Source organism: Piliocolobus tephrosceles, chromosome 10 (genome assembly GCF_002776525.5).
Source record: "Piliocolobus tephrosceles isolate RC106 chromosome 10, ASM277652v3, whole genome shotgun sequence".
NCBI classification, from domain to species: Eukaryota; Metazoa; Chordata; class Mammalia; order Primates; family Cercopithecidae; genus Piliocolobus; species Piliocolobus tephrosceles.
The window spans coordinates 98323478-98395566 of NC_045443.1; positions in this window are offsets into that span (position 1 = coordinate 98323478).

Genomic DNA, 72089 nt, shown 5'->3' on the forward strand with positions numbered 1-72089 from the left:
TGCCCACTTTGGCTGCAATAGTGGCCTCCCAACTGGTTCCTTTGCCTCTAGTCCTGGCTCCTTTGGATTACACTTGCAAATCTGATCCTGTTGTTCCTTGTTTAAAATTCTTCAATGGCTCTTCTCTGTGTAGGGGTAAAAATCTAACTTCTTGCCCTTCTCTCTTGTTGCCTTTGACCCTAGCATCCACCCTCTGGGAGAGAGGTTGTTTGAGGCCTTCTCAGGTTTCTGGACCTTGGTGCATGCTTTGAACACACTCTCTGCTTCTTTACAAGGCCCTCTCCTCCTTTCCCCTTGACATTCTCTATCTTGGTGCTTCTCCTGGGACTTTTTAGGGTAAGTCCTTTCCATAGCAGGTTCTAATTTTATATTGCAATGAGTACTCCCCTCTGTGGGTTGTAAAACTCAGATGGCAAGGACTAGCTATTTTATCTTTGTGTTCCTTGTGCCTTGCACAGCGCCTGGCACATAGTAGGTGACCAGTAGTACTTGGGTGTGTGACTGACTGAGGGAATGAATGGAGTATAGCAGGGGGTAGTACACCATGCAGAAGTTTTAAAAACTCCTTTTTCCTATTGCAAATAATAAGCAAAATAACTTTTACCCTTCAGAAAAGACAAGCAAAAGAACAAGAGCATCCAGACTACATGGTGAGATCAGGTGCATGCTAGCTGGCTGGGACTCATGCTTTAGCTACTAGATAAATCCAAGGAGCTCTTTGATGACTTCTCTTGTTTTTGCCCAACATCACCTGACATGCTTGTTATTATGCAACCAAGACACTCATGGTCAACATTGATTAGGATCCTTTTGATTAAGAAGCTGCAGCAAAGCATGTACAGATTATTCTTTGACCTTCAGCCCTTCATATTTTGTAAATTTCTCTGTGGGTAAAATTAAATTAATTTTTTTTATTCTGAGAAGCAGTATTTTAATTCTTTCCTTTAAAATGTTATTTTATTTTATTTTTTTTGGTAATAGTGTCATAGTCTGCTCTGGGCTGCTATATAACAAAATACCATAGTCTGGGTGGGTTAAACAACAGACATTTATTTCTTATAGTTCTGGAGGCTAGAAGTCCATGATCGAGGTGCTGGCAGATTTGATGTATGGTAAGGGCCTGTTTCCTGGCTTGTAGATAGTCATCTTCTTGCTGGATGCCCACGTGGCCTTTCCTTGGTGTGTGCTCAGGGACAGAGTGGGATCTCTGTCTCTTATAAGGGGACTAATCCCATCACCAGGGGCCCATCCTCATGAACAAGAAGATAGAGGAGATAGAGATTACCCAGCTAGGAGGAAAGACTAGGTCTTGAATATTAACTTTTTTCATAAACCTATAAAATACACAGGAAACGTGGACTAAATCAGCACATTGATATTTCTGAGGAACACACACATGTATACATGTACATACACAAGTAAACTACATTTTTTTCTTACTAGTCGGTTCTCTAGAACATTTACAAACAATTTAGAGGGCTTTTTACAAAATCTAAAATCTAAACCCAATTATGTTTCAAATGCCCCATCCCCAAATACCATCACACTGGGGGTTAGTGAGGGCCTTAACATATGAATTTTGGGAGGACACATTCAGCTCACAACAAATAGCGATGTGGCTTTTTCTACTAGCATGTAGTCCTAGACACAGAGTCCACCACTCCCAAGGAAGTTTCTAGAACAAACAATTTAACCTAGGCTTTGTGAGTGCTTACTGTGTGTCAGGCACTGTTGTAGGTTCAGGAAGCAAAACGAAAACAAACAAACAGAAAAACCCCCCAAAAAACCTGTCTGTTTCATGGATCTTATGACGTAATAATAAGGCACGAATCTTTACCTCTTGAAGATAATGAAAATAGAATATAAGATTTTCAACACTGAATCAAGTAGGTGTAAATAGGAAAGGAAAAGCTTTTCTCTAATTAGGGTTCATGAAAGGGCTTTTGTCACAGTGCCTGCTGCTAGAAGTGGAATCAAAGGGAAGCTGGGATAATGAGCACCAGACACAGTATTTAAAATGCAGTAAAGGTGATTCAAGTATTTGAAAGCTTACTGAAGGCTTTGGCAAACATTTCTTGTGCCTTCTATGCATTAGGCCGAGGGCAGGGTTTGAGGATGCAAGATGAGTAAAAGATGACTTTGCCCTCTGGGAGTCTGGGTCTCACTCAGGTCTCATGCAGGTTGCAGAGGAGGATACTACTAGAACTATTACTACTTCAACTAATATCTCTCCTGCCTGTCTTCTAGTGAAGTGGCACATAATAAATGAAAAAACATTGTGAAAACAGCAGTACTGTCTTTATTTTATAATAGTAATAAAGAGATCTGTTTGTATAGGAAAAGCTCTTTCCAGTGGAAACACACTTTATACCCTCTGACTGATTTTTCAGCACCTTAGGGAGACACTTCCCAAGCCACCACTTTCTACCTGGGACCAGCCTGTGTCTACTATATGTTTTTTGAATGGATGAATTTCAGTCACAACAAAAAGAAAGCTCAGGTCCAAGGAGGTTAGGTGAGGAGATAGAGATTACCCAGCTAGGGGGAAAGAGTAGGTCTTGAATCAGCAAACACAGACTAAATCAACACATTGATATTTCTGAGGAACACACACATGTATACATGTACATACACAAGTAAACTACATTTTTTTCTTACTAGTTGGTTCTTTAGAACCTTTATAAACAATTTAGATTGCTTTTTAAAAAATCAGATGCAATAAGTATTACAACTCACTCTATACAATAAACATATATTTTGTAAATTAAATGGTATTTCTAGTGCACCAGTGTAGGTAGTTATTAAAGGAATCAGATGGTGAATATTTTTGCAAAGTCAGTAGTTATGCATCATTCTTCTGTTTGGTAAGTTCTTGGGTTTCCTCTGTCCGTGTATATAAGCAGGCTTGTAATATGTTTTGAAAGGTTTAATGAAAACCTTTTCTTTCTAAAATTTCTCCTTACTTTCTTGTGAGTGAGATGTTTGTTTGCTCAGGCTTTGTGGATTGTGGATTCCAGGAGAAGGCTTTACCTCAGCTTCTAGTTCCTGTGTCTTTGTCAGGGAAATTGGTATCTTAACTGTCAACCTGGCCTACACCTAAAATAAGGACTTTGGAGCTTCATAGTTTATAAACAATAATCAAGCAATTATAAGAATTAATGAATTTTTCCCCAAATCAAAGTGAAACTGATGACATGAAGATGAATAACTTAAAACAATTGCTTCAGTAAATGCTGCTTACTTCTTGGGCTAGACTCATGTCAAGATATCAGTTCTGGTTCTCCCACTTTCTAGTTGTGTGACGAAGAGCAAATGACTTAACCCTCCAGGTATCATTGCCTCAATAGAAAAGAAAGGGGAGGAGCCAATCATTCTTGTATTCTTTCTTTTTTTTTTTTAATTTTTTTTGTACTTTAGGTTCTAGGGTACATGTGCACAATGTGCAGATGTGCAGGTTTGTTATATATGTATACATGTGCCATGTTGGTGTGCTGTACCCATTAATTCAACATTTACATTAGGTATATCTCCTAATGCTATCCCTCCCCTCTTCCTTCACCCCACAACAGGCTCCGGTGTGTGATGTTTCCCTTCCTGTGTCCAAGTGTTCTCATTGTTCGGTTCCCACCTATGAGTGAGAACATGCGGTGTTTGGTTTTCTGTTCTTGCGATATAGTTCGCTGAGAATGATGGTTTCCAGCTTCATCCATGTCCCTGCAAAGGACATGAACTCATCCTTTTTTATGGCTGCATAATATTCCATGGTGTATATGTGCCACATTTTCTTAATCCAGTCTATCATTGATGGACATTTGCGTTGGTTCCAAGTCTTTGCTATTGTGAATATTGCCACAATAAACATACGTGTGCATGTGTATTTATAGCAGAATTATTTGTAATCCTTTGGGTATATACCCAGTAATGCGATGACTGGGCCAAATGGTGTTTCTACTTCTAGATCCTTGAAGAATTGCCACACTGTCTTCCACAATGGTTGAACTAGTTTACAGTCCCACCAACAGTGTAAAAGTGTTCCTATTTCTCCATATCCTCTCCAGCACCTGTTGTTTCCTGACTTTTTAATCTTTGCCATTCTAACTGGTGTGAGATAGTATCTCATTGTGGTTTTGATTTACATTTCTCTGATGACCAGTGATGATGAGCATTTTTTCATGTGTCTGTTGGCTGCATAAATGTCTTCTTTTGAGAAGTGTCTGCTCATGTCCTTTGCCCACTTTTTGATGGAGTTGTTTGTTTTTTTCTTGTAAATTTGAGTTCTTTGTAGATTCTGGATATTAGCCCTTTGTCAGATGAGTAGATGGCAAAAATTTTCTCCCATTCTGTAGGTTGTCTGTTCACTCAGACGGTAGTTTATTTTGCTGTGCAGAAGCTCTTTAGTTTAATTAGATCCCATTTGTCAGTTTTGGCTTTTGTTGCCATTGCTTTTGGTGTTTTAGACATGAAGTCCTTGCCCATGCCTATGTCCTGAATGGTATTGCTTAGGTTTTCTTCTAGAGTTTTTATGGTTTTAGGTCTAACATTTCAGTCTTTAATCCATCTTGAATTAATTTTTGTATAAGGTGTAAGGAAGGGATCCAGTTTCAGCTTTCTACATATGGCTAGTCAGTTTTCCCAGCACCATTTATTAAATAGGGAGTACTTTCCCCATTTCTTGTTTTGGTCAGGTTTGTCAAAGACAAGATGGTTGTAGATGTGTGGTATTATTTCTGAGGGCTCTGTTCTGTTCCATTGGTCTATATCTCTGTTTTGGTACCAGTACCATGATGTTTTGGTTACTGCAGCCTTGTAGTATAGTTTGAAGTCAGGTAACGTGATGCCTCCAGCTTTGTTCTTTTGGCTTAGGATTGTCTTGGCAATGCGGGCTCTTTTTTGGTTCCATATGAACTTTAAAGTAGTTTTTCCCAATTCTATGAAGAAAGTCATTGGTAACTTGATGGGGACGGCATTGAATCTATAAATTACCTTGGGCATATGGCCATTTTCACGATATTGATTCTTCCTATCCATGAGCATGGTATGTTCTTCCATTTGTTTGTGTCCTCTTTTATTTCGTTGAGCAGTGGTTTGTAGTTCTCCTTGAAGAGGTCCTTCACATCCCTTGTAAGGACAAACCCACAGCCAATATCATACTGAATGGGCAAAAACTGGAAGCATTCCCTTTGAAAACTGGCACAAGACAGGGATGCCCTCTCTCACCACTGCTTTTCAGCATAGTGTTGGAAGTTCTGGCCAGGGCAATCAGGCAGGAGAAAGAAATAAAGGGTATTCAGTTAGGAAAAGAGGAAGTCAAATTGTCCCTGTTTGCAGATGACATGACTGTATATTTAGAAAACCCCATCGTCTCAGCCCAAAATCTCCTTAAGCTGATAAGCAACTTCAGCAAAGTCTCAGGATACAAAATCAATGTGCAAAAATCACAAACATTCTTATACACCAATAACAGACAAACAGAGAGTCAAATCATGAGTGAACTCCCATTCACAATTGCTTCGAAGAGAATAAAATGCCTAGGGATCCATTCTTGTATTTCTAACAATCCGAGTGGTCACCCCTCAGAACCCAGCCTAGTTTTGGCTGCCAGTCTAACTTGCCATTTACCTCGTGATGTGAAAGCCTCTCCGCATTTCCTATTCTTATGATTCTCAGGTAATTCTTTCAAGTCCTCTCACCTGAAATTAGTTAGAGATGGACTTCTCCTGATGGTAGTTACATAATATGTTCATTTTGTGATAATTTTCATTGAGTTATGCACTTGGGATTTGGGTATTTTATTGTATCTGTGTTAAACTTCAGTTAAAAAAATATCCTTTCTTTTTATTTTTAAGGCCTTTCTGCCTTGGGGCAGGTCTTTCTTAAAAAGAAGCTCTTTGAATCACACAATGCTTGCCATTTCTCTGCTCAGCTTCAGTTTATGCATATTCTGAACTAATATATTTCTTGTGTTTCTCCCTTCCTGATTACACTCTTAAATTCTCCCATTCCTAGCACAGGGCAGATCATACAGGTCCTTAAAAAGTCTTTGGTTGATTCCTAAGGCCTTGAGAGTTTTGCTTGTGGGCCTTAAAGTTAAGCTGTAGATCAGTCCTTCTCAGTTTAATGGGACTGCAAATCATTTGGACATCTTTTGAAACTGAAAATACTGATTTAGTAGCTCTGGGGTGAGCCTGGAATTCTGCATTTCTAATGGACTCTCAGGTGGTGTAGCTGCTGCTGTTCAAGTGACTGCACTCAGAGGAGCAGGGTGATAGAGAACAGTAGTTAGTCCTTATATAGCGAATGTTACCATGGCTTGTGCATGTGAACTGTATAAAGTGGCCCTGGTTAAATGAACTAGACTTGGAATTATATTCGTTTAATTTAGACGTTTTTGATTGTGTTTTGCTTGATAGAAATCTGCTATATTCTCTATTTTGTTTGGCCAGTAGTGCAATATTAAAAAAAAACCCTTTGAAAAACATTGGTAATTTATACACACCCACCCACACACACACAGAAAAGTGCACAGATAATAATATTTAATAATTGCCCCAGGAACCCCCCATTCACTGAAAAAGGACTTCTACTCTGATTTTTATCATCATAGATTAGGGTTGAAAAACATGACTTGTAATGATACTGATTTATTTTTGAATTGTTGAGATTTGCTTTATGGTCTAATGTATGGTCAAGTTTTATAATACTTCACTGTGGGCTTAAGAAGAATATATATTCTCTGACTGTCAGATGAAGCATTCAGTAACTCCATTAAATTGAGATTAATTATATTGTTCAAATTTTCAGTGTTTTTACTAAAATTTTGCTTGCCTATGCAGTCAGTTATTAAGTATGTTAAAATCATTCTTTTGATGGTAGGTTTGTCTGTTATTCCCTGTAGTTCTGTTAATTTTTGCTTCATAGGTTTCAGATTATTTTATTCTGGCAATATAGATTTAACATTTGTTTATATCTTTTTGGAGAATTGAACTTTGAACCTTTTATCATTATTACTCACTACCTTTATCCTTAATAATGCTTTTCGTCTTAAAGCCTTTTTCATCTAAAACTAACATAGGTACCCTGGCTTTATTTTGGTTAGTATCTGCTTGCTGCATCTTTATAAATATTTTACTTTCAACATTTGTGTCCCTATGTTTTAGATGTTTCTCTTACAAACAGCATTTAGTTTTTTTTTTTTTTTAGAAATCCATCTCATAGTCTCTTAAATAGCAAATTTAGACCATTTACATGTATTGTTATTACTACTATCTTTGAACTTATTTTTAACCATTTTACTTTGTACTTTTTCAGTATTTTTCCTATGATTTTTCCCTTTCATTTATTTCCTTTTTCAAAGTTGAACTTTTTTGTTATATTCCTTCTCCCACTGTTCCTCACCACCCTACCCCATCGCTACCCCTTTGAACACATCGAACTGGGTTGGAAATTTAGTCTATTTCTACTGTTTTAATAATTGCCCTTGCACTTTTACTTCAATCTTACTTAACAAATTCTACACTTATTCATTGTATTTTGTTTAACTAACTCCAAATTTAATATGTTAACCTCTCCTCCAAACAATACTTTGACTTTGAGCACCCAGCTCCTGGCTCGTAGACTATTATTGTTTAGTATTTAACTTTGGTTCTTTTTAAAACTCTCCTACATTAGACATTAAAATTATCATTTTATATTGACAATAGATTTACCCACATATTTACAAGAATTCCACATTCCGTGGAAAGACATAAATAGGCACTGTGCTTTCTTTTTCGTGGTGGTTAGGATGAAAGGTAAGATAGTTTGAGTGTTGAGATGGGCCTTATTTTCTTTTGTTTTGTTTATGAATATGCCCCCAAATAATTTGAGATAAATAAAATGTGTGTTAGTTTTGTCCACACTTTTTTGTTGAGCAGTCCTCTGAAAACAGAGTAGATCCTGTTCTCTATGAGCCTCAATGCTTAGCAAATCAGATAACTGACTGTCAAAGATGTAACACCAGATATAGGAGGAACCTGCCTAAACCAACTTGTGATATTAATCTGTCCTCCTTCTGTCTTTGCCTCTGCTCTCAATTACTTTTCTGGTGTAAGACAAACCTGGATTCTGATTCCAGCTTTGTAAGTTCCTGTGAGTGTGACTCTGGGCAAGTTCTTTAATTTTTTGAGCCCCTAATTCCTCATCTGCATAATAGAGTTACCTTACTTTAAAGGAGTTGTTTTGAAGTTTAAATAATGGGTATAAATGAAATAATAAATATTCAGCATAGTGCCTGACAAAGAGTGGGTGCTCAGTAACTGATGGTGTCTAATTCCATGACCTTTTCTTTTTCCTAGATAATTTTACAGAATTTATATTCTAGGTTTGCCCTGCCATAATCTCTGCACCTCTTTATTTCTTTTAAAAAGTTATAGTGAACTATAATATACATGTAGACAAGTGAGGAAGAAAAATGTATAATGTAATATATAATTATAAAGTGTATACCATGTAGCCACCACCTTGGTTAAGAAACAGAACACTTCCAGCATCACTGAACCCACCCCCCCATACTCTTTCATAACACAAACTCACTTCTTCCACATCAGTGGAACCACCATGCTCACCTATGTGCTAATTGTTTTGTTGCTTTTCTTTACAGTTTTACCATCCATTATGCATTAATAAACAATATAATTTAGCTGTGTTTGTTGTTGAAGCTTTTATAAGTAGAATCACAGATATTTTCGGTTTGCTTCTTTTGTTCCATATTTTGCTTGTGAGGTTCATAATATTTTTGTAGCTTCTCTTTATTAATTTTCTTTGCTATATGGGATTCCATCTTATGGATATCTTGTTTCTTATAAGTATGAAATAAAAATATAGCTGGAGGTTACAGTGAACTGAGATCCCGCCATTGCACTCCAGCCTGGGCAGCAAGAGCGAGGGCAAAACTCTGTCTCAAAAAAACCAAAAAGCTAACACTAATTGAATAGGTTCTATGTGGTAGGTCCTGTTATATAAAGACTTTCTCATGTATTACATAATCAAATGCTTATGTAATATTATAATATAAGTGCCTTTATCATTCCTATTTTACATATGAGGAAACAGAGCCACATAGAGAAGAAATAATGGGTCAGGGGTTGGAACAGACTGTTTAATCTGGATACTGACTCTAGAACCCACAATGTTCATTAATCTAATTCATAGTCTCAGGTTTTCCCACTAGTTATATGATTTTATCATTTAACTCTAGGTGGTTCTTAAAGGATTAAATGGATATTCAGACTCTTCTGTAAAATCTAGCCTTTTTGTTTTAATTCCAGTAGGTAAGAATACCTTCCTTCATGTCATCACTTTGCACTTGCAATTACCACGGCTCTTCGTACTTTTGTTCTTGGAGTCTTTTCAAAATATTGCCACCAAAATTATTGCCCTGGTTTTACCATTCAGACTTGATTCAAATTGGCATAGTTTTACTGTTCATAGCCTCTTCCTAGGCATTCATTTCCTAATTCAAGCACTCTGCTTCTTTGTTGATTACTAATTTCTCATTAAGCTTTTCTTCTTCATTCGTTTTCTCTTCCCCATTCATAGTCATTTCTGTGCTTGTAAATCTCTCTCTCTCTGATTGTATACATTTTTTGATGCCATTGACCTGTCCTGTGAAAGTCTTCTTCCTTCCAAAATCTTATAAGGATAGATCCCTAGAGAAGAGTTTAAAAAGAATGAGGAATGACAACTTTAGAGTACTTAGTTTGATATGTTTTAAGTTTGAATTTTATTGATTCAGCAGATTCCACAAATATATAGAGAATTATTTGCCAACTATGCATTTTATGTAGCTGATTTTTTTTTAAACCATACCTCCTCCCCTGCCCCCCAAAAGTGAGATAAGTACTATTGTCACCATTTGCAGGTGGAGGAACCAGTATTTAAGGAAATTAAACAACTTGGCATGTTCAAAGAGGTTATGTGTAGCAAAACTGGGCTTCCAACTTAGGTCTTCTGGCTCTCAGCCCAGTGCTTTCTCTTTGATTGCAGCAACCTCTCTGAAATTAATAGGAAGGAGAATTAGTCATTTATTTGTTCCTTCTCTAATTTTGTTCTTTCCTTTTTTAAAGCCAATGAATATTCATTGAGCATCTACCTTATGCCAGCCACAACACTAAACTCTGGAAATTGCAAATCGGATAACATTTGGGTCTTCCCTGGACAAGCTCATGGTTGAGGAGATGTGTAAACCAGTGCAATCTTGCATGCCCAGTGCTAGTATTGGAGGTGTGGCTAGCTGTTCAGTAAGCATTCTAGAGACTGGAGATGTTTCTTAGGGAAGGAGTTGGCCACATACACTTGCTAGAATTAGTTTTCCCATGTTAAAAATAGTTTTAAAAATATTTCCTAGCATTTACCTTTCTGTTTGTGAACGTGCAGTGGCCTCTGAGAGCCCACTGTTTCTCTGTCCTCTGGCTTGCCACCTGCTTTTGTCAGTACTTCCCAACTGCTTTCAAACCAAGGGCACCTATAGAAAACCCCTTAAAGATGACTCCTATTCCTGGCTTCTATGTCCATGTACCCGCTGTTCTTTCCTCCTAAGAACATTCACCTACAAAGCCATCTTCTCTGTCAATCCACATTGTGTTCCCATTAAAGTCTGAATTGATATGTTTCTAGGCAACTTTTCTCTTTGGATGCATTTGACTGAATCCTAATAATTATTTATTTCCCTCAGACCTATACTTTTCACCATTATAGATCAGAATTTTCTTATTGCCACGTAATGTTCAAATGTTGCCTTTAGGCCAGTGTTGGAACTATTTAATATGACTCTTCTAACCTGTAGTGGCTTATATTAGAAAACATGTATTTATTGTAATATTTTAAAATCACTTACTCCCTGTGTTAAGAGTTAATTTTTTTAGAGCAGTTTTAGGTTCATAACAAAATTAAAAGGAAATTACAGAAGAGTTCCCAAACACCTCCTGCTCCCACATATACTCCCCTGTTATCAATATCTCCCGCTGGAGTGGTGCATTTGTTACAATTGATGAACCTGCATCAACATATCATAATTACCCAGAGTCCATAGTCTATGTTAGGGCTCACTCTTGGTGGTTGTATATCCTATGGGTTTGGGTAATTTAATAAAGACTTGTATCCACCATTATAGTATCATACAGACTAATTTCATTGCCCTAATAATCCTGTGTGCTCTTCCAGTTTATTCCTTCCCTCCACTCTGACCCCTGGCAACCACTAATCTTTTTATTGTCTCCATAGTTTTGCCTTTTCTAGAATGTCACATAGTTGGAATCATAAAGAATTTGGCCTTTTCAGATTGGTTTCTTTAACTTAGTATTATGCATTTAAGGTTCCTCCATGTCTTTTCATGGCTTGATAGTTCATTTCATTTTAGTGCTAAATAATATTCCATTGCCTGGATACACTACAGTTTTATCTTCCATTCTTCTACAGAAGGTCATCTTGGTTGCTTCCAAATTATGGCAACTATGAATAAAGCTGCTAGGATATGCCACAGTTTGATTTTCCATTCCTCTACGGAAGGACATCTTGGTTACTTCCAGGTTACGGCAATTATGAATAAAGCTGCTATAAACGTCTATATGTAGGTTTTTGGGTGGACATAAGTTTTCAGCTTCTTTGGGCAAATACCAAGGGGTGTGATTGCTGGATGGTATGGTAAGAGTATGTTTAGTTTTGTAAGAAATTGCCAAACTGTCTTCTAGAGTGGCTGTACCATTTTATATTCTCACCAGTAATGAATAAGAGGTCCTGTTGCCAGCATTTGGTCTTGCCAGTGTTCCAGATTTTGGCCATTCTAATAAATGTGTAGTGGTATTTTATGTTGGTTTTAATTTGCATTTCTCTGGTGTCTGACGTGGAGCATCTTTTCATGTGTGTATCTGCCATCTGTATATCATCTTTGGTGATGTGTCTGTAAAAGTGGCCCATTTTTTTTAAGTCAGCTTATTTGTTTTCTTACTGTTGAGTTTTGAGAGTTCTTTGTATATTTTGTCTAACAATCCTTTATCAGATATGTGTTTTACAAATATTTTCACCCAGTCTGTGGCCTGTCTTCTCATTCTATTTATATTATCTTTCATAGAGTAGCAGTTTTTAATCCAGTGTATCCATTATTTTTTCCATGGATCTTGTCTTTGGTGTTATATCTAAAACATCACTGCCGTCTAGATTTCTTTTTGCTATGTTATCTTCTAGGAGTTTTTAAATTTTGTGTTCCTGCAATGTTTCATAAACAATTTCAAGTACTCCTGATCCAGATTTGAGCTCTCTTCTGCCATGTGCTGTCAGTGTGACCTTGGGCACAGCACTCAGTCACCTGGATTCTCAACCTTTCCATCAGAGATGTGAGGGTGGTGCCTACCTCGTGCATGAATGTTGTAGGTGAAAATGCTGATACACAATGCACCTGTGAGGCTTTGATTTCTTTTGCCCTCCTCTGCCTAGAACGTTTTCTGTTCACAGTAATGAGGAAATAGATGCCTGTGCTGCACTTTTAGCTTTTGAGGGCATTGCATCCACCCCTCTCTGTCTCCACTGCCACTCCTCCCATGGTTTGACCACCACTATTTCTCATCAGAATACTGCAGCAACCTCACAAATGTCTTTCTACACTCATCTCACTGTCCTCCAATCTATCCTGGAAACTGCCACAAAGTAATCTTTCTAAAACAAAAATAGGATCCTGCTTTCTAGGCAGAAGCCAAACTTGTTAACTTGGTTTACAAGACCCTTTGCAACCTGGCTGCTGCTCATCTCTCCTTCCCTTACTGCATTCAGCTGCTAACCTACGAAGCTGCCTGTGGCCTCTCAGCCTCCAGAGGATGGAGGACGGGGATGACAGCTCCCCTGCCTGCATCATTTCCCTCAATTCATCTGCTTCTTGCCCAGTCAGATAGTACTCACCTTTTAGGTTTTCATTAGGAAGTTAAATTTCCTCCTGGAAACCTTACCTGATACTCTTTAGTCTATAGTTTGGATCAGGCACTTTCTCTCCTGTCTAAGCTCCTGCCCCCAAATGCCCAAGCACCCTTCACTCTCCCATCGTAATAATGGCCACATGAAACTGAAATTGCCTGTGTGTGGCTGTCTGGGTTGTTTATTGAAATGTTCAAAGTGCCCATCCCAGGTTCTGGCACCTGGTTCTCCCTGAGCATCGATACCAATAAATGAGTATGGGACTACCAGTGTCATAGATATAGATAGCTCGTTTATTTACCAACAGTCATATATTTACACTGTGGTCATGGTGTCTACTAGGTTATAATTAACCTTCTTGTCTTTTATTTTCTTAACAGACAAAGATGTGAGCAGCGGAAGTTATAACCTTTCCTCTGCAACAACGGGCAGCTACTACACTTGTGTCAGTCAGATCACCATAGGTGAGCACTAGTGTCATTTTGAATTTTTAAAAAAATATTGTTGCCTGGAAAGGCTGGAGGTCGAGGGGACAGCTGGGGAAGGAGAGGGAAGCAAATATAAATGCATAGACATTTATTTTCACAATCAGAGCAATTGCTTGTGGACTCACCTTTCTGGATCGCCCTCTTGTGGATTTTTACTGCTTTTGCCTGGAATTAGATGGAAGAAATGTCCAGGGAGTTAAGTCATCTCTTGTTCCTAGATCTTCATCATTTGATTTAACCCTTTCGTTTATGTAGCACCTGTACTATTATGCACTTGATAGTACAATTGAGTTGCTTTTTAAAGATTTGTATTAATATATTTTTAAAAGAAATTAGCGCAAATTGAAAATGCATGGTAAAGTCTACTCTTTGCTGTTTGGAGAACATGCTAAGCAAGTGTTAGAGTGATGCTGAAAATAAAAGTGAGACTTTCTCCTTGTTATGCTCACTCAACCTTAAACACCAGTTACTTTGGTCACAAGTAGAAGAGTGAACTGTGCCATTTTTCTTTTGGATGAATCCTTCTCCTTTCCATTTCCTTTCAAAACTTTCTTGATTCTAGAATGTTGGGCAGTGACTTAGAGATCAGAAAAGAAAAATGAAGATAATAGTTACAGCTTATGCTTATTTTGCACTTGTTGCTGGCCAGCTGCTCGTGACTCCCTGCATACATTATTTTACTTAATCAGAACTTTATGAGCAAGTTACTGTTATTTCTCCATTTTGCAGATGAGGAAACTGGAGCTTTGCCACCCAGCTAGAAATTAATTACCCAAGATTTCATTCTAGGTCTGTTTGACACTAAAGCCCATGGTTTCTTAAACTCCAGCAATGTGGATGCCTATACAAAGCACTAATGATGAACCTCTAAAATGGATTTAAATTATTTTTATTATGAAGTTACTTAAGTATGTTCAAACATAGAACTATATATAGACACCTTGTATTCCAAATAGCCATTAAAATTGATTTTGCAAATCAGATTTAAACTTCTGTAACTCAGGCTGGGCGCGGTGGCTCAAGCCTGTAATCCCAGCACTTTGGGAGGCCGAGACAGGCGGATCATGAGGTCAGGAGATCAAGACCATCCTGGCGAACACGGTGAAACCCCGTCTCTACTAAAAAATACAAAAATCTAGCCAGGCGAGGTGGCGGGCGCCTGTAGTCCCAGCTACTCGGGAGGCTGAGGCAGGAGAATGGCGGGAACCTGGGAGGTGGAGCTTGCAGTGAGCTGAGATCCGGCCACTGCACTCCAGCCCTGGCGACTGACCGAGACTCCGTCTCAAAAAAAAAAAAAAAAAAAAAAAAAAAAATTCTGTAACTCAAATAAAAATACAAATTTGCCACACTAATTTAATATGATGTATGTTGTTATTTTCCTGAAGTGCAGTCACTGCTTGTAATGCAATGGGGTACTGGCTGCAGTGATGTTGGTTCTTTGAGTGCAGTACAGTTTTACTGCTAGGTACTTCATGATGACTCTGCATTGCTGCCGCCTTTCTCAGTTCAACCCCCTGTGAAATCTCTGTTAGTGCTCACTGATGTGAGGTTATTGGATCTTTATTTGCCATGAATGTACCTTGGCATATCCATCTCTCCCCTTTTCTCATTCATTGTACCAGTTGGTGCCAAACCTGATGGAAACACAAAAGTAAACCCAGACATTAAAATTAACTGGCAGGACTTGGTCCAGAATATGCTTGTATTAATTTTTAAATGATTGACTTTTAAATGAAAAACAAAGTTTAAGAATTCTTGTGGAGAGCTCACAGACCCTGGTTTGAAAACACTGAGTAATCTAAAATGCCATTCCCAGAGACATTAGTGAGACATTAAACATTAGTTAAGTAGTAGGAGGTCATTTAGGGTTCACAGTAGGGGGATGACAGGACAAACGTATAGATGAGAGAAGATTATTCTGGTGGTGAACAGGATGGAGTTCACGTGGGAGAATCTGGTGTTGTAACAGAGTTAGTGGCTGTGACTCTGGTCTTGACATGAGACAGAAATCAACTAGGGAGGTGGGATGAAGAGGCGGGTCTTGGGGGAGAGAGATGGAATTGCTGGCAGAACTGGTCATTGGCTGGGTATGGGGATAGTAAGTGTGCCCTGAGATTTCACATCAGGGTGATACAGTCTGAGCTGTTCCCAGGAACGTGGAAGTCAGGAAGAAGGTGTGATGGTGATAGGTTAGATGTGTTGATTTGATATGCCCGTGAGACTTCTCACCTCAGAATGCCTCATGGGAAATTAGAAATATGGAGAACCTGTTCATGAGATGAAGATATTGGCACTATCTGCACAGAGAGTTCAGTCAAATCTTTGGAAGAAGATGAGATAATAAGAGTGAGAATTAGTACGTTGTGTGTGTGTGGAGGACCAAGAACCAATCTTTGGGGGAAGCATGGTAAGGATAGAAATAATGACAGAGGTAGGAGAACCAAGCAAGCACCTTTCTTGGAAAGCCCAGAGAATTTCTAGAAGGATAGACTGAGGAGGTTGAAAATTAAAGTCTGCCTAGGTGATATCCTGAGAGCCACGTGAGTGGGTGGTGGGATGAGAGCCACGTTGCAGAGCTCTGAATAGGGAGGGAAGGGCTGTGAGTAGAGACTTCTCTTTTAAGATGCTTTTTTCAATGAAAATGGAGGGGTAGATAGTGTGAGGATGATACAGTAGCTAACAGATACTTTTGGGGAGCTTTTTGCCGAGCACTGTGTTTTAACTACTTTTTCTGTATTTACTCATTTAATCCTCAAAAATATCCTGAGGTTAAACAGTGTTATTTTCCCCCATTTTATAAATGAGGAGATGGAGTTCCTGAGAGGGTAAAGAGTTGCCTAAGGACACATGAGAGTAAGAGCTGCGATTTGAGCCTAGGTCATCAGGCTCCTATTGGATGACACTCTTGTGACCTGACATCTTGCAGACTTGGGCCAAGTGTGGCCTTCCCTGGTCCAGTCAGGTTTAACTACCAAGTCAGGGTGTTGAGTTGAAGTGTACCCCCCAAAAGGTACTTTGAAGTTCGAATCCCCAGTACCTGTGATTGTGACCGTGTTTGGAAATAGGGTATTTGCAGATGTAATTAAGTTAAGATGAGGTCATCTGGACTAGGGTTAGCCCTACTCCAATGTGACTAGTGTCCTTATAAGAAGGGAAGAGACACAGAGACCACACAGGGAGAGCTGTGTCATAGCAGAGGCAGAGATATGAGTGATGCATCTCCAAGCCAAGGAATACCCTGGGATTTCTGGCAACATCAGAAGCCTGGAGAGAGACATGGAACAGATTCTCCTCTAGAGCCTTCAGAGATAGCACAGCCCTGCTGACACCTTATTTTGGACTCGTAGCCCCCAGTACTGTGAGAAAATAAATTTATGTTGTTTTAAGCCACCCAGTTTGTGGTACTTTGTCACAGCAGCCCTAGAAAACTAACCTCTGATGGGGAGGTAGATATGACAGATGCTTAATCTTCCCAAAAGGTGCCAGCGTAACCAGAAGGCTCTTGATTACTGCTTCAGTTCCCTGGCTCAAATGGGCTGAAATGATAGGAAATTTATTATTTCACATAACAGGGACACCAGAGGCAGGCCTGTCTTTAGGATGGGTTGATTAAGCTGCTCAGTGACATTGTAAAAGGCCTTCTCCCCTGTGCCTTCTCTCTCAATTTATCTTCATGGTGGCAACCACATGGCTGTAGGGTTTCAGGAACTGCATTCAGACATGACAATGATCAGAGGGAAAGAAGCTTTGGTGCCCTCTTCAGGCCTTTGCTTGAGGAGCTGAGAAACTTTCCCCTGTAGCTCCCTGGTAGATCCTCCTATCTCACTGGGCAGGGCTGCATCCCACGACCATCCTTGAGCCAATCATTGACAACGGAGATGGCATTGTTTTTAGCCCTATCAGGCTCACCTGAGGCTTTGGACAGGGATGAGGATGGGAAGGAGCCTTGTGTCCTGGGTCACAAGGCTGTGTGGGGTGGGACAGATTCCCAAATGAAGTCGTGGCTCTGTTGGGAGGCAGGGGGGGAATAATTCTGCATAGGCAACGGCCTATATCCACTGTTCACAGTCTGTCCAGTGCAAAGCACTTTTGCAATATTTATAGTAAGAACAAAAATAATTTACAACTTTAGACTCAAAGTACTAGAGGGAGGACAGATGTATGTATCATCCAAGAGTTCTTTTCTAAAATCTCCTTTGTTTTCTTTCATTTCTTGTACTTCATTCCTTCTCTTACAAAACAGTCATCTCACACAGAAGTGTCACATTTGTGAGGGTGTTCCATTTAGGAAAATACCATATGGGTGGATTTCCTAGTAATGTGGTTCCTAGATGAACCTATGTCTTGTCGAAAGCAGTGGGGTGAAAAAATCCAGAGAACAGAAGAAGGACTCCTTCTAAAACTATTCTATTTATTCATGAGATACTTGATTAGCCCCTTATTTTCTAGGTAAATTCCCATTTTAGCCATTGTATGAGAGATTTAAGAACCACATAGTTAACATTATTTTTTCTCAAGACAGCTTACAGTTTGGGGTGTTCTTTCCATCTCTTTCTTCACAGTTTTGGGTCCAGTGGGAATTGAGACCCCTGTTCCTGCTTCCCTCCCCAAGAGGTGACATGATGGTGGGTGAGGGAGGATGGGCAGGCTATCAGCGGTGCCAATGTGACATTCCTATTTTTTGCCCCTTGGGTATCAGCTGTTCCCTGGACGGTTGTCTCTTCAAAATACTGTGGTTTCATTGTTGCTTTTAAATTGAGACTCATCTATTTATATTTCATCATAATTATGCAGATCTTGTCATAGCTCATTTATATCAATTATGTGGATTAAAATATTTGCTAATGAACTCCATTTTCAGAGTAAATGATGTAGAAATTTCCTAAATAAAAAAAGACTTGTTAGCTGTGTGAATTATATTTTTTCAAAATTAAGTATATGCTATAAATTAGCTATAATTTTATAAAATAAATGCTAAAATCTGAAATCTTAGAGAGTCCAAAGTTCCTTAGAGACCTTTTTTTTTGGAAAAAGAACATATATTTATTTATTTATTAAGTGTTTATGATGAATCAGATATATATTGATATATTTAACCGCATATATTTAAGGTGCACAACATAATGTCTTGGTATACATAGTGAAATGATTACTACAGTCAAGCAACTTGACATGACCATCATCTCACAGTTACTGTTTTTAACGTGTGTGTGGTAAGAGCACCTAAAATCTACAGTTAGCAAATTTCCAGTTCAAACGATATGAAGTTATTAACTCTAGTTCTCATGCTGTATATTAATCTCTAGACTTATTCACGTTATATAACTTAATTACAACTTGGTACTTTTTTACCTCTGTTTTCTGATCCTCCCTGCTCCTGGTAATCACCAGTCTACTCTTTGTTTATATATATATATAAATCTTGATATGTGTATGTATATATGTAATTTATAAAGTTTATATGTAAAAATCTTTATAATTTAAATTATAATTTAATTTAAATTAATCTTTATAATATAATTTATATTTTTTAATTCCATACTTTATATAAATTTTTATATATGTAAATTTTTATATATACATATATATAAAGATTTTGTGTATAAGTGAGATCATACAGTCATTTTCTGTTATTTCACTTAGCATAATATGCCCTAGGTTCATCCAAATTCATGCTAGCTTCCCCATGTCCCAGACCCTATACCTAGAAAGGCTCTCTCTCTCTCCCCTGAACTCCAGAGGAGCACTTTCTGATCTACTTTAAAATGGTTTCTTTCATCTTGCTTTGTACTATAGTTAGTTGTAGTTTATGGGAAAGAACATAGATTTTGGAGTCAAATCTGTGCTTAAGTTCTGCCTCTGGAACTTGATGTAGGCCAGGTTGAGATCCAGTTTTCTCATCTGTAAGACTGAAATTGTGATAGTCCCGTGTACAATTGCTGTGAGGATTCTAGATCAGTTCTGCAAAGTTTCTAGCTTATAGTAGGCCTTAAATATTTTTTTTTTTTATGAACACAGGTCTTATTTCCTTTCTTGATTGGACTCTGAGCTCCTTGAAGGCAGAGTGGGCACTTAGCATGTACTTAATAAACATAAGTTGATTAAGTGAACAAGAGCCATCAAGAGGGATGATGTCTGCCTGTTTATTGTGAACATACATTCTTAGCCCAAGTGGCATTTGGTTTGACTAACAGCTAAGATTTTGGGGAAGTATGAAAATAATGAAAATAAGCACACTATATGGCTTTGATTGCTGCCACTCACCTAATATGTTTATCTCACCAGGTTATGACGTTGCTGGGCCTGTGGCAATTGGGCTCACGCACTGGAAAAATCCATACGTACAAGGCAGACCCACCCTCCCATCAGATCTGCCTCTCTTCGTCTCCAAAGATGCAGGCATCCCTGTGTACCACCGATCCTTCACCCGCAAGACTGACCAGGCCACACCTTTGTCCTGTCCAGCCTCACTGTCTATCACTCCAGTGCCTTCTTACAGCAGTAGTAGCCAGGAAACCCTGAGTCAAGACACGACAGGTAAGTGTTGACTTCCTGTTGGAGATTCAGGACTGGGTGTATATAAGATTCCTTCATACATTTGCCTGCTGAATAAATTGCATCTGTATTTCTGCTTGTGTGATGTGATGGACCCCGACAATACCTCTATGTTCATACTGGCTTTTCTTTTCAATGAGATGGGGCCTCACTATGTTGTCCAGGCTGGTCTCGAACTCCTGGCCTTGAGCAATCCCTCCCACCTCAGCCTCCTGAATAACTGGGACTACAGGCATGCACACCACCGTGCCCAGTTCTCACTGGCCTTTAATAGCTTTGCTATACCAGAAGGAAGGTTGAATGTGTATAGAAATATTTGACCTAAGTGCTAGTTCTGTTTGGTAAAATATTATCTAGAAATCAACTCTGAATCAAAATTCCAAGATCTGTCATATGGCTTTAATTTATTTAATGCTCTATTTAGTGACAAGATACCTATCTTGGACTAAATTTGTGTATTCAAAAAAGTCATCATCAGAAAGTCATCTTTGAATACTGTAGTTAATACCAATTCATGTTGCTCCACCAAATTGATCTATCTCAAGGGTCTGCAAACTACTGCCAAATCTGGCTGGCTACCTGTTTTTGTACAGCCCAAGAACTAAGAATAGTTTTTACGTTTTTAAATGGTTGGAAAAAAAAGTTTTTAAATAATACTTTGATACACATGAAAGTTATATAAAATTCACATTTCAGTATTTATATATAAGGTTTTCCTGGGACACAGCCACGCTGATTGATTTCTGTATTGTCTATGGCTCTTTTCACATGACAGTGGCAGAGTTGAGTAATTGTGATGGAGACTGTACATCTCGCAAACTCTGAAATATTTATTATCTGGTCCTTTATAGAAAATGTTTGCTGACTGCTGATCTATGTGATCCTTGGAAGTCATGAGTTAAACAGTCAGGGTGAGAAGAATGCTTACAACATCCTGCCTTGAAATTTATGACTTGCATCACCCTGAAAATAGCTGCAGAAATGGCCATGCAAGGATGGCCAATTAATTGTTTTTATTTCTAAAATCTGAGTTGGAGGTTTAAATTATGCAAAATCTATTCTGCCATGTTTTCCTTCTATAGATACAGCACTTAGAGATAATGGTTTAGTCAGCCAAATCCAATGTGTAATTCTGGTTCTGGAAATAAATCTTTGAATGTTGGGATACCGCTACACTCAACAATTCATAGATGCTGCCACCTAGAGGTAAGATGCTGAGGTTGCAGAAGCTCCAGATTATCAAAACTAATCTTCAAAGCAGTAGATTGCAGACATCACTAAATGTTGAGAATCAGCATTACACTTGTTAAAAATGAAGATTCCTGGGTCTTACCCCAGGGGATGCTGTGTCCATGGCACAGGGTGAGCTTCAGCAATCTGCATTTGGCAGGCTTTCCTTCCTGGGATTTTGATTCCTGCGGTTCCCATACATACCTTTAGGACCCCCTCCAAAGGCTCTTTAGTCAAATGACTGAATTGAAATAGCAGGGATTGGTATTGAAGAGCACTGGGGAACATTTGCATACCACCAGTTCTGCACATGGCAAAAGTAACCATCTTTCTGACTGTCCTTGTTGAAGGTCAGTTTGACAGCAGAAAAAATCACTATCTGGGACTTGAAAATGTTTCTGTATAGTAAGTTTAAAATCTTCTGGGTTTTGCTTTTATTGTGAAGGAAAGCTGACTCTGCTTGCTTTAGTTTAATAAAATCAGAAGTTAATATATAAAGTACCTCCTTTGCCCAGGGTAGCTGAAAAGTTATGGCATTTTTTGGCAAAAAGGGGTGTGAAATGGCAGCTGCCAGATTAACATTTTATCATGGTTCCCTTAGTTGACTTTTTTCCTCCTCCATAGAGCACTATACTCAGAGTTGATCTGATTTTTGGAAGAGGTTTCTATGTTTAACTTGTGGGTTTTCACAAACAAAAGCCTATAATTCTCTTCATTCCTGGGAACTTTCCATTAGCAATAAAATATGATTTTTTCCAAGCAACGGCTTATTATTATTCTTACTATTTGTAGCCTAACAAAGTAAGCCTGGATATCCAAATACATACTACACAAGCATGTGATAATCATTTTATCATAGAAAGTTATAGATGCTGGTATAGGTTCTGTAAGTCTCAACAATGATTATGTGTAGGCCAGTTATTACATTTATTTGATTTCTTTCAACAATTTGTTGATTTTAATATGTATTTTTGTGTGAAAACTTCTAGTTTTCTTTTTGTGTTTTAAAGAATAAAGTTTAATTTTATTTTGTTTTAAAAATACAGTTAATTTTATTACTCATTTATACTTAATTTTTTGCTTTTGTGGCTAGTTAGAAGAAAACTCTGAGGTGAGATAAGTCAGTTCAACTATACTAGGATACCCTACAAATTCCAGACTTTGCCAGACATCCCTTCACGATTCTCAGCTATCTCTCTTCTCTATAAACTTTGGGATTGATATAGAGGAGCTGACGAGTTTTAGGCACAATATAACTGTACAATTATTTATGGATTGTGAGAATTTTCTTGTTTAAGAATTTCCCAAATACATTTTAAAATCATTTTTCTATTTTATAAATCCCACCATTCTGCAATCCTAGAAAGAATGATTAATAGCAGAACACTAACTAAATGACTAGAGCTTCTTGAGCTCTCATTTTATTTATCTGTGTTAACTGTTGTCACCATCCTATTCCATCATCCTCTCCCTTCATTGTGTGACTAACTTCTACAGTAGATTCTCTTCTGTTAGACTTTACTTAACCCTGCTTGTCACCTTGTGCAGTGAACAACTTGTGAGACTGCATAGTGGTCCTGAATGTAGTTCTTCCTTATGACAGAAAAACTGTCTCCCGTGTCCGGCTTGCTCCATCCATCCATCCATCCATCCATCCATCCATCCATCCAATATATAGTAAGTTACCACTCCATGTTATGTATTGTGATAAGTCCTGGGGAGAGAAAGTTAAGTAAGGCATCACGCCTATCTCAGGAGCTGAGTCTAGTGGAGGAGGCAGACAAGTAAGCCAGGCATTCTAATTCAGTGTGGTGTTAAGATAGATAATTTCACAAGATGTGATCACACACACATTTTTGTTTTAAATTATTTAATTAATGTTATTAAAATGCTAATAGTATTAAAATATTTTAAATATTTAACTAAAATATTAGTAAAAATACATTGAATGCAGAATATATTATTAAATTATTTCTCCAATTAAAAGAATATACATTTGAGAGAATCATAGGAGGAAAGCTTGGAAATGATCTCTATATCAGATACTTTTAGTAGGGTTGACGTACAATTTTTTAAGAAGTAAATGGTGATAGTATTTAATGGATATTAAATTTGTTACAAATAATTTATAAGCTTTGATTTAAGAGAAAAATAATTAGAAACTTTACACTTCAAAAAGTTGCTACTAGATACTGGACTTTGGGGGATACTATAAGAATTCTGGTTAAATCAAGAAATATTTTGAGGACAAAAATAAGGCATGAAAGGTATTTTAAAAATTAAAATGGAAATAACTCCTTCATGCTTAGTAAGTGTCACATAAAAAGAGTAAAACTATGTTTTCACTTTATTTCCTTCCAATTTTTATTTTAGGTTTGGGGGTATACGTGCAGATTTGCTACATGGCCAAATTGCATTTCATTTGGTTTTGTTATACAAATTATTTAATCACCCAGTTAGTGAGCATAGTACCTCATAGGTAGTTTTTCAATCCTCACCCTCCTCCCAACCTCCACTCTCAAGTAGGCCTTGGTGTCTATTGTTCCCTTCTGTGTGTCCGTGTTAACATGCAATTTTTGATAACCAAGATGTGTAACTTCCATCACCACTACCACCTCCACCTTACAACTTCTCTTTCTAGTCATTCCTGTATCCCCAACTGATCCTCAATCACTCCCTTCCTTTCTATCTAATCCCCAGCTGTATACTGATGCCCCCAAAGTCATTATTTTCATGTCTGATTTCTCTGACAAGTTTTACATGTATATATATACATATACTGCCTACTGGAACATTCAACCTGGATATATCCCAGACTATCAAAACTTATATACCCCGAATGGAACTTCCTTCTGGTAGCCCTCAAAGTTGAATTTATTATTCTATTTAATGCTGGCATAGTCTCATTGTGTTAGTTTGGACTGCCATAGCAAATATACAGTTGGGTGGCTTAAACAACAAATGTTTATTTCTCATGGAAAAGAAAAAAAAAAGAGGCTAGGAAGTCCAAGATTAGGGTACTGACAGATTTGGCGTCTGGTGAGGGCTGTCTTTGTGGTTTCTAGCTGGCTGGTCTTCTCACTATACCCTCACAGGATAGAATGAGAGTGAGCTGGCCCTCTGGCTTCTTCTTATGAGGACACTAAGCCCATTCATGAGGGCTCCACCCTCATAACCTAATCACCTCCCAAAGTCCCTACCTCCAAATGCCATCATGCTGGAATTAGAATTCCAACATATTTATTTTGGAGAGACACAAACATTCAGTTAATTGCATCATTCACAGTACTAATCCAGTTTTTTGGGTTAACCCCCTCATGCTTAACCTTCTGCTGGCCATCAGCCTCCACAGCCAGCTGGCTAACATATTAATTACGTCTATTTTAGAAATATTGGTACTTCAGAGCTTCCTCTCCATCCCTGCTGACATTTCAGCTCAAACTCTCACCATCTCTGCCTAGACTAGTGCTGCTAGAAGTCTTGTTACAAGTCTCCCTGCACCTTAATTCTTCCATGACCATGGTTTAGCTTTCCCAATTCATCTCTGTCCCTTCTTCTTTCCCTCACTCCCTCTCCCTTTCTCTCTCTCCCTTCCTCTCTCTCTCCTTCTCTCTTTTCCTCTTTCTCTCTCCCTCCCTCTCCCACCTTTTCTTCCTCCTTTTCCACCTCCTCCTGCCCTCCACTTGAAAATCTCTGTTGCTTCTCCATTGACAATAGAATAAAGTCTAAACACTTCGTACATGGCACAGGTGCATGAGGGCCTTCCTAACTAACTTTAACTGACTCTCCAGCATCTCTCAACACTCTGTACAGATGTGTCGGCACAGTACTTAAACTTGATTCTTTACTGTTTCCTAAAAGCTCATGATTTTGCATGTCTGTGTCATCTACTTTGATACCTTTCATTACATTCTCCTCCTAGAACATTCTTATTCTTCAAACTCAGTTAAGAGTTTCCTCTGTGAATTCTTTCCCTTTTTGCCTCAGCATATTTTGTTCTTTCTGTTTCCACTGGCAATTCTTATGCACATATTGAATTTTGCTCTTACTGTACTTCAGTACAGTTTTTTCATGTGACTACCACAATAGATGTAAATAAAGTTCTTGAGTTAGGAATTAATAGTTTGATCATGTACTTGTTTGCTCAGTGCAGAGCTTGGCATGTAGGAAGTATGTTTTCTATGACCATTGAAACTGCATATTAGACACAGTTGAAGAGAGAATTAGGCCTGGAAGATAGATCTGAAGAAATTACCCCATTATCAGTACAAAGATACACGAGATACAAAAACAAGAAGGAGGAGATTGAAATGTAGAAAACAGAATGAAGAAGCTCAACATCCATTTAATAGAAATTCTGTTCTGCATTAAAAGAATAGAACGTATATATATGAGGAATGTTTAAAAAGGCAATAGCTGGAAGTTTCCCCAGAATTGATGAGGAGACACAAATTCTTTGATGTAAGAAGCATGATGAGTGCTGAATAGAATAAATAAAAATGTATCCATATGTAAATATATGGTGAGTCAGCAAAAATCAGAAACATCTTATAAATAACTTGAGAGAAAAGACAGATTACCTGCAAGTGAGAAACAAATTGATTACCTGCAAAGTGAGAAACAAGTAGTAATGACAGGCTGGAAAACAGCAGCTTGATATCTTCAAAGTGCTGAAGGAAATGAAGGTCAATTCAGAATTCCAGATGGAGCTAAGTGATCACTGGAGAGGGAGATCAGCATAAGAACATTTTTGGAAAAAGACTGGGAAAATGTATTCTATGTAGACCACCTGAAAGAATGACTAAACAACCTAGTTTAGAAAAGAAGGGTCTTGGCTGGGCATGGTGGCTCATGCCTGTAATCTCAGCATTTTGGGAGGCTGAGGCAGGCAGATCATCTGAGGTCAGGAGTTCAAGACCAGCCTGGCCAACATGGCAAAACCCCATCTCTACTGAAATACAAAAATTAGCCGGGTGTGGTGTCATGCACCTGTAATCCTAGCTCTTTGGGAAGCTGAGGCATGAGATTGTCTGAACCTGGTAGGTGGAAGCTGCGGTGAGCTGAGATGGTGCCACTGCACCCCAGCCTGAGCAACAGAGCGAGACTCTGTCTCAAAAAAAAAAAAAAAAAAAAAAAAAAAAATCTTGAATCTAGAAGAAATGATGAAATAATAAGAAAAATATGTATATAAAAATTCAAAAGATCCCTCTTAGAAGAATGATTTTTCAAGCAGGGATGATGCTGTTTTACTGGGGACATTTGGCAATGTCTGGAGATATTTTTGGTTGACACAACTGGGCAGGAGGTATCACAGGCATCTGGTGGGTGGACACCAGGGATACTGCTAAACATCCTACATGCAGAAGATGTGGTCCCTAACTCATCGTCCCGTGTTCATTGTCAATTCTTAACTCTTCTTCCTCCCTGGGAGTTTCTTGTCCTGTGTGTAGTACCTTGCCCTTGCAATGGGTCCTCTCCTTTAGGGCATTCCCAGGGTTCTTGTTTCTCTCTTAGGGCTGTCCTTGGTGAAGTATGATTAGCACCTTTGATTTCCCCTTTCTCGGGTTGCTGTGTTCTTTAGCTCTCCGTAAATTGTATCTCATGCTGCACTTAGGCCTTTCTTTTTAACTAATACCAGTTTCTTAACCCTGGTGCTGTGGACATTTTGGGCTGAATAATTCTTAACTGTGGGAGTTGTCCTGTGCATTGTAGGATGTTTAGCAGCATCCCTGGCCTGCACCCAACAGATGTCAGTTGTGACGGCCAAAAAAAGTTTTCAGACATTGCCATATGTATGCTTGCAGGCGAAATCACCCCTAGTTGAGAACCACTGACTTACACCAAAGTCTGATCCTGTTCTCTGAAGCTCTGCTTAGTGGCAGTAGTCTGGTACCTTAATTATTGATAATGGGTTCATGGGTTTTAATGCATTTGATCCTATTTTAGCAAGGGCCTTTTGCAAACCATACCCCAATCAAAAACATGGGGGGAATTTTTTTCCAAAGAGGAAGATTTTTTTTCCCCTTGAGACTACTGGTAACACCTTTGTCTTCTGTATGTGTTCAAGACCATTGGTAATCTCCCTGCATTTCCATAGGCAGGAATCATTGAGAACTCTTCCCTTTGCCTTGTGTCCTCCTTCCCTGGCCTCACCATCTTCCCTTTAGTGGTATTTTGGTGGGATTGTGTTTTTAAAAAAGAATGCTAGGCTAGGCACAGTGGCTCATGCCTGAAATCCCAGCACTTTGGGAGGCCGAGGTGAGTGGATCACAAGGTCAGGAGTTTGAGACAAGCCTGGCCAAGATGGTGAAACCCTGTCTCTACTAAAAGTACAAACATTAGCTGGGTATGGTGGCATGCTCCTGTAGCCCCAGCTACCCGGGAGGCTGAGGCAGGAGAATCGCTTGAACCTGGGAGGCAAAGTTTGTAGTGAGTCAGGATTGCGCCACCGCACTCCAGCCTGGGCAACAAAAGCATAACTCTGTCTTAAAAACAAACAAACACACAAACAAACAAAACACTAATGAATTCCAAACATTCCTTATGGACTTTACAAACATGTTCCTCATTTGTGAAAAGGAGAAGAGTTGAGAAATGACTATCTTCTGTTCCAGATCACTTCCCAGGAGCCTAGCTTTTGCCTGTGCACATGAGGTCTGAGCAGAGCATCGTGTCTTGTCTTGAGGGGGAAGGTGTTCACTCACCTTTTCTGGTGACCTTACCGAGCTTACTGGTACTCCACATATGCAAGCTCTGAAAACTTAGGTGCCCAATGTTATGTTGCTGTGAATTTGCCTGGGGTATAGAGTATCTTAGAAGAGGTGCCCATTTGATAGCATGAACTCAATGTCTTTCAACAAATTGTGACCAGATATTTTCAGAACTGATGCCAAAGGAAACAGAGGTTTGATTTCAGAGACAGAGTGCTGCAGTGACCCTGCAACCTGAGCGACTGATGTGACCACGAGATGCAGAGTAATTGGACCTCACCAGGAGACTCGTGTGTTCCCTTATAGAGAAGCCCAGAGACACTCCTTGACCTGTTCCTGCTTGCACACCATGTGCCCAGCCAGCCTGAGCCTTTCTGCTAGAGTGTTAGTTCAGCTAAATCCGTGTCACAGAGTAATGGAAGACCAGGTACCCTCTACAAAAACCAGAGAAATATAAATTAGAAAGTCTCTAAACCATTATATTTAAAGTGGGTTTCTTCTAGAGAACACAGAGTTGGGTCTAGTGTTTTTATCCATTCTGACAATTTCTTTTAATTGATGTCGTTAGACCATTCACAAGTAAAGTGATGATTGGCATAGTTGAATTAGTATCTACCATGTTTGTAACCATTTTCTGTTATTGCATTTGTTCGTTTCTTTTTTTCCTACTTTTTCTCTTGCCTTTTCTGATTTTAATTGAGCATTGTATATGATTTTTCAAAAATGGAATGTTATCTTCCTACTGCCCTCTCTGCCTTTAAAAATTTCCCTTTTGTCAAAGTAGCCCTGAAGGGGTATTTAGATTTTAATCATATGTTATGGAATAAATTTCCTGGTTTGGTTTACATGGAGTGTGAATATGAGGGTTAACTTACTTAAGTTAAGATATTTTAACAAGTAGGGCATTTTTATGCATTTTGAAAGGTGATTTGTGGTTTCCTAAGATGCTGACTGGGTAGAAGATGTCACAGTGGAAGGCAAGGCGAATTTCAGTTGAGGTTATTCACGTGAGGGACCAGTGTTCCAAGCAGCAGGACAATGTACAAAGGCTGACCCCAGAAGACCTGGGGTTAAATGTCTCCTTCACATTGAGGTTGAGTGCTGAATGTGTCATCAATAGAGGTATTGCCGCACAGGGTGGCTGGGTTGTCTGGGGCTGTTACTCTGGTCTTCCATGGTACATTCCATGTGTTAATGGACATTTATGAGCAAGCCCAGAATTTTAACCTCTATGTATACTACTTCTCAATGAAAAACTAAGTTGGCAACTGCCTGTACTTTAGAACTAAGAGAATCTTTGGAAACGTTCATTTTGAGCATTGACTAAGAGCATTGACTAAGAGCATTGGCTAAGAGAAGTACATTGCTGAGCTTTCTTCAAATTTCCTGTTTTCCTAAACTTGCCTACATTGTTCTTTTCAGAATTCAAGAACGTTTCCTATTGTTTAATTACTGATTCCAGCAGTCCTGTTAATTCTTTCTCCATGTGTGCTGGTTATTTAGTTTTACAAGATTGAAAACACCAATGAATCAGAGAATGATTGGTGACAAAGAAATGATGAAGACAAAGTCAATTTAATGATGTCGCTATTAAGTTACCTGGGGATTTCTAATATAAGAGACTGAAGAACTTGAATAAAAGTTATGTTGAATCTGATTTGCAAATAATTATATATTTTAAAATCAGATGGTTTTAAGATGCTCCAATAAAGTCATCCATCTTCCTGTCATCTAAACTCTTGCCACTCAAAGTGTGGTCCACAAGAGCTAAGAGAGCCTGAGTTTGGATTTAACAATATCGTACAAAAGGGATAATGCAAGGGACATTTTAGAGATAGCTTCAATAGCACTCCGTAATTAATGGGATGTGATATATGACTGAATGGATATCCCATATATTTTCAATAAGGTTAAAATGTGATACTGAAGCTTCGTAGTTTAGACCAGTGATTCTCAAACTTTAACGTTAACGTAAGCCCATTGGACTTCTTGTTAAACTGCAGATCCTTATCCAGTAGGTCTGGGCAAGGGGTGGTGAGATTCTGCATTTTTTTTTCTTTTTTCTTTCTTTCTTTTTTTTGAGACAGTCTCACTCCATCACCCAGGCTGTAGTGCAGTGGCATGATCTCGGCTCACTGCAACTACTGCCTCCTGGATTCAAGCACTTCTTGTGCCTCAGCGTTCCAAGTAGCTGGAATAACAGGCATGTGCCACCACACCTGGCTAATTTTTTTTTTTTTTTTGTACTTTTAATAGAGACAGGGTTTCATCGTGTTGTTCAGGCTAGTTTTGAACTCCTGACCTCAAGTTATTCACCTGCCTCGGCCTCTCAAAGTGCTAGGATTACATGCATGAGCCACCATGCGTGGCCTAGATTCTGCATTTCTAACAAGCTTCCAAGTGATGCCCATGCTGTCAGTCATGGAGCCTGGAATTTAGTACAGGACACAGGTAACAAAAAATATTATACCAAATAATTTATGGTCACTAACAGGCAGGTGCTTTGAAAGACAGGAATAATCCTCTTCTTAAAGATTCTTGGCAATATTGTTTTTATATTGTTTTTATCAAAACACACCTCTGAGTTTCCAAAACAGCACTCCATAAAGAACATTTTCTTTACTACCAGTTGTAAGTGGGAAGTCTGCTTATGCTCTGTTACAGGAATATTATTTGTCTGTGATGTATAAGTGTCTTAATGTTTCCATAGACATCGTTTTGATATTAAAAACCAAATGAAAATCCCAACAACCATGGTACTGACTCAAGAGGGAGCTTAACTCTCTTAGTTCTGGTTCTCTGGGAAATAGATTTTGAACCAGAGATGTGCATGCAAGAAATTTCCTGGGGAGAGTCATTGGGATCAGTGTGTATGGTGTGGTGTGTGTGTGGTGGATGGAGGGAAGGAAGCATAACCAGGCAGAGGGAAGATATAAACTGTGATGATGCACAAACACAGCCTCAGCCCTCACACAGGGACACCTGGAGCTGGAACAATCCTTCAACATTGTCCCACAACAAAGCTATTGTACCCTGCCATCATTGCCTGGATGCAAGCTGCCACAAGGAATGAATGTGACCCTGGGGAATTCTCTTTGCGGGCAGTTTCCCAAGAAAGATTCAGCTGAGAGCCATCAGCAGCTGGGGGAGTACCATGGGGCCCACAGCATCCATGACATCAGCTGATGGAAGTGAAGTGACTAGGAAGATGTACACAGGAAAGCAAGTCAGAGAGCATGATGGAATTCTCAGTTCGACCACAAGCATGGAAAATCTCCACCGACCTTTGCTGAGAGGGGGAGATGACTGGCAACCTGTATGGTGTCAAGGTGCTGAGCTGAAGTAGGCCAGGGTTTTGGAGTGCTGGCTCGTAAGAGTTCATCTACTGGCTTTGTAGACACCAGTGGACTTGTGGACCATTCTGCTAGCTAAAGGCAAGTAGTGGATCATAGCTCTGAGGTCTGGGGAGAAAAAGGCCTAGAATCTGAGCAGGTTTTCCAACCCCCAGGAACTGCTGAGTACCTGGATTCTGGTTCAGTTTGTAGTTCTCTCCAGCAAAGAGGCACCGAACAGATTGGGTAACACCCTCTGGTCACTATTCCTTCTAGTTATGTGGGTACATGTTTTGGAAACTACAGTTTTTGTCTCTTTCAGGCAAATAAGGATACAACTACTTTGTGGTTGTAATTGGAGAATGGAAGAGTTGGCCCACTTTCCTTGTCCCAGGTCGTGTAACTCATATTCATTTATTCAGCAGCTATTTATTAAGTGCCTACTTTGTGCCCAGTACTATGTTAGGTGCTGGGTATCCTGGAGTGACCCAAGCCAACAAGGCTCCTTTCTTATGGAATGACAGTGGGATAGGCTAGTAGAAGAGAGAGAGATGAAATAATCATCCAAATAAGGAAATTTCATTAGCTCAGTGAAGGCGAAGGACACTATTAGGGGGTGTATAAAGAGGGCATTTAATATGGATTTTGAAGATGGGGAAAGACTGAGGATGTGGTAGTAATTTGAGAGAGATCTCAAGAATGTGTTGGAGCTGGCAAAGATATAGTTGGAAAGTGGAATAAGAGACAAAGACCTGGCTTGTCTTCTCAGCTTTGTGACTTATCATGTTACTTTCACACTAAAGACTTAACTTCTTTGACCCTCAATTTCTTCATCTGTAAAATGGTGCGGTTATAAGACTCAAATGAGATAAAATAGGCAAAAGTGTTTTTCAAATCCTAAAATGTTAGTGAAAGCAACTTTTCCTATTAATTATTCTAGCCCATGGATTCCTTCTCTCCCTTCTCTTAACTGTCTCCTCCTCATATTTCCTGTGCTGGGCTTCGATGCTGAGGTTTAGTTAGTAGTAAAATGCTATGTAGTTACCTTCTTTTAGCCTGTGGCTTTCAACATTTTTGAACAATACCTAAAGTAAGAAATATTTATGTATTTTGACCTACTATTACTACTACTTCTCCTTCCCTTCCTTCCTCCCTCTCCCTCTTACACACACACACACAAACCTGAAAAAAATATTTAAGGAAATAATTCTTATTATTTGTTACATACTCTGATATTTTTCATTCCATTCCATTCTGTTCCCCAGAAAGTACAAGTCAAGATCCATTAAATGGATGTCACTGCTTATGAATGAATTGCAACTCATAATTTGAACAACATTGATTTAGATAATATAATACCTCAAATCCTTTGGAAACCTTATAGGGGTCACACAATTTTTTTTTATGTGGGTGTGTGTGAGGTCTGTTGTACAAGGAAATTACTTCTCTTTGAGACTGATTATTAATATTCATTTCAAAACATCTATGGTGCGTATGGCAATGAGACTGTCTCCCAGAGTTGGCAAAGATGTGATCCCTCAAAAGGGCTCTGTGTTCCCTATAGTTCTGACATCTCTGAGTCAGCGAAGAACTATGGCAAAGGATCTATATCCATTAACCATTACTATGATGATACTGCATACCAAACAACCCCAGAACCTCGGTGGCATATAGGATTAAGATGTACTTATTTATCTAGAATCAACTGGGGCTTGGCCAGAGCTCTAATGATCTTGGCTGGGCTCACTCAGTATCTTGGAGTTGGCTGGCCCTTGACTGATCTAGGTTGTCCTCAGTGGGAGCAACTGGGATGACTCAGCTGTGCTCCATAAGTCTCTCCTCTTCCAGTAGGTATAGGAATGTGCTTTCTGGCACATTCTCATGGCAGTGGTGGAGGTACCAGAGAAGGGGCCAGTCCAATCATGCAAGCACTTCAAGCTTCTGATGGCAGCGTATTTGCTAGTAGTTCATCAGCCAAAGCCATGCCACATGGTTGAGCCCAAAATTAAGGATGGGGCAGAATGTCTTATTCTCAGTGGAGCAACACTGCTAAGTCACATGATGAAAGGCTGTGGAATTAGGGAACTGTGAATAATTGGGACCAAGGACACAATCTGTCACAGCTTCTCTATCTCATGTACATGATCTCTTTCACCCCAAAGAGGCCATTTTTTCAAGTGGGCTCAGATCTGAGTCCTTTGCACTGGGCCAGGAATATTTATCTGAAAGAGACATCATGCTTTCCTCCTCATACCCTGGGTAGATTGTCATCCTTTTACCTATTCCAACCTGAAGTTGCCTATAAAGGCCCTCTCTTCCCCAGTGTACATCACTTTAGGAAGGCAGACATTTGCAGGCAGCCTGCTCTGCCAGCGTCTGAGATGTGCCTGGGTCTACCTGCAGCCTAGCTGTAGGCAAAATTTATATTAAGCCATAACCCACGCTGTATTTTTTACTCCCATTTTTCAGTTCTTTCTAGGAAAAGATTTATAGCATTGTATTATAGTAGTTTTAGTTGATTCATGAAATTAGATATCTAAATGAGATATTTTAATGCATAAAACTATCAATAGTACAGTATATGTCAAAAATGGCCTTTTGTTCCAACCTTTCCCTGAAAATTTAGCTCTAAATTTCTGGTTGTTTATTGGACGTGTTCCCACATGTTCCCACAAGCACCTGTCCAAACCACTTCTGTGTTCCCTGTTTCAACAAGCTGCGTCATCATCCATCCTGCTTCTGAAACACAGAGCAAAGAGTCATCTTTAACCAACCACTCATTCAAAGTCATCATCCCTCAGTTCTTTTGCTCTTGTGAATAATAGCTGGCACCATTATTCAACCAGACACTGAAATTGTTCTTTGTTCATTTACTGGGCCAGGTTCTATGCTAAGAACTGGGGATGTGAGGGTGACTAAGACATGACTTTCTCTTTTAGAAGCTCAATATCTAGCAAAGGAGGTGAACTGTGAACATATAACTCACAATATAATGTGCACCTATGAACACAGTGTTCTCTTCACCCTTCCCGCATCTAATTGCTCATCAATTCTTGCTCATTCTGCCTCACAAATGTCCCTCAAGTCTATGCTCTTTTCTTTAGTTTTGTGATCATTGCCATGGATCAAGTCTTTCTACTTTCTTGCCTGTGCAGGGGCAGTAGTTTCCTGGCTGGCCTTCCTATCTTCACTCTTTTCCCGGTCTGTTCCAACCCCCAGCCCCACCGTGTGTTGTCATTGCCTAAAACACTGATCTGAATCTGTGATTCCTTGGCTTATAAACCATCATGGACTTGGTGGTCCTCAGTAAGTTGAACATAGAATTACCATATAACCCAACTATTCCACTCATGGGTATATATCCAAAATAATTGAAAACAGGTATTCAAACAAAAATTTGTGACAAATGTTCATAGCAGCACTAGTCATAATAGCCAAAAGGTAAAAACAGCTCAAATGTCCATCCGTGGATGAATGGATAAACAAAATGTGATATAACATATTCATACAATGGAATATTATTCAGCCATAAAAGGAATTAAGTACTGATACATGCTACAACATGGATGAACCTTGAAAAGATTGTGCTAAGTGAAATCAGCCAAGCACAAAATACCACATCTTGTATGATTCCATTTATATGAAATAGAGTAGTCAAATCCATAGAGACAGAAAGCATATTAGTGGTTCCCAGGGGTGGGGAGAATGAGGAATGACTGCTTAATGTGTACAGGGTTTCCTTTTGGGGTGATGAAAATGTTTTGGAACTGGATAGTGACGATGGTTGCACATTATGAATGTAATGAATGTCACTAATGTCACTAATTTACTAATGGTAAATTTGATGTTATGTACATTTTATCACAATAAAATAAATGTATGTCTCTCTATGCCCACAAAACCCATCAATGATCCCTGACAACCTGTAGTTTTGAGTCCAGATTTCATAGTGTGGGGTTCATGCCCCTTACGGTCTAACCCCGCCTATCTTTTTAGCTTTGTTGCTCCCAAGCATCCTGCATTCCAGTTCTTCCTAGTGTATTGTTAACATTTTTGCTTATGCTGATCCCTCACCTGGAGTGCCTTGTTCCCCTTCTCTCTTGCTTGGTGAAATCCAAAGTCTGGTTCAGATACCAGTTCCTCCTCAAGGACTTCCGCATACCCCATGCTTCTTCCTATGTGATCCCATAGCACCTTTTTCAGATGGTTAGCCACCATGAATCATAGTTGAGGGTATATCTCTGCCTTGCCAGATGGTGGGCACCATGCAGGGAAAATGTCTGAATTGAATTTCGATCCCTCTAGCCTTGTGTGTGATGCATAATAGTTGATCAATATTTATTGAATTAAATGACTTGATTATTTAAGTCTAGGTTCTATCCTGAAGCTAATGCTGTGTCCCTAATCCTTAATTTTAAACGCTGTAGTGATCACTATACCTGTACTTTGATTACAATCATTTTTGTTTATCTTCATCTAATTACGATTAATTGTCTTAGCTAATAAGAAATTTCTTCCTACTTTGCTTGCACCTGCTCAACCCAAATATTTGTTTTCTTGGCAGTTTGAGCACTCATTTTGCTTTCACCTGTTTTCAAGTTTGCTAACAGTGCAGCTAATGTTCTCTCCGCTCCCTTTCCTATGCAAAGTCCCTTGAAACTTTAACATTTAACCACTTTCCCTGGGCGAGGGGAAATGTGACAGAAGACGAGTCTTCTACTGTTTTATTGGAGGATCTTTGGGTCTTAGGATGACACAGTTTGCAAAGAGATTCTGAGTAGTTATCACTAGGAGAAATAAAGTAGTTTTCCTTATTTAATCTCAAGTCAGGGAGTCTTTATGTGTCGTTATTTTAATTGCCTTTATTATTTTTTCAAGTGTCAGATGTATTTTTCTTATTAATTAAAATGCAATTACAACATTTTAAAAGTTATATTGAAGGGCTTTTAAATGCTTTATATTATTCATCTATACTGCTAATGTCAAATTTCAACATAGTAAGGGCTGTTAAAATGTTTTTGAAAGCTTTAAAAGGGTCAGTATTTTAATATTGTGTGTCCTGAAATGCCACTTTACTTTGGAGCCTTCCTACATAGTAAGCAGATTAGTGAAGATTCAGGAAGAAATTGAAGGTACCATTTTAAATGTATGTATAGAACATTTTTTATTTTTATTTTTGAGGTGTAGTCTTGCTCTGTTGCCCAGGCTGGAGTGCAGCGGTGTGATCTTGGCTCACTGCAACCTCTGCCTCCCAGATTCAAGTGATTGTCCTGCCTCAGCCTCCTGAGTAGCTGAGACTACAGGTGCCCATCACCACGTCTGGCTAATTTTTGTAGTTTTAGGAGAGATGGGGTTTCACTATGTTGGCCAGGCTGGCCTCAAACTCCTGACCTTGTGATCTGCCTGCCTTGGCCTCCCAAAGTGCTAGGATTACAGGTGTGAGCCATTGCACCCAGCTTAGAACATTATTTTATAATGCGATTGAGTGATGGAACAAGTATTGACCAGAAAGTCAAAGGCTTAACAAGGAGCAGGAAGACAAGAAATTAATGCCTCTTTTCTTTCCACCCCACCCAACATTTGAGCTTTTTTTTTTTCTTTCTAAATCTGCTTCACATCTTGAGAGACAAATTGCTGCATAAGTTCAGTTGTACTATTTAATGAGAAATGCTTTTATCCTTTGTCTAAAATTCAGAATAGTAAGCTAGAAAAATCTGAGTTTTCAACTTTCTTTTCCACTTGTTTTCTCTGATTCTTTGGTGGATATTTCAACTCTTGGGAGATCTCCTCCTAGAACCTCTTCAGACATGGGTTCTGTTCCACTTCTCTGTTCTGCTTCTTCTTTTCTTTCCCTAATCCTTCTTCATGTCACTTAAATGTCAGTGTGTCTCAAATGCTTGTCCTTGGCTCCCTCTCTTGCTCTGTCTGCTTTTCCTGTCTTGTTCACTACCCCTATTTCACCTGCAATCTGTATTCTGTACTTTTGTCTCAGACCTCCAACCTGAACTTCTCTGACTTCCTTCTAGACATTTCCATCTGGGATATCCTGCAGGCATTCTGACTCAGATTAGCCAAAAATCATCCTGTTGCCTCAGTTTTTTTTTTTTTTTTTTTTTTAATCTGTCCCTTCTGGGAAATGTGGAACTGTTAATCTGACAGTTTTTAAAATCTGTGCCATCTGCATTTTCCAGAAGGGACAGATAAAAATTGGTGAATGTACCCAGTTGCCCAAGACAGAATCCTAGAAGAATCATAGGCTGTCTTCTGCCCTGCTCCTCACATCCAGGTAGTAAGCCTGTCGATTCTATCTCCTTCCATCCCCAATCTCCCTGCCTTGGTTCAAAGCCTCATCACCTTTGACTGGACAATTTCTTTGTCACTTGTCTTCCTTGGAGTCCCTCTGATTTTCCATACGGCTGTTGGCTTAATCTCTCTAAAGCGCAAATCTGGTATGTCACTTCCTTTTGTAAAACTTTTTAGTGGTTCCCAATTGTACTGTCTAGAGAACAAAGTTTATTCTCTATAGTGCTTCATGATTGGGCCTCTGCCTACTTGTTTTCAATATTATCTTCAATTACTCCTACATACTCTTCTTTCTCTCTCGTAACTACAAAGGTGGGCCTGATTGTGAAGGCCTTGGATGCTGTAACCATGAACTTGACTTTTTGGAGGGTAGAGCCACTGCTAACTTTGCATTCAAGGAGAGTGAATTTCAAAATTGGAAAAAGCCTTTGAAGGCCACTGAGTCCACTTGCTCCATTAATTCCTGATAAGTGGATGTCCGGTCTCTGAACACAGACTGCCAACCTGCCCGCTGTTCTTTGTTCTTTATAAAATGAAAACCATACCAACTTTCCCACAAGCATATTGTAAAGTCTAAAGTGCCATTAAATTCATCAAGGGCGATTGTCCCACCTTTCTCTTGGATTCCTTTGCTTTTATGGTTTCGGTAGGAGTTTTTCCTCCTCTGTGGGTCTTCATCCATCTATGTCTATTTTACTCTTTTTGCCCATCTGCTATGATCAATTTGTATCTATTCTTCACTCCTTCAAGGACTGTGGATTTTAATATGAAGAAATAAAATTCAACACTCAAAACTTCCTTTAAAAAGAAAAAGGCAGAAAAGATCGTGAGGATCACACCATACCCCAAAATGTCCTAAACAGGCTCTTTGGATCAGAGATTGGCAGTTGAGGGCCATGTGGTGGGTTCTTCCTTCTTCGGCCTCCAGCTTGTCTACCTGCAATGCTCTGATTCAGAATTGCACTGTTCATGGAAAGATTTTGGCCCCAGAGTCACCTGCCTGTGGTCTTGGCTCATTCAGAATTAGAGTAAGGCTGACATTGAACTGTACTTGGATGTGAGTTGTTAGTGCAGATGGTGGCCTTGGTGTGTAATGCTTGCCATGTGACTGGTGCTTGGGAGCAGATGCCTTCTTTCTGCACCAGATGACACTCCAATCTTCCTCAAAGGCACAAGTGCAAGTGGAGAGAGGCAGTCTGGAGCCAGCAAGGCAAGGGGAGGCATAACCTTAGAGCTAGTCACCAGCATTCTATCCTCTCTGGAAAGAATTGCTGGGGATGTATCCTTAGGTGCAAGTCTGGGATTTGGTTCCTGAGAGGATTTATTCTTTTCAATGTTTTGATCCCATAATGATAGCTGCCAGTTATATCACTCTAAAGAACTGACAGTGGGCCGGGCGCAGTGGCTCACGCCCGTAATCCCAGCACTTTGGGAGGCCAAGACGGGTGGATCATGAGGTCAGGAGATAGAGACCATCCTGGCTAACACAGTGAAACCCCGTCTCTACTAAAAATACAAAAAATTAGCCGGGCGTGGTGGCGGGCGCCTGTAGTCCCAGCTACTCGGGAGGCTGAGGCAGGAGAATGGCGTGAACCCGGGAGGCGGAGGTTGTAGTGAGCCGAGACCGTGCCACTGCACTCCAGTCTGGGCAACAGAGCGAGACTCCATTTCAAAAAAAAAAAAAAAAAAACCATAGAATTGACAGTGTGCTTTCCCACACATGATCCTGTTTGATGTTCATACTGACCCTGTAAAGGAGGAGTGTTGGTTTCTTAGGACCACCACAACAGATGACCACAAGCTGGATGACCTAAAACAACAGAAATCTATTCCTTCACAGTTCTGGAGGCCAGAAGTTTGAAATCAAAATGTCAACAGGCTCTGTTCTCTCTGAAGATTCTAAGGCAAAATCCTTTCTTTCCTGTTCCAACTTCTGGTGGACTACTGGAATTCTTTGGTTTGTGACATTACTCCAGTTTCTACCTCTGTCTACACATGGCCTTCTCTTTGTGTCTGTCTTCCCTTTTTCTGTCTCTTATATGAACACCTGTCATTGGACTTAAAATCCATCCTAATTCAGGATGATCGAGATCCTTAATCTTAACTATATGTACAAAGACCCTTGTTCAAAATAAAGTCACTTCCTGAGGGTCCAGATGGGCATGTATTTTGGGAGACACTATTTAACCCACCACACATAGGTATTAGTATCCTCGTTTGAGGATGTGGAAACCTAGAGAGGTTAGATGCTTTGCACAGAGACACATTGGACCATGTACTCTAACTCAAGTTTTTGGACACCAAATCTTACATGCTTTCCACTACATCATATTAGTCTCTCAGTATGTGGGTGTTTTTGTGTGGTGAGAATGTTACTTTCCTTTCATGTATTTATTTAGCACCTACTACACGCCTTATGAAATGTATATATTTTTGTTCAACTAAGAACAGACTGAAAAATTGGAGCTTTCTTATCTTCCTGGCTGAGACTAGAATCAGGAGAAAGCAAATCAATAATGAATTCTTATCTTGGCTCAGTCATTTCTTTCTCCTTGTGCTTCTCTTTCCCACATCTTCAGGGATATCAAGAGGGACCGGACAAAGCTTAACTTCTAGGGTTATGTGGTCGGTGTGATTGAGCTGACTTGGTAAGACCTGAGACCCCTCCCGCATGCCTGCTAAACGGGGGCAGTGCTGCTTCCTTCATTCCTTGGACGGAAGGTACCTACATGCCAAGCCTGAAACTTGAAAGGAAGTGTAAATACGAACAACTTTTTCAGTTTCTTAGCACATTTCTTAGGAGGGCCGGGTGAAACTGTGCTAGAGGTCAAGGTTGTGACGTACCATTTTGAGCCCGTTTCCCCATGGAACACCCTGTGTCTGTTGCTGACCCCTTCCCTGGGCCTCCCCCCGGGGTAGTTTTCCATGCTCCCTAGGTTTTCCTTTCTTCTTCCCCCCATGTAAAGACTTTATAGTCTCATGTGTTACTTTGTCAAACATTTGTTTCTTTTTATTTATGTAAACATTTTATGAAAGATTTCAGACATGTGAAAGGGCATAAAAACAATATGATAAGAACACACATACCCAGCACTCACCTGCAGACATCAGACATGACTGATAGATTTGAGGCCCCCATGTACCCCTCCCCTCCCCCTCAGAGGTAACTGCTGTTCTCACTTTGGAGTTTGCCTTTCCCATGCGTTTCTTTAAACTCTTACTTCATTGCCTCTATTCTTGTGTGACACAGTCTTGATCCCAAAGGAACATTGGACTTCAGCAGGCTTTGAAGAAGGTCATTTGGAGTGATGTTTAGGAGAGAGATCTGGGGCTATTCATTGAATACCTACTATGTATTGCCTTCTGCGTTTTCCATGAGCTTTCACTGACAGCAGCCATCTCTGTTTGGAGTAATTATCCTTGTTTGACAACCAAGAAAATAGAAAGCAGAGATGGTGAATAACCTCCCCAAAGTCTAACAGTTAATACCTATTTGACTTCATCATGTGTTTCTTCTGAAATTGAAGCTCCTTTCTCTCTCAATGAGAGGTGAAGAGGGTGCTGGTCAGGAGTACTGGCTGTACTGGCTGTGTGACTTAGACTGAGAGCCCAACCTCTCTGATATTTCCTCTTCTCTGTGCCCAACCTCTCTGATATTTCCTCTTCTCTAAAATGAGGAGTATTGACTCAATCCCTAAGGCTTTTCCTGTTTTAAAATTCTACGCATCTCTTACAAATCTGTGAATATAAATGCTTTATGCTGTGGAGTCTCATTTCAGGCTCTTCCCCTCTAGTCTTGTAAGATGTTCAGGTAGATATCACTTTATCACTCAGAACTTCTTTTTGGTTACACCTATGTCAGTTTGCAGCTCTTCTTCTGTTCTGCAGGCATGCAGGAAGATTTCTATGCATCATCATGGGCCAACCCAAGAGGTGAGAAATGCCAAATACTCAAGCTGGCTTGCCCATCTTCTCCTTGCCATCTGTACCTTCTGGGCTTGTTTGGGTAGTGAGCCAAGGTGGAGAAACTCATCAAGGTGGAACATGGTCCTTTCTGGGTAAAGAGAGATTCAGGCTAAGTTTGAAGTAGGCACTCTCCTGCTTCTCATCCTACATAACTTTCTTCCTTCTTTCTCTGGGAGAGTTCTTTCTCTTGCTGCTTTGGTTACCAGGGACTTCCTTAATGCCTCCGGCAAGTAACGGCAAAGCCTATCTTTATGGTGCCTTTTGCTCCATCCCTCCTTTTCTTTTTCTATTTTTCCAACTCCTAACTCTATTTTCCCCCACTCCAAGCAAAACCCCAATTCTTCCTAGATCCTCAGTGGTGAAGGAAGGAAGGCATCTGTCTAGAAGGCATGAAAAAGTTTTGGCTGCTTAAGCCCTAGGCCTATGTCTCATCTCTTGGGCTTATTTCCAGTGGATCCTCAGCATTAGGGGTCCCCAAGACCACTTCCAGGTTTGGTGATTTGCTAGGAAGACTCACAAGGCTCAGCACATAGTCCTACTCACAGCTAAGATTTATCATAACAAAAGAATACAAAACAAAATCAGCCAAGTTTCCAGAAAAGGTGGATGGAGCAAAGTCTGGAGGAAATCAGGAATAAGCTTTTGAAAGTTTTCCCAGAGTGGAGTCACACAGGATGAACTTAATTCCTCCAGCATTGCGTTGTGACAACATGTGTGAAGTGTCTTCCAGTGAAGCTCCTTAAAGACTTAGCACCCAGGGATTTTATTGGCCATGTAGGTACCTCTGCTTAGCGTGTAGCAAAATCCCAGGAAAGCAGGTGTTCAGCATAAACCACATTGCCTGCACAAACTGTTTAGGCACAGTGAGCCATTCTTATCAGTTAGAGATTTGAGAAAACCTTCCTGAAATCTAAGTTCTTAGATGCCAGTCATGTGCCAACCCTGTAAGCAAGCCTTCCTAAGGAAAGGAATCACAGGCCTGTTATGTTGACTTTTCTGCACAATCCTAGTCTTCTTTCCCTACCTAGGTCCTAGTTTCTCAGTTATTCTCTGAATCTCTCCCCATCCACCCCTACCCATGGCTCCAAGGCTGCCCTTCTTTGCTTCTGGGCTTCGTTTCCGGAGCTCATAGTGGAAGAAGCTATGGCCTCCCACCCTCCAGTGTACTTGCCTCTCCTTCACTGAGCACACAGAGGCTTTATTATTAATCACTAGGGGGAAAGGGGCTGTAACAAAAGTAATAGAAACCTTGCAAAGTTCCCTTAATTGTGAGCATATCCTGCTTCCGTTTCTTACTATTAAAAAGTCATTTTTGTAAGATGCTGGAGGCTTTCCAGATGATTCTAGATGCTGGGATTTTCAGGACTCAGTAAACTAACCCACCAGAGTTTGGAACTAGTTGAGAGCTCAGCATATGGAGATGAAAATATCACCTTTTTTCCTGATAGAGCTGTCGGGAGACTGTGGCCCAAATTGGATAATGCTTTCCTCTGCACTTTCCATCCAGGCCCCAGAACTACCCACCTCAGGCACAATTTGAGCCAATAGAGCAGCCACCAATATGTGCTGGTCCCAGTGAAGAGGGACGAAAGGAGACCAAAATCTCTAGTGCTTTTGACTTTCGACTAGATTACCTTTTCCCAATTGAAAAGCAAGGCTCGCCTGGCAAGGACAGGAGACCAGAAGGATCAGTTATTCTAGAAAGTTCTCCACATGAAAACCCAGAGACGTGAGGACAAGTGCTAATTTCCCCAGGGACAAGTGCTCATCTTCAACACTAGATGATACTGTAGTCAAAGGAAAGTGCAGGTGGGCTCTCTGCTCGGCTGGCGGAGGTCTCAGGCCCTCCCAGAACCTGCTCAATTTCTCACTGGATCAGGCCTTAGAAAAACAAGGAGAAGTTCTAATATTGGCATGTCCTGAACACACACTCTGTGCCATGCCTCATCTGTAGACATCCATTAGTCCACTAGAATGCAGTTTACCTGTGGGCAGGGAGTTCTTCCTGTTTCGTTCACTGCTGAGTCCTCAGCACTAAAATAGTGCCCAGAACATAGTAGGTGCCCAGTGGATATTTGTTGAATGAATCAGTTACTCCACTGAGTCTTCAGAACAGCCTTTTGAAGTACTAGATGAGATATTGGTTTCATTTACGGATGAGAAATCTAAGTCAGTGAGATTAAATAATTTGCCCAAGACATGAAACCCAGTAAGTGGGTGGGCAGGGATTTGAACCAGCGTTGTCTGGTTATAGTCATAGGGGTCTTCGAAAACCATGCCTGCTTGGCTTGCCTTTAGAATTCTGGATATGGCATACTATACTGGCAGGAAGTTTGTCTTCTGTAATTTTTGCTCAGTGTCAGCATTGGAGCCCAGTTTCTCTGGACTCCATATGGCCACAAGGGTCTCTACCCACTGACCAGAAACCCGCAGGCCTGGCAGCACTAATACCCCAGGAGCTGGTGGGTACTGCTCCTGCAACAGATTTGAGTAACTTTTTTTCTTATTTTGAAGCAGTCGAGCCATAATAGAAACAAGGTAGTCATATTTCCACCAAGCAAAAAGATTAAATGGACACAGCTAATTCACACTAAGGGTCAAATGCTCCAGAGGGTATTTGATACTCAGGTAAGCAGAATCTCTAGTGCTTTTAACTAGCCCTTGCTGTGCTAGCCCAGCTCTCCAGCTCCTTACACATCATTCCCCTTCTGCATCCACAGTCACCTGTTTACAAATGACAGACTTTAAAATGGGCAACTCTTGCCGGAGCCCCTTTACCTCCCCCAGTCCTGCTGCAGGAGTTGCTGGTGTCTGGTGTCCTACTCCCTTTTCAGTTCACTTGAGGTAGGCTTGGGTGTTTTGTTTCAGATCGTGTGGGCTTTCATGAATTGGCCTTGAATTTTGCCACCATTTATAACCCCATTTCTTCCATTCATCCATCAATCCTTCTTTATTGAGGACATGTTGGGTTTCGTGTTATGATGTCCTGGCACTATAAGGTGAATATACTTACTCCCATAGTCACATGGAGAGCTTGTTTTCTGGGTTTTAAACAAAAGGCCTAGGAACTACTTTTTTTAAAAAAAATTTTAAATAGAAGACTGTTATGTATCTCAAGTCCCTTTAGGATTTGATTCTTGCCTTTATTTCCTGTTGGGGTAGAGAATAGCAGGATGTAGTACTTGGGTGAACACTATGTCAATACTCATATTTTTCCATTGCTACAATTCCATAAGATCTCAAGTAGTGTGTATCCAGGCATTCTGCTAGTAAGAATTTGAATATCTTCTGCTATTGTCATTTTTAAATCCAATTTCATTACATTAATAACATTCATGCTTCTATCATAAAAATGGTTCTGAAAGGCAGCTAATATACAGTGCAATGTGGCATTATTGGTGATTAACTACTTAGATTTGTCTAAGATTCTCTAACAAAACAGTTCTGGAACTGGAACTTAGCTATCTAGGAACCCCGCTCAACATCCTGACTCCCTCCACAAGAAGTTTACTTTGCTGTGCCTTCAGGACATCAGTGAAGTGTTTATGCCTCAGAGTTTTAAGAAAACTCAAGGTTTTGCCAAATGTTTATTTCGTCTCAGTACATTTCTTTTTATAAGTAAAGAAAGCAATTTGACATTTTTACTCACTTTAATTATCCTTCTCAGATAGAACACTTTCTCCTTGCAAGCTCTAATAGCAATAATAACAGTATAATCAAGCAAGAAATACCATTAACACACATAGTCAGCAATGGTTGCTGAACTCACCTCTTGCATCCTCAAGTAAGAGTGTGAGCAAAGGTATTTGTTTTTGCTTTATACATAATCCACACATGTTTGATTAAATGATGCTCCAAGGAAGCATATAAACAAAAATGGTCATCTGGTAATTACCTTAGCTGTCCATGGCTGTTAGAAGACTTTTCCCACAGTTTAAATGCAGCCTGCAGTTAAGTATATTAGGTCTTCTTAGAGGCTGGCTTGATCGTAGTGTATACTCCTTTAAATGTTCTGTTTAATTCATTGTGCTGATATTTTATTGAGATTTTTGCATGTGTATTCATCAGGAATATTGGCCTGCAATATTCTTTTCTTGTAGTGTCCTTATCTGGCTTTGGTATTAGGGTAATGCTGGCCTCATAAAGTGAGTTTGGAATTGTTTCTTCTTCAGTTTTTTAGAAAGAGTTTAAGAGGAATTGGTTTTAATCCTTTAAATGTTTGGTAGACTTTACCAGTGGAGACATCAGCTCCTGGACTTTCATTTGTTGGAAGGTTTTGATTGCTGATTCAATCTCCTTTCTTGTTATTCTTCTGTTCAGAGATTCTATTTCTTCATAATTCAGTCTTGGTAGTTTGTATGTTTCTGGAAGTTTATTTCTGTTAGATTATTGGTGTATAATTATCTGTACTCTCTTATGACCCTTTGTATTTCTGTGGTCTCAGTTCTAATACTTTCTCATTCATTTATAATTTTATAGTTCTCTTATTTTCCAAGCCTAGCTAATGATTTGTCAGTTCTGTTTATATTTTCTTTTCTTTCTTTTTTCTTTCTTCTTTTTTGAGACAGGGTTCTGCTCTGTCACCCAGGCTGGAGTGCAGTGGATCATAGCTCATGCAGCCTCAGCCTTCCTGGCTTAAGCAGTCCTCCCACTGCAGCCTCCTGGGTAGCTGGGACCATAGACATAGGCTACTATGCCTGGCTAATATTTTTAATTTTGTTTTTTGTAGAGACAAGGTCTCGCCAGTCTGGCTTTGAACTACTGGGCTCAAGCGATCTTTCTGCCTTAGCCTCCCAGAATGCTAGGAATTCAGATGTAAGCTACCACGCCTGGCCTTTGTTTATATTTTCAAAAAAACAGTTCTTAGATTGATCTTTTCTATTTTTAAAATTAATTAATATTTTATAAATAATAATTATGTATATTTGTGAGGTACAATGTGATGTTTTGATATATGAATACATTGTAGAAGGATTAAATCAAGCTAATAGATATATTATTCACCTCAACTAGTTTTTTTTTTGTGGTGAGAACATTTCAAGTTTATTTTAGCAGTTTTGAAATATAAAATGTGTTTTTATTAACTCTGGTCACCATGCTATATAATAAATCTCCAAAATGTATTCATCCCATCTAATTTAAATTTTGTACCCTTTGACTAATATCTCCCTTTACCATATCCCCAGCCTCTGGTAGTCACCATTTTACTCCCTGTTTCTGAGATTGACTTTTTAAATATTCTACATATAAATAAGATCATGCAGTATTTGCCTTTCTGTGCTTGGCTTATTTTACCTAGCATTCTGTCCTCCAGGTTCATCCATGCTGTTGCAAATGATAGAATTCCTTTCCTTTTTAAAGCAATATAGTATTCTGTTGTCTCTGCTCTTATTTCTTTATGCTTTGATCTTATTTCCTTCCTTTTTCTGACTTTGGGCTTAGTTTATTCTTCTTTTTCTAGTTCCTTGAGTTAGAAAGTTAGCTTCTTTATTTGAGATCTTTCTCTTTTTTCTTAATGTAAGCATTTATTGCTATAAACATCCCTCTTAGAACTCCTTTGCTGCATCCTATGAGTTTTGGTATGTTGTGCTTCCATTTACATTTGTCTCAAGATATTTTTATATTTCTCTTTTGATTTCTTCTTTGAGCTATTGGTTTTCAGGAGCATGTTGTTTACTTTCCACATATTTGTGAATTTTTCAAATTTCATCTCATTATTGATTTCTATTTTTATACTGTTGTGGTATAAAAGATACTATTTATGCTTTCAATATTTTTAAATTTTTAAAGACTTGTTTTATGGCTTAATATGTGATCTATCCTGAAGAATGTTCCAAGTGCAACTAAAAGAATTCTGCTGTTGGACAGAAGTCCATTTGGTCTATAGTGTCGTTCAAGTTTGCTCTTTTCTTATTGATTTTCTGGGAGAATAGACTGTTTATTATTAAAAATGGGGTGTTGAAGTCTTCTACTAGTATTGTGTTTCTATTTCACCCTTCATTTCTGTTACTATTGCTTTATATATTTAGGTGCTAAGCAGTGGTTACATATATATTTGCAATTGTTGTATCTTCTTGATGATTGACCTCTTTATCATCATATAATCATCTTATTTGTCTCTTGTGACAGTTTGTAATTTAGTCTGTATTGTCTGAATACTCCTGTTCTCTTTTGGTTACCATTTGTATGGAATATCTTTTTCCATTTTTATACTTTCAGCTTATGTGTGTCCTTAAAGCTAAAGTGAGCCTCTTGTAGGCAGTATATAGGTATATTTTTTCTTTTTAAATTCATTCAGTCACTGTATGTCTTTTCATTGAAGAATTTAATCCATTTACACTTAAAGTACTTATTGACAGGTAAGGACTTACTACTGCCATTTTGTTCATTGTTTTCTGACTGTTTTGTAGTTTCTTTGTTCCATTCTTCCTCTCTCAAATGTGTTTCTTTGTGATTTGATTTTTGTTTTTTTTTAGTGGTATGCCTTGATTCCTTTTTTCATGTGTGTAGTAGATAAACAAAATATTTTTTCATCTTTTCCTTTAAGGGAGGTACTTTATGGCTTCTCTTTGACATATGCAAATTGCCAGCATCTCATTCTTGTGCTTTGGGGCTATTATTAAGTCAGATAAGGGTTACCTGAACACAAGCACTGTGATACCATGATGGTTAATCTGATAATTTAGACAGTTACTAAGTGACTAATGGGCAGGTAGTGTATACAGTAGTATGAATATACTAGATAAAGGGATGATTCATTTTCCCAGGTGTGATAAAGAGTAACAGCACAAGATTTTGTCATACATTCAGAATGGCATGCAATTTTAAACCTATGAATAGTTTATTTCTCAATTTTCATTTAATACTTTTGGACCATATTAGACCATGGATTACTGAAACTTTGGAAAGCAAAACCATGGAGAAGGGAAGCCACTACAGTTATACAAGTGTATTTTAAGCTGATAACAACTTTACTTTGACCATGTACAAAAACTCTACACTTCCCCCACTTCACACAGAGGCTGGATCCATGGGTGATGGACTAGAAACTGGTTCTGAGGGAACAGTCCTGGAAGCTGAGTGGAGAGCTAGTGGGACAAGTCTGGACCCTGGATCTAGTGGAACATGGGGCTTCAGCAGTCAGCCTGTCTCTGTGGGTGCCGCCCTGGTCCCTTGGGCCATGGGAGCTGACCTGGCACTGGGGCAGGTCTGAAGCCTGGAGTTGAGGGAGTTGGCCTGAAGCCTAGGGCTGTGGAGCTGGTTTGGCACTGGCATAGGCCTGGGGCGTGAGTTCATGAAAATAAGCGTGGATCCTTGGGCCATAGGGGCTGGCCTGGGGCCAGGTTTCACTGGTGCTAGGGTCTGTGGCCAAGTTGGGTGCCCACTTCCTTTTTCTTCCACCATTCAGAGGGTATCTCTGCACTGTGCTGTCTGGCTTGGGAGAGGGTAGTGGGAAACTGTCCTTCTTACTCTCTCTCAATGTGTCTTCTTTCTGTGCTATACCTAGATGCCATAATCTCTCACCTGGATTCTTTGGTTCTTGTGAAGGTATTTTTATGTGTGAATTATTGTTTAAATTGATGTTTCTTTGCGGGGACCAGCACTGGAGTGTCCTGTTCTGCCCTCTGATGAACATCATTCCACCACACTGTATTTAAATTTATATGCCAACATATTTGGCTCTTTATTTGGTTTCTAAGTGCCTCTGGGTCAAGAACTTTTTCTTATTTCTGTATTTTCAGTGTCTTGCACAGTGCCCCTACATAGTAGTTCTTCAGTGTATTTGTTGAATTTAGTTGCTTTACTTGATTTGTTATGGCTTTGAGTCGTAAATGCCATACTTTTATGTTAATGGTTTTACTAGTATTTCTGAACAACAGAAAATGTGATAATTTTGTGAAACTTAAAATGGTATAATTTTCCTGAATTTTTATATTTCCCATAGTGAGTTCATATCACAGTTAGACCTTTCAGGGAGTGTGGGTGTAGTATTAAGTTTGGCATCACAATTCTGTTTTTATAAAAATCTCAAAGACATGTTGACTCTCTTAGATTCGAGTAATTAGCAGATATTAAAAATGTCATGTCATGAATCTCTGTGCCTGTGATAGCATCTAACATGTGAAAAGCCATCTGTTCAGGTAGCTATTTACAATGTGTCAAGTAGCTTCTCTGTTGAAACCAGGAAACAACCAAAATACAATGACAAAAAACCTATTAAAAAAAAACCCATTCACACAATCATTTTTAAGCCTAAAAATCCATATTTTGTCATAGGAAGATTTTTGAAATCATTTTTTGGATTACATTCATTTAATTACAAAATTATTCATCCTCACTTTCCTCATCAAGGATGCAAGAATATCCTGAGAGGTATGCATTTGTAATTTTAATACAAAGGAAAGATGCTAGTGATCTAGCTGGCTCCTGAAATTGATCTGAACTCTTCATAAACAACGCAGAAAGGTAAATAGGATATCATGAAGATAATAGAAATGTAATTGTTACTTTGGTGTTATGATCTAACAAGGAGAGTTTATAGTGTAGACATCCCACTGGGGTGGAAAGAGGACACCCTGAGGTTCCAGTCTTGCCTCTGCCCTTACCAGCTGTTGTCCATGGGCATGTCCCATAGACTCTGAGCCTAGTTTTTCTGTTTGTGAAATAAGGCTGTTATAAATTTGCATAGAGTTTTTGTGATGCTTAAAAAGGATATACAAGGTAAAGGATTATTATACAAGGGCAGGTCACCTGGATTATAGATTATTCCTAGGAAATCACTAAGTCAGTTCTTTGGACATAGTTAAGTGTAGATGCATTTTAGAATGATATATTTTCACTCATTATATCTAATATGACCTCTACTTCTCCCACCCCACAGCTGCATTAAGTTGCTTGAACTTAAAACACCTACTACAAGCCATCTCTTATGGCTTCTCTTCTTAAGCCTAGAAGTCAGAGGCAACATTATAATAGTTGGTTATAAGATATTTGCTTAACAATATATTTCCAGTAGTAAAATAAACTGAATTTTATTGAGTACTATTTGATATACTTTCACATGATTTTTTTCTTAGCCAAATCGAAAGTTTTATGAGTTACCATGTATTGATTCCAAGTAATTCAGCATAGAGGTTCTTCTTTATGCAGACAGCAAAGAAACACATGTTATATTACTTTTAGAATTTATAAAAATGTTTGTCTCTGGTTAAATATTGCAATAACTATGTAACACAGTGTTTTCTCTTTTTGCTTTGGCTACCAGGATGCTCAAAACTCAGTTTTCAATTATAGAATATTTTAGCCAGTGTCAGTGTTTCTTAGAGGGCTGTCCTTAGACTACTGCCATCAGAATCACCTGGAGTGCTTGTTCATGTGGACTTGGGTTCTTACCCCAGATATACTGATATAGAATTTTTCTATTATGAGCCTGAAAATCTGCATTTTAGACAGAACACTTTATTCTTAGACACTAAAGTTTGAAAATTACTGGCCTAAGATTTCAAATTCTTTCTTCTTCCTCCTGTTACATGGGTTTTGATTTTCTGCTTCTATCTTAATAGCTATGTTGGCTATCTTATCCTAAACCATCCATAGCCTTTTTGGAAGTATGAAGGGCAGAATAGCTGAAAACATAAAAGTTCAATGGGAGAAGGTTATAGAAACCAAGACAGAGTGAAACTAAAGAAAATAGTTTCTGCTAGTTTCCTTGTTTTCTCTTTCCTTAGGTGAAAGTAAGGGCCATAAACAGCTCTTGCATTGAAGGAGGTGAGAAGGAGTACTTGTAGCTGGGACCTGCAAGCTCATGTTTAATCCCCTGTTACTGGTAGAATTGATGATGCAGATATAAAAAGGCCCTGGAGATCCATAGATTTCAGAATTAACAGAGTGGAAGACGCCTTGGCTTGATTTTTCTTTTACTTTGCATTCACTTATCTACATCTAGTTTGATTGTAGGATCCCTTCTTATAAAGGGGCAGGGACTCTTGTTTTATACCTCTTAGAAATAGCAGTGTTTAGCACTTAGAACACAGTTGAAAAGATGAAAGGATGGAAAAATGGAAGGTAAATTAGTGGAGTTGGTGGGCATCTAGAATCCAAATTTAACCTATTGATTTAAGTTACTGAGAATTCATATATCATTGAATATTCCTGTCCTTAAAAATACACATTTTAGAGCCAAATCTAAGTTATTTAAAAATATGATCAAATACTCCTCATTATCACTGACATGTTGAAGAGGAACAGGTTAAACTGAAACTACCAGTTTTTGGTCAGTGAACCAACCTGCTGCAGGCAGGTATGGGCAGGAAAGAAGGGTTTGGTGGGGGCCAGGGTAGACCCATTCATCAGAACTCGTCTAGGGTAGGATCAGTGGATGGACAGGAAAGCTAGACCATGGAAATGACAGGCAGAACCAACTCTGCATATGACTATGACCCTTGCGTAGACCAGAGGGATCTGTCATGATCTTAACTGAGCTGGAGATAGCTGAGCTGTCAGGTGTCAGAGTAGCCGATTAAGTTAACAAGCCAAAATGAAAGCAACAGTCAAGACTTTAATCACTTACTGCAATAGTGTAAGCAAGCAACTACGCTAGAGAAAGCACCACCCCCAACCCCAGTACCATTCCCCCCGCCCAAGGACTGGTATACTTGTCCAGGGTCAGGTGTATCAGTGCAGACGTGAGGGCTATCTCACTGCTGATAGAACCCTGATAAAAGACTCCTGCAGTTTTATGGACCCAGGGTCTAGGAGAAGGGAGAGGGGAAGGGATAGCAGTGAAAAACTACTGAGTACTGAGTCAGAATGGAGAAAAGCATCTTCAAGGTTTTCTCTACTCCTGATAAGGAGGTCTTGTTAGAAGGACCTGATGAAGGCCTGGGTGACCAATGGCCATAGATAAATAGGCTTCTGAATGAAGATGCCTAGGCTAGGAATGCATGTATAAGTGAGTGTGGCCAGGCAGGAGGGCCTGAGTCCTTGACTGCAGCTCTCTTCAGAGACTGCCATACATCATTTGTGCACCAAGTCTGGTGTGGGGGAGCAGCATTCCCTGTGAGTTCTTCTAGGCAAAGCCTTTGTCATTGCCTACAATCACACATGAAAAATCACATAGGATTTTGGTAGGAGCCAGACTCCTCAAGACCTTCAGTGGGAAACTGACTCTTTTCCTGGAGAACCAGAACTGAGCTGGACTCTATCAGGGCTAAGCAGATATGTCAGCAATTAAAGTACATTTAATATGGGCCTGTCATAGATATAGTAGGTGGTGAACTCAAGGTCATTATTATTATCACCATGAGAACGTTCAGGTTGGTACTAGTTGAGGAAGCATGATATGGGAATATAGCTCTACAGCTGTCTTCAGATGCTTGAAGGAATGATCATGTGCTTGTATGAGGTGTGCAATATGTATTTGTTGATGAGTTTAGAAGATTGAAAGAGAGTTTAGTGTTGATTCAAAGTATAGAATTACACAAAGGCCTGTGTTTCCCTGCCTCTTTTCTTTAAATGTCTCTACTGTTCCTACTCCTTTGCCTGGCACATTACATCCCCTCACCACCAAATCTCTGCTTATCTTTCAAAATCCAACACAGATGACATGTGATTCCCAGGGAGTCCATGTGGCATAGTGGAATGAGCATGGGGCAGGAAAACCTCAACCCCGGGATGCCAAATCCTCAGGGAATCCTGATACTTCGTGAAATCTGTGACCAAGGCAGATGCTGCTAATTGATAGCATAATTTTTCCTTTGGAGCCTGACGCAGCTGCAGATCCCAAGGCAGCTCGTCAGTAAGCTGCTACCAAGTGGTTAAGTAGATACAAAGGAAAAATCATATCACCATGGTGACCTTCAGCCTTTCATTCTTCCTGGTCAGAGGAAACCTCCCAACCTCCTTGAATTCTTTTTAAAAATGGGTTTTCATTAATTATTGAGTAGATAGAAAATATTTATGACGTATAAGGAAAATATAAAAACTCACACAACCTCAAACACTTGTCTACCCACTATCCAGTTTAAACAAAAGAACATGAATGTTGCCTTTGAAGTCTCCTGTTGCCTGTCCCCAATTCTATCCTCTTCTTTCTCTGCTATTAGAGGTATCCAGTCTCCTAAATTTGAAGTAGTCTTAGCCCATTTGAGCTTCTGTAACAAAATATCATAAACTGACCAGCTTATGATCAATAGAAATTTATTTATTTCTCACAGTTTTAGAGGTTGAGAAGTCCATAATCCAGGTGCCAGCAGATTAGTTGTCTGGTGGACGCCGGCTTCTTGGTTCATAGATGGTGTTTTTCAGGGTGTCCTCACATGGTAGATGGGACAAGGAAACTGGGGCCTCTTTGATAAAGGCACTAATGCCAGTCATGAAGGCTGAGTCCCATCTCCAAATGGCTTGCCTTCAGATACCATCACTTTAGGGTTTATGTTCTGTCTTATTTCTTCAGTTAGACTACAAGCTCCATAAGGGACTCAGAGTGTCTTAGATATTTGTGTTCTCAAAGAGCACAGCATTACAGATTGAACCTGGTCATTGCACAGGAATATTATTGAATGAAATAATTAAAGAGGGTCAATTTTGCATTATCCTTTCCCCTACACCCCACATTTAGACACATTCCCTCAGAGGTTAACTAAACACCTGCCAGGAATGTTGCAAGAGGAATTCCTACATTGGAAAGGATCTTGTACTCAATCTCTGGGAAAATCTCTGACCTGTCCAGAAAAGTTCCCTTTAGTATACAAAGGGAACTGCCTTTAAGTCATGACCAACCAGCTTCCTTGGATCCCTTGGTTCTTTGCTTTAAAAAACCCAACTTTATTGTGAAATATAACACATATGCAGACAAGTGCATAAAACATAAATGTACACTATAATGAATGATTATGTAGCAAACCAGTAAATTTTAAAATAACCTCTTTTGTGATGCCAGGTTGAAGGTCAGACCTTTAGAAATTCAGCCCCTTGGTATGATCTAGAAAGGGTTGGAAAACTATTACCTGTGTGCCAAATGTGGCCCACTTCCTGGTTTTGTAAATAAAACTTTATTGGAAGGTAACCATGCTCATTTGTTTTCATATTGTCTATGGCTACTTCCATGCTACAGTGGCAGAGTTGAGTAGTTGTGTCAGAGATCAAATGGCCTGCAAAGGAAATTTTTACTGTCTGGCCTTTTTAAATAAAAAGTTTGCCAAGTCCTCTTACATAAGAAGTTTGCCAACTCCTGTTCTAAAGTCTGTCTTGAAAAAATATAACCGTCTGTATATCCTATGTGGTTTTACCCTCTCAGTAAAACTAGTCTAGTGAATCTCTGGTTGAGAAAAGGAAGTTAAATAATTATAACATTCAAAAATATAAAACTCTATGGTCTGTTTTAATGAAATCTTAAGAACAGCCAGAAACTAAACCCAAAGCAAATTATCTCTAAATCTTGACCTCCTTAAGGGTCTGCTGAACTGCATCAACAATGTTTTATAGCTAGAAGACTGGAACAACCCAATATTTTTTTAGGTCATGGGGTGTAACTAATTGAATAGAAAAAGAGATCAACATCTTGAGATTATATCCCTGGAGAAGGTAACACCTGAAACAGATTGAGTTTTTTGATTAACTTATTCCTTAGTGAGTAGAGGTTAAACATCCAAATAGATGAAAAGCCCTAGAAGGAAATAGAGTAGAGCACACATCATTCTTTAACTGACATTTGGAAAGTGCATTTGCACAGTTACCCTTCCCCCACAACATATGTGAATGCACTTGCACACGCATGAACACACACAGACACAGGAAATAATGCTTAGTCAAAAACAAAAATGAGATGGCCACTGTCCACATGTTTTCTACTATGAGCACAGAAACTTTTGGCTTTAATTCTTTTCTATAATCATCAGTCACCTTCCCTATGGCAAAACCAATTTTGTTTCCCTGGACAATCTCGTAAATGAATATAAAAAGTAGGAAATAACTGCCTACAGGGGAAATGCATTTGAAGACAAATGATTGTATAAAGTTCATTTTTTAAGAATCAAGTGTAATTTCTTATGCAAACTGTGTTTCAGTCTAAAGATCTCTAATGTTCAGGAGGAAGTACCTTTTGTTGTAATTCTTTGAGGCAAAGAGAGAATTGTAATCTGAGAAGGAGATAACACCATTCGAAGCCTGATTACACTGCCTCCTTCGTTCTTCCCTCCCCAACTAAAAAATAATTATATATAAAAACATCTTGCTTTCCAAAATGCTTGTTTGGAGCTGTCTGAGTGAAAAACTGAGCACACTAAAATAGCAGTCTTTCAAACATATAGAAAATTATTTTTTATCCCCAAAGGAGATTGCTAGAAGTGTACCTCCTTGAAAATACATTCCTTAAAAATGACATGTAGAGCATAGACTCACAGAGTTTGATATCAGAAGGAGACCGTAGACCCAAATTGAAACCCTCTCATCTAAGAGAAAACCAATCCTTGGGTGTGAATGCATATTTCTTTTATTATTAGTTGCTTTACATTCTTTATTAAAGCAGAATATAAATAATACCTGATAGTGGGACAAGTGGATGGGGAACAGTGTTATCAAACAGATCGGGGCTGGATTCCTAGATCTACTGCTTTATAATTGTGTGACCTTGGGAATATGTCTGTTCTCTCAGAATCTCAAGTATCTCACCTGAATAATGAAAACCATATGGATCTCTACCATTGTGTTGTTTGAAGTATTAAATGAAATAATACCTATAAAATGTCTTAACATGTAGCCTGGAATGTAGTAAAAGGATGAGAAATAAGAGCACGGCATTCATGTGCTTGTTAGCAGCCACTCCGAGGCTAGAAGTGATGCCACTAACACCTAGTCCAGATTTTTTTTTTTTTCTGATTACTATTATGAGTTATTGGAGATAAGAGCTTTTTATTTGTATGTTTGTTTTATAAGAAAAAAACCACAGTGGCTTTCCCCCAGCTGTTGTGTTTTTAATTACCTATGATTTTTTTTTTTTTAAATTTGCAGTCTGTACTAATGTGTACTGTGGCCACTGATTTTTCTTACCAATTGATGAATATAGGCAGCACTGAGAAAAAAAGCTAACAGGCTGAATGATGATAATAGTTAATACTTAGTGAGTGCTTACTATATGCCAAGCACTGTTCATTCATGAATTCGTTTCTTTAGTCCTCAGAAAACCCTATAAGGTAGCAGTATTATTATCCCCATTATACAGGAGGGGAAATGAAAGCACTGAGAGGTGAAGTAACCTGTCCAGGTTTCATAGCCAGGAATGAGGAGATCCAGGACTCCAGGCCAGGCAGTCTGGCTTCATGCTTGCTCTGGGCTTGTCCTATGTCCTGGATGCCCAGGTTCCCCAGCCTGATCTGGGTGGTGACTGGAGTGCTCTCTGGTGCCGAGTCTCTCAGAACCACCTCGCGAAGGCTCTCTGTAGCTCTCCAGACCCACGCCAGAGCTTGGATAAGTTAATGGCTTGGTTCATAACCACCCCAGGGATTCAGCATCAGAAATTACCCAGGACCGCACCTGCCTAAGATGAGAGAGTTGTATTTCAGTTTACTTTTGTTTATAGACCTTTCATTGGGGGATAGAGGGGCAAGGACTCTAGTATAATTGCTAAAATCTGTTGAGATCTCTTTTGTGGACCATTGTTTGAGCAAATGTAACTTTTAATGTGAAGGAGCTGCTTGAATTTGCCATTAAAATAATGATAGTGTTTAAGAGCTAGTCTAAGGATTAATTTAATTAAGATTTTTCTTGTTTAAATCTCCTTCACCTTTAGGGCCCACCTGCTGGTCACTTGACCTTTTGCCTTTATTTTGTAAATGCTAAGCAAACAAAAGGAAAAATGAATACTCTTACAAATACTTCCTGCTCTTTTGCATTGGGAGTAATTTTGTCTTGTAGATTAACTTTGGACGACTGGCTGGGGATGAGAGGATGATATGCAAGAATGACAGAATATGAGGAAATGTGCAGGTAGTGGTATTTACAGTGACATTTTAGGGACATTGCTTACCAAATGTTATTTAGGTGGAACAATGGGTATTCAATCCAGTTTTAGAGTTATAAGGCACCTTACAGACAGTTTAGTCTTAATTTCTACAGCTAAGGAAGATGAAGAAAAGCAATTTAGTGACAGAGCCAGGACTAGAAACTAGATATCCTGATTTATTTATTTATTTATTTATTTATTTATTTATTTATTTATTTATTTATTTATTTATTGAGACAGAGTCTCACTTTGTCACCCAGGCTGGAGTGCAGTGTCATGATCTTGACTCACTGCAACCTCTGCCTCCTGGGTTCAAGCAATTCTTGTGCTTCAGCCTCCCAAGTAGCTGGAATTACAGGTGCACACCACCATGCCCAGCTGATTTTTGTGTCTTTTTTTTTCTTTTAGTAGAGACAGGGTTTTGCCATGTGGGCCAGGCTGGTCTCGAGCTCCAGACCTCAGGTGATCTGCCTGCCTTGGCCTCCCAAAGTGCTGGGATTACAGGCATGAGCCACCATGCCCAGCCCAGGTATCCTGATTTCTGTGCCTCTTTATTTTTTATACTGTGCTGCTGGGTAGAGTAAAATGCCATGAGAAGGAGGCAACCCTTAGAAACTCCCCTCTGCTGGGAGACACCGCCCGAACATTCAGCTTGCCTAAGCTCGGGTTCTTTTATAAAGAGATTCCGTTAGTTAAAACCCTTTTTCTAAGTTTTATATGGGAATAAGAAAAAGTTGTATATAAAATTTGGCAATAAACAGTGCCATTATTTTGTAATATTATTGCTTGGAATTGAGATTTATAAATTTAATCTTCATCTTTCCACTCTCACAAAATAAATTTTAGTATTTATAAAGACTGTTTTACAACCTTTTACTCATATTAATATTTTCTATTCAGCAATTGTGATTTGCTGTCTTAATATTCACTTTGTTCAGGAATGTTCTTACCTATCATCACATCGTGAGAGTCCCTCACAAGCTAAATGGGCTTGGTACTCTTTCTTGCTTTAGAAGACAATGCTAACAATTATTTATTTATTTATTTATTTTTTGAGATGGAGTCTTGTTCTGTCACCCAGGCTGGAGTGCAGTGGCACGGTCTTGGCTCACTGCAAGCTCCGCCCCCCAGGTTCACGCCATTCTCCTGCCTCAGCCTCCCTACAGGCGCTCGCCATTACGCCCGGCTAATTTTTTGTATTTTTAGTAGAGACGCGGTTTCACTGTGTTAGCCAGGGTGGTCTCGATCTCCTGACCTTGTGATCTGCCCGTCTCGGCCTCCCAATGTACTGGGATTACAGGCATGAGCCCCTGCATCCGGCCCATAATGCTTAAAATTTTTGAAAACATCATTTTCCTTTCTCTTGGCCATAGAAAGAGTTTCAATGTACTTAAATACCTTTTATGAAAAGTAGGGGTGAATGTATGCTTGAATTTTCTCTGGGATCTTAAAGTTCTTGAAGGCAATGTGAGGTAGTAAGGTAAACGAGTATAATTTAATTAACTATATAAAAACTAAATATTATGGCAGCCTAGTTCCAGAACATTTAGTGTTGTATTCTGCTACCAGGAAGATGCAAAACGCAAGAATCCCAGTCAGATAAAGTCCAGCAAAGGCACCTCCCATAAGCCTCCTTTCCCAACCTGTTTAGGACTGTCTCTTGCTGCTGGAGGTTGTGTGGGGTGGTAGAAAGAACACTAGACAGAAAGTCCAAACATCTGGGTTCCTGGGATCTCCACCTGTGCTTTGGGGTGGTTAATGTTACCTCTCTTGCCCAAAGTTCTTTCATTTGTAAATTTGGGTTATGGCTTAGACCAGTGGTTGTCAGCACAGCTATGTACCCTAATCAGTTGGAGATTTGCCAACATTTATTATAAAGTTTTAAAGCGGACAGAAATGTTGAGAGAATTTTGCAGTGAACACCCACCATGTAGATTCTACCATTAGCATCGTATCAAAGTTGTTTTTATCACATACCAATTTATATATCTATTAGTTGGGAAGCTTCACTAATACACTCATATCTGTTGTAGAATATATACCTTTGGGCTATTAGGCAGAATGAAGAAGTGAGATTTCTCTTTCTCCTTTATATACTTGTGTTTGAGATTTTTGTTTAACAGTGAGCATGCATTACTACTACTATGACCAAAAAAAAAAAAAAACCAAACAAAAAAACCCCCAAAAAACCGTAACAAAACAAATGCACATATACATATATTTCTGGGCCTCTGGGCCTCCAACCCCCAGAAAGTGTGATGCAGTAGATCTGGGGTGGGGCTTATTATTTTTTGAAGCGTAACCAGGATTGAGAACACAGGACTATGCCTCTCTAAAGTGCCGTTGGGGTTTCATAGTCACAGAGTTTATGAAATCTCTTTAGTGACAACCTGAAGCTCCCCTCTGTAGTAGGTTGATTCCAGCTTCTAGTTTGATTCCAGATTCTTCCTAGTTCATACTGGGCATTCAGCCGAATGCTGCTATTGGCATAACAATGAGCTTGCAGCCAGCGAAGGAACTGTGTAGGTGGAGACAACCTCAGAAGCATGAGATGCAGCTTTGCTTCTTGGCAATTTCTTTTTTTTTATTGTTGATTCCACCATGGCAGTGGTTTCAGACCCCGATTATTGAGCCCTTAAAACCACCTCTTTTATCTCTTTATAGATGATCTGTTTGCCTCAGTTGACACCATTACCAGCCACTGTTCTAGGTGGCTCCCCAGTCACACTGTGTGACTCTCTCCAGGAGAACCTTCAGTACCCCTCAAATGTAGGTTGGCCTGCCAAACTCCCCAAACATGCTAGCCTCTCCTCCTTTAAGGTATTTTTCTCAGATACATTGTTGCCATTGCTTGTCTGTTCTGTCTTCTCTACCATGCTGTCCCTTCATATCTGTACCCCGAGTTGGTGACACATAGTAGGTGCTTGCTACGTAGGCTCTAGATATTGTCACTTTATATCAGTGATCAATGTCATTGTGAATTGTTTGGTATACTTGATAGGACTTTTGTGCTCCCAAAATACTTTGTATTTCCCAGCCATTAAAAAATTAATATTTATTTCATTAATGTTACAAATTCAAAAACCTAGTTTTTCTTAAAGCTTTTAACTCACAAACCTTATTTTCCAATTTTCAGTTTGTTTAAGACAGGGTGTTACCCTGTTATCCAGGTTGGAGTGCAGTGACACAATCATAACTCACTGGAGCCTCGAAATCCTGGGCTAATGCAATCCTTCTGCCTTAGCCTCCCTCAAGTAGCAGAAGCGTGATACCACGCCTAGCTAATTTTAGAATTTCTTACAGAGCTGAGGTCTCACTAATGCAGGAAAACCCCCAAATTGGGGCTTAGCTCAGGAGATTTCTTAGCTTCACTCAGGAAAGAATTGAAGAGCAAGCTGACAGTGAAAGAAGGCAAGTTTATTAGAGCAGCAGGGTACAGCTAAATGGCTGCTCACGGACAGAGCAGGGCTATCTCATAGACAGAGTAGCAGCCAATAGCATTCGTGGATTGCTGGCTAGCTGGATTTATACCTACTTTTAATTATATGCTAATTAAAGGACAGGTTATTTATGAACTTTCTGGTCTGGGAAAGGGTTAGGTAGCTCCCAGAACTGTATAAGGTAACTTCTGGGTCATTGCCATGGCATTTGTAAACGGTCATGGCACTGGTGGGAATGTCTTAAATGCGTTATAATTGGTGTATAATGAGCAATGAGGGCAACTAGAGGTTGCTTCTGTTGTCATCCTGGTTTTGGCCCATTTCTTTGCTACATCCTGTTTTGATCAATAGAGTCCTGACTGAAGCTTGGAAAACAAGTCCTGCTGATCTCCTACCTCATCCCTATGTTGCCCAGGCTGGTCTTGAACTCCTGGCTTCAAGCAGTCCTCTCACCTTGGCCTCCCAAAACGCTGGGATTACAGGTGTGAGCCACTGTGCCCAGCCTCAATTTTAAATGTTTGTTAATAGTCACAAGGAATCTGTTAGTCATTGTTTGGCTTCATTTATTTAATAAAATTATCCTAATTATTTTAAGGTATTAATAATTTTAATATTCTGTTTTTTAAACTTCATTTGCCTGCCTAGCAAACAAAATCTAATTCTTACAAATCTAGTAAATTAAATGTATGAACACAGTGAAACTTAAGATTCTCCTAAACATTCCAATTTTGTAACAAATTTAGCAAAATTCTGTCATAGCTTTTAACTTGAACTCACAAGTCTCAGCTACCCAATCACTCAATTTAATTAGAGTCACAATGCTCGTTTATTAGATACTCTAATGTGCCAAACTCTCTTAAATGTTATAAACACTTTAAATATCAAACGTTAAAATATCGATAAGAAAGATTTTTTTTGTAACATTACTGGAGTGCTCCCTGGCTCAGTAGATATTTACTCGCTGTAGTGGAAGCATTTCCACCATCAGCCACAGAGCTGTTTTTGCTGGTTCTTGAGGCTGGAGGCTGCAGGTATCCAGGCAGATTTTTCTTACAATTACAAGGGATGTATAGACCCTTCTTCCTTACATGCTGTATCAGTGAGGTCTCCATATACACATGTACCCATACAATGGTCCTATAATCCCCCTGCTTTGGATTCTGATTATACCGTGTCTAGTCTGATTTAAGTCTGTAATCATCCACCTAGCTTGCTTCCCTACTAGATTGGATTTAATTAATCTATTTACTGCTTGATTGTATTCTGTTTCTGTTTTTTGGCCACAACATTTAAATAATGTCTTACTGTATTGTGTATTTCTATAGCTCTGGAGAAATGACCTTTAGTTCTAATGACAGTTAATAACTGTTTTGCTACATAGGGCTCCTTTCATTATCTCCTGCCATGGATGCGTGTTTTTGAAGACTAATAAAAAAGACAGCATTTAATTAATGATGTTTAATTTGTGATCACTTTCTTCTGGTTAACCAAAGACAAATTCAGCTGTCTATCAGAGCTTCTTATCAGCATGAGATAATCAGTACTACAAATGGGTTCATATAATTCCAGTCAAAAGGAAATAACTGGTTTCTGTTTGTGTGCAACTTGATCAGAGGCAAATACATAATTTCTGTGAGTCTCACTGGCAATCGGGAAACTTTTCATCAGCTTTTCATCACTTCCTTTGTGGACATCAGGTTCAGGGCCGCAACTTAGTCTTATCATTAGTCTGTCTTCTCTCCTTTCTCAAAAGCTGGGTCAATACTTCTCACTATCTCCTGGGGACCTTTCTTATTCATTGCCTTTGCTTCTTACGTCTCTGATCTCCACTCTTCACTATTTCTGTGACCCATATGTATCTCACAACTTGCTGATGTTAAAGAAACTCATGCTTGACTTTGTTTCTCCCTCTTAAAATCATCTGATCTCTATCCTTCCAATGACCATACAAGTTTTTGAATGTGGCCCATAGAAAGTACCTATTCTTTCTCTCCTTATGTTTTGCTTCTGTACTTTCTTCCTACTTGGCCTTATCTAAGGTCACCTGATTGTGGTTAAAAACCATGAATTCCACTTGGCATTTCCTAGTCTGCTCTCATTATTTTGGGTCTACTTATTTGACTTCTGCATCATTACATTTCTCTGCTTCTCTTCTTTCCTCTCTGACCAGTCCTTAGTCACTTTCTCTACCTTCTTTTTTCATGGAGGCAGAATGAAGAGCATAGGTTTTACAGTCAGGCAGACCTAGGGTTGAATCTCTGCTTTTTCATCACCAGCTATGTGACCTTGGGCAATGCTGAACTTTGCTGAGCTTCAATTTCCTCATCTGGAACATGGGCATAATAATACCTCACTTGTAAGTTGCTGTAAGGATTAAAAGGACAATCAGTGTGTAGATGTGGCAATTGATATTTTATAGACTTCCTTCCCTTTGTAGTTTGTAATACTAAGGGTATTATCCAAAGTGTACCGAGGCTTTCTCTTTCCCATGAAGCAGTCAGCTTTCATTCTGTGTATTAACTCCAAAATTTGTGTCAAGCTCATGTATTTCCCAGCTTCCAGACACATATTTCTACCAGGTGCTAATTTTCTTCACTTGGATGCTTCATTAATCCGATAGTCAATGTAATTCAAGCAATACTCAGCCTGTGATTACTTTCATTGTTAGCAGAATCTGAATCCTCACAGTGGCTCCAAGGTTGGAGGCTCCCTCCTTCCCTCCCTCCCTCCCTCCCTCCCTCCCTCCCTTCCTTCCTTCCTTCTTTCCTTCCTTCCTTCCTTCTGTCTTCTATTTAAGAATTCTTGTTTATAGGTTTCTATCTACCCAACCACTGTGTCTTGAGCACTCTATTATGGGCCATCCAGTGTGCTTTGCACCTACGGTACAATGAGAAGTATGACACAGGCGGTCTGATTGAAGAAGTGTGGTGGGTGCTGATGGTAGGAGGACAGACTGCAGTGGAGGCACTTCAGAGGATCCCTGGCAGAGTTGGAATGAGGCAATGGCCAAGTTTACATTTCTTCTCCTATTCCTACCCACCCCATTTTCAATAGATCTTACGTTCAATTTATGAAATACGTTGTTTCCATCCCTTCTTTTTCATTCCCACCGTAACTGTTTCATTCAATCCAAGTATTCCAGGTGCCTCGTTTTGGCTGGACATTCGTAAGACCTTCCCAAATCTGTCTTTAGTCAATCCATCTCCTTTCCAATTTGTCTTCTAAGAAGCTGTCAAGATCACTTCCTGATGCACAAATCTGATCATTTATTTCCCTTGTTAAAAATCCTTATTGGTTATACCAGTCAGGATTCAGTATAGGAAAGAGAAGGCACTCTAGGCATTTAATCAGGAAAGAATTTAATGTGGGGTATGGGGTTATAAAATCAAAGGGTGGCTAGATGAGCAGGCACAGGAACCATGTGCTAAGGATCTGCCTCTAAGGTCTCTACTGTAAGTCTGGAGGTCAGGAACTTCCAGCTATATCTGCTGTTCTTGGATCAGGAAGGCAATGATATTACTAGCCTACAACTGCCTTTCTTCACTTCAGAATGATGATGGACCCTGGATGTTGCTGCAGAAAAACCTCACATCTCTGTGATCTTACTTGTCAAAGTAGAAAACTGTCCATAAAGATCAGGAAGATGGTCTCCCTCTCATTTCCACCTTCCAAATCTCAGGTAAGTGCAACTAATTAGTGGGACCTAACCTAATTAGTGGAGGCCGTGGAGTGTAGTGTGGAAGAATGCACTCCATGGCCTCCATCCCACCAGGCTCTCTGCTGCCTATGGCAAATGCAGTCTAATGTTCAAAGCCGTGTGTGGTTTTTCACTGTTGTATTTTGCTTAACCCCTTGTCTTCCGCCATCTGCTTCTGTCACTAGCAGTTGCTAAATAGATACTTGTTGAATACATTAATGAACAAAGAAATCCACTCCTGACCCAATTCTCTCTTACCTTCGGGCCATAATGTTAGTAGGAATGCCTTTCTTGGCCTGTACTAACTTCTTCTACCTGCCAGAATCCTCCTACTCTTTCTCTAAGTCCCAACCAAATCTTCCCTCTTGTGGGGATCTTCTAAACCCTACTGAAACACCCATTGTCCCCTTCTGGAACACAGTGACTGTTTCCTTCATTGATGTGGTACTCTCCCTCCACCCTTACCTTGGGCTTTATTCACTACTGCCTTTTCCTCTTCTCCAGACAAAGCAACTGCAGTTCTCTTCTAAGGATACTCATTTTCCTCTCTCATATTGTTGTAATTGAGTTGAGAGTCAATAATTTATAGATGTAGTTAAATCTTTTGTAGCTGATTCTCCTTTGTTTTTACTCTTGCGTAGAACCCCACATGCAGTTTTTTTCCTCTGCTAACATAGTTCCTGTTTTAGCCCTAGGCAGAAATACAAAACAAATCTAAAAGGGGAGGATCCTCTGAAGGAAAAGGAAGAATTCTTGTTTATAGGTTTCTTTTTAATTTTTCAGTGGAATTCACAATGTGTTCCTAGTGTTCTGGTTTGTTAGGCCTTGACCAGGGAAAGTGTATTACAGGAATATTCCATTCCCCTAACATTCATGTTTGGATTCAGTGCTGTAAAAGCAGGGCTATGCCATTTGTCTGTGTGCTTGCCCCAGTGGATTCCTTAGAACTTGACTTTGTTTTATGTGGGGTGTGGGGAATCCTCTCACTATTTCTTTTCATCGTTTCTTTCTTTCTTCTTCTTTTCTCTCTCTCTTTTTCTTTCTAAACAAAGTCCTTGTTTTCTAGAGGTATCTACTTCATAAGACAACTGAAATTAGTAAAAAAAGCTACCTAGTCTTCAGGGAAATTCTGTTTTGTTGTATTTATTTATTTATTTATTTATTTATTTATTATTATTATTTTTTGTGACGGAGTCTCGCTCTGTCACCCAGGCTGGAGTGCTGTGGCCGGATCTCAGCTCACTGCAAGCTCCGCCTCCCAGGTTCACGCCATTCTCCTGCCTCAGCCTCCCGGGTAGCTGGGACTACAGGCGCCGCCACCTCACCCGGCTAGTTTTTTGTATTTTTAGTAGAGACGGGGTTTCACTGTGTTAGCCAGGATGGTCTCGATCTCCTGACCTCGTGATCTGCCCATCTCGGCCTCCCAAAGTGCTGGGATTACAGGCTTGAGCCACCGCGCCTGGCCTGTTGTATTTAAATAGACTTTATTTTCTAGGTTTACAGCATAATTGAAATGAATGTACAGAGATTTCCCACACACCCTCTGCCTCCCACCCATGCATAACGCCCCCCCACTACCAACATCCCCCACCAGACTGAAATATTTGTTACAACCAATTAACTTACATGGATACTTTATTATCACCCAAAGTCCATCGTTTACCTTAGGCTCACTCTTGGTGTGGTATATTCTGTGGGTTTGGACAAGTTTATAAAGACATGCATCTACCATCATGGTTTCATGCAGAGTAGTTTCACTGCCCTAACAATCTCCTGTGCTCTGCCTATTCATCCCTCCTTCCTCCTTGGCAACCACTGATATTTGTACTATTTTCCTAATTTTGCCTTTTCTAGACTGTCATAGAGTTGGAATTATATCATATGTGGCCTTCTCAGATTGGCTTCTTACACTTAGTAATATGCATTTAAGATTCCCTCATGTTTTCCATGGCTTGATAGCTCATTTTATTTTAGTGCTGAATAATATTCCATTGTCTGGACATACCACAGTTTTATTTTCCATTCCTCTTCAGAAGGACATCTCGGTTGCTTCCAAGTTTTGGCAATTATGAATAAAGCTGCTATAAACATTCATGTGCAGGTTTTTACGTGGGCATAAGTTTTCAGCTCGTTTGGGAAAATACCAAGGAGTATGATTGCTGGATCATAAGGTAAGAGTATGTTTAGTTTTGTAAGAAACTGCCAGTGTCTTCCAAAGTGGCTGTACCATTTTGCATTCCTTCCAGCAACACAGATTTATTTTTGTTAGAGGTTCAAAGGACTTCTTAAAAATTTATAAAAGGAAAAATTCATCCCTATAAAGGTGTAGAATGTTCAGTGGATGGCCTAGTTTTATTTTACCAAAATATGAGCATGTCACAGTCCTTTAAAATGCTCATTCTTTCTCCTCTCAGCTCAAGTAATAGAACTTGAAATTGATTGCAGAGAAATGAGGGGAAATTCTGTAGCAATGGCAGACTAGCTAATCACTCCTGTAGCACTGATATGAGAGTTCATTCTTAATTTTCTGCTTATGGATCAGCAACACTGAAGGAAAGGGGAAAGCTGACTGGGTCCTTGCAATTGCCTACAAGGGCTTTCTTGCTTGCTTGAATTTAACCCGACCAAGGGGAGTGTAGTTCTTTAGGTGCTGATGGTTATTGGAGTTATGAGCAGGGGCGTTTAATTTATTCCACTTCTTTGGATGTACTATATCTAACTTCCTGTGAGGTAGGGAAAGCGGGGGAGGAATTAAATAATCCTCAGGCTGGTGTGGAGGGTCCATTGTAAGCCCCAGTCTTGCCCTACTTCTTCAAGCCACACTTGTTCTTGGAATGGTACCTCTGCATTGGGGCAGGGCACTGGGTCACCAAGGAACATCAGCAGCCCATTGGTATAGCCCCAGTCTCTACGCTGAAATTTTGTGCTCAGGAGGACAGGGCTTTTTCCCCTCCAAACTTGAACACTGGTGAAATCTCTCCAATAAGCCCCTTCTGCCTGGAAAAATCAGTACCTGTCTCTGCCAGGCAATTCCAGCAAGAAAGTATGTTTGGAATGCTTTACTATCCCCAAGCTGCCTCAATTACTTGGGTTAGCATTAAAAGCCAAGGATTTCAGAGGATGAATCTTTGTGGAGTAAATTAATGCCTGTGGTGTTTTATAATCTCAAGGAGAAGGAGACATTTTAGATTTAAATTTTAATAAATGAGCTAATTAGAAATCAGTTCAGAGGGATTTTTAAAATTCTTTGTACGGAAGATTTTTTTCTTTTTAGCCAATCATACTCTAAATAATTCTACAGATATACACTGAGGATCCATATGTATCAGGCATCATAATAAGCCGAGAGGTTGGAAAGATAGGTAAAAATACTCTTCCATCTCTCAGGAAACATATAGTCTAGTAAGAGAGCCAGACATCCAGAGTGGTCCAGTGTTTTTATAATCATGTATTTGAGTGTCTCCAGGGAGAGTTTATCTCTTGGGATACAAAGATGAATGAAACTCGGGATGGGGACTTCTCTGAAGGAAACACATAGTAAGACAGTTATGCTACTATGCGATCGGTGCCAAAACTTGGAGATGGGTTTCTCCACTGGGGACATGGAGATGGAGTGTTAAGAAATGCTTTGAAGAGGAGAAAGATGCTTGGGTGGTCCTTGGAGAATAAATAAGTGTTCACAGGAGGAGGGCAGGGAAAAGTAATTCTGAGCATTGGAAAAAGCCTGTGCCAGGACCCTGAAGTTTTCAACAACTTGGTAAGTTCTGCAGCTCTGAGTATGAAGATGTAAATGAATGAGAGGATGCAAGTAGGGAGTGATGGCAAGAAGAAAGGTAGGAAAGCAGTCATGGGGCTTGTGACTGGTTTCATCCTGCACACCGTAAGAAGCAGAAGAGAGTTTTCTGTTGGAGAAGGCATGATGGCATCTTCATTTAAAAATCCTCTGGGTTGGCCTGAGTGAGGCTCAAGGCAGGGAGGCTGCTTCTGAGACTATGACATTCACTCTGGGGAAAACTGATAGCTGGATTGGGGCAATGACAGCACAGTGAGGATAGAAGAAAGAAATGTTCAGCAGGTGATATGGACAACATGGGTTAAAGTGAGGATGGCACTGAGATTTCTTACTGCCCTGTCATGTGGCCAAAACAGTCATCCATGTAGGAGTTTGATAAATGTCATTTTCTTTGGGCCACAGAGTAGATAGCGATGCATTTAGATGGAAAAATGGAAAGTCAGAGTTGCAAGCTTGGAGGAAAAAAAGCTTAGGTTTGGTATTGAGTCTAGGGCATTTATTCTTTTAAAAAACAAAGCTACCTGTTTCATGCTGATGACAAATACATTCATATGCCTATTTGGTAGATTGACATGCTGTTGCTAATTGAAAATGCTCTTATTGAAATGACCATTAGAAAATAACCTTCATACCTTATCCCTGATTGCCATAGTTATTTATTCATTAGGCCTCCTCTAAGGCTAGGCCAATCAGAAAACAGGGATGATGTGGTCAGGCTTGGGAGGATTTTGTGTATCTCACCTTTGAGACAGCTCCCCAGGAGGAAAGAAAAGTTGCCTAGATTTCTGGGCTGCCTAAAATCGTTTGTTCTAGTTGATGATTCAGGGATCAAGTCTTCCCAGGATAGACTTGGACCAGATCAATTTTAACATAAAATAAGAGAAGAAAAATGTGAAGTGGGATCCATTGAATGTCCTGATTTATTAAGTAAATGTAATTTAACATTCTTGCTCAGTACCGTAGTTCCGGTTATAGAGGTGAGGATCAGCTTGCCATTCTTGGTCATTCCTGTTTCTGTAGGACACAACAGTTGGCATATTACTTGTAGGTTTTCCTGTCACTGGATAGCATTTTAATGTTTGTTAATGGGTGTTACACATTATTAAATATCTATATAAACTTGAACATTGTTGTACTACCCTGAGCTCCATACTAAATGATCTCCTTGATTTCATTCCTACTCAATAGTCAAAGATAGTTGGAATTTTGTACAGATGTAGAGAACATGGGAACAGTTGCATAAACATTGGTCATGCTGTAAATATTAAAGAAATCCATCTTGAGTATATATTGAGTGTGCACTATGTTCTGGACACTTTTTAGGCTCTGAGGGCTCAGTGAGCAGCACAGAAGAAACAGTCCTTGCCTGAGTGGAGCATACCTGATAGTGTAGAGGATAGACATTAAACAAACAATCAAATACAGTGGTTACAGATAGAGATAAATGTTATGAGAAAAACAAAGAGAGTAATGAGCTGGAAAATGGTTGAGGTGGGGAGTCAGGGAAGCCTTTCTGATGAGAAGCCATTCCAGGATCTAAGGAAAAGGGGTTCCAAGCAAAAGAAACTGATATGCAGACCCTGGGGTGGGAATGAGCTTGGTGAGTTCAAGAAACAGGAGAACAGTGATTAGGGCATGTAGATGTGATAGAGTTGCAGAGAAATGGCTACCTTCTCCCCACCACTCATGGAATGCTTATTAGAGACTCATAATGGATGTGTGTATACCATATATAAATATATATACCCCATCTCATACTACGTCAGGTAGGCATTGTTATTCCCATTTCCTAGATGAGGGAACTAGGTCTCAGAGACCAGGTCTACATAGCTAGGAAGTAACAGAGTGAGGGAGAGTCATGGCCTTCCAACTCCACTCTTTCCACCTCATCCTAACTGCAGACCAGCAGGACTGAAGCAAGGCACTTGGAATGATATAAGCGCTGAGTCACTGGCCTCCTAGGATGCTTGCATAGAATACCTATCTTAACAAAATTTGCAATGGCTTTTTTGGGATATTAGCAACAATAACAATTATAAAACAATGATGACAACAATGACAATAACTATGCCTGCTAACATACGCTTTTATAGTTTGTAAAGTTCATCATACAGCACCTCATTTCTAGCTCAGAAAAGTTATCAAAGATAAGCAGAACAAGTTTTATGCTTCTCATTTAGGTTAAGAGATTGCCTGAGGTGACACAGGCCACAAAGAGCTGGTACTTGGCTGTTGTGGGATTCTAATCCAGCGCTCTTTCCTTAAACCGTAGAAACTCCTGGTTGAAGGAGGAGATGTATATGGTTCATAAGCTTGTAGGCATGAAAGACAGATCATTCTTCGTGTACTTATTGAGCTCCTATTGTGTGTCAGACACTGGAAATATCAAAGGATCCCACTTAAATAGGTTAAAAGGTACTAATTTAGCACAGTGTTATCTGCTATTTGTATTTGATAAAAAGACTAGAAAAAACACTGTGGAAACACAGAGGAAGAAGCGATTAAGTCACTTTGGGGAATTTGAGGATGGACTCACCATGAAGATGACATTGAACTGGGCCTTGAAGGATGAATGGTAGTGGTGGGGAGGGATTCTTCAGGGAGAGAAGCAGTAAGGTTATTCTAGGAAAAAGGGATTATGGCAATCAAAGAATACAGTGTCTGTGGGGAATAGCAACAGGTGTAACCAGGGCATGAGACATATAGGAAGTAATGGTGGGAAATGATGCTGGAAATGTAGACTGAAGTCAGGTTGCAGAGGGCTTTGAATGTCAAATACTATATTTGGCCTGATCATCCCAGACCTGTTGGCAAGGGAATGGCATGATTATATTTGTTGTATTTTAGAAAGAAAATGCCAATGGCTAAGGTAGGTTGGATTGGAACCAAGGAGAGTTTAGAAGCCATTATAATAGTTTAGCAGAAAGAATTGGTTGCAGCCCCTAATTCTGTGTTGAGGAGAAGTATAGAGGTAACATTGGTAAGATTCAAGGACTGGTTGGATGTGGAGACACTCCAGTTGGATTTTAAATGCACACGCTAATTTTCTAACATTGGTGCACACACACATACTTCTTATTTTGGCTTCACTAGACTCAGCCTAATTCTCCCTGACTATTTAAGTCAGCCACTGATTTATTTTTCTATCTTCAGAAAAAAAAGAAAAAATTATAGGTCTGTGATCTTATGGATTCTTTCTGTATGATTTGATTTTGATGATCCCATAGGATTCTTCAGGCTAAGGAATGCTGACTGTGCAAACAAATTTTTGAAGACTTGGATACTCTGATTATATTTATGTGCTGCAGATACCTACTATTTGGAATGGTTGTTGCAACTTGAAAGCCCACCTACTAAGCACTTTGGGGGAATTATTCCCAGCCAGTGACCTCTGATAGGGAAACATTAGCAGTTCAACCTATCCTCTCTCCATTTCAGGTCTCCTGCTGAATGCTGAAGGATAATTAGAATTTTAGAATGTAGTAAGGGACCATACTTTAATGTGTGTGTCAGTCCTATACTTTTCTAGAATATTCTTTCCCTCTATAGTATTATTCTGGCAATTAAGGACTACTCCTCTTGGCCTTAAAATGTAATTAGAGGCTGGGTGCGGTGGTTCATGCCTGTAATCCTAGC